Source organism: Lissotriton vulgaris, chromosome 2_1 (assembly GCF_964263255.1).
Source record: "Lissotriton vulgaris chromosome 2_1, aLisVul1.2, whole genome shotgun sequence".
NCBI lineage: Eukaryota > Metazoa > Chordata > Amphibia > Caudata > Salamandridae > Lissotriton > Lissotriton vulgaris.
The window spans coordinates 1,738,035,212-1,738,107,300 of record NC_141687.1 but is presented as its reverse complement, the minus strand read 5'-3'; the positions used below and the strand labels follow the sequence as shown (position 1 = coordinate 1,738,107,300).

Sequence of the window (72,089 nt, the reverse complement as noted above, 5' to 3'; positions counted from 1 at the left end):
TGGCTATGTTTCAGGGTGTCTTTTAGGGATCTATTCCTTCTGTAAGTGATTTTAGGATGGGGTGAAAGTTGCTTGCCATTGACCCCGTCTGTTTTCAGAATTTTCCAATGACGACTCATGATATTATTAATCATTGAGGAGTCATTGGAGAAAGTTGTGATGAAGCGAGGAGTTTTATTTTCACTGGCTTCATTCCCACTTGGGAGCTTAAACAGACTTGCTCTGAAAATTAAGCACACTTTGTCATAGGCTTTTTTGAGTGTGATGTCCGGATAGCCTCTCAATTTAAACCTTGCCATGGAATCTTGTGCAGCTCGCTCAAAATCCTCTGTCAGAGTACAGTTTCTTTTGAGGCGTAATAGCTCACCAAAAGGTATACTATTTTTTAAAGGTTTGGGATGACAGCTGCTGGCTTCTAGGGTAGAGTTTCCGGCTGTGACCTTCCGAAAAAGAGAGGCGCAGATTTTTCCATCCTTGATGAAGACTTTGAGATCAAGAAAGTCTACCTCAACACTGCTTATGGTGCCACTGAGAAGCAAATTGAGATCATTGTGATTTAACGATTGAATAAATAATTCAGCCTCTGTCTTAGAACCTTTCCAGAAAATAAAAAGATCGTCAATATATCGGTGCCACCCGATAATGGACGTGCCCATCTCTGATTGTCATCGGACCAGGCCAACTGCTTCTCCCACCAGCCTACGAATAAATTTGCGTAGCTGGGGGCGAAGCAGGTGCCCATCACTGTCCCTCTCCTTTGTCTGTAATATTGTTTCTGGAACAGAAAAATGCTGTTATGCAGACAGAAATGCAAGAATTTCACCAACATACAGTTATGTTTCATGTATTTGAGAGAACACGTTTTTAGAAAGTACTGTACTGCCTTTATTCCATGGTTATGCGCTATGCATGTGTAGAGTCCAGTCACATCCAACACTATCATCAGCATATCAGGTTCCCAGGGTATATCAGAAATGATGCGAATAAAGTCAGACGTATCCCTTATATATGATAAAAGGGATTTGACTGGTTCAATCAAAAAGAAATCCCAAAATTGTGACATATTCTCAGTTAGACTGCCTTTTGAGGAGATTATTGGTCTCCCTGGTGGCAGTGTCAAGTGTTTATGAATTTTTGGTAAGTGATAAAATGTGGGAGTTATTGACTGTTGGCATGTCAAAAATTTCAATTTGTTCGCATCTGACATTCCTTCTGTTGCCCACTTGTCAAGTAAAAGGTGATATTCCGTGATGCTGGAATTGTAGTCATATTTGTTGATCTTTGTGTAGCAGTTTGTGTCCTTCAGTTGTCTCAGTGCTTCTGTGCAGTAGTATTCTCCAGTCATTAAGACGATATTTCCGCCTTTATCCGACGGCTTGCATACTATGTTGGTATTAGCTTGTAGTTTTGTCAGGGCATTCCTTTGGGCCAGTGATAGGTTCCATTGTTTGTTGTAGGATTTTGGAGATCTATTACTTCTTAAGCTTAGTAGATCCATTTTAACTGCTTCTTCAAAGACGTCTATTGCATCATGCGGCATCATGGGAATGAATTTGGATGTCGGTTTGAAGTTTGTGGGAGCTCTGATTTGGGATACACCCAATTGTTGAGCTGTATCTGTTAGATGGTTAATTGTTTGATCTGAGTATATATGTATATACAGTTCCACAAGTTGCCTTTGTTAGAGTGCACTCCCAACAAGTCTTTCAGAAGCCCAGGAACAACCTTCGTGAAGCACAAATAAAGAAATAATCGCATGCCTTGCCTGACGCGTTTCAGAGTAAACAACCCTTTCCTCAGAGGCAGCATGCCAAACAGTGATCTTCTCGTAATGACTCCAACTGACATATCCCATCTAATTTATATCCTTCCCAGCTGGGCCTGAATGAAATGAATCACGGGAGTTGGAGTCCCTATTAAACCCTCGTGGGTCCGGAAACACAGAACATGCTTATATATTTTAAACAGCATACTTTTCTTTTATTTAGCATTACTTGCACAGTCACCGAAAGTTATTCAAAAATTAAAGCGCAGCTTTTTGCTCCAAAGCGTCACTCAAAGTCTGAATGCCACAGGATTTGCACTGATTCCTGTAAAGGTGCTCTCTCCGACCTGGCAGGCCGTCTTTTATACAGTTCCACAAGTTGTCTATGTTAGAGTGCAGTCCCAACAAGTCTTTCAGAAGCACAGGAACAACCTTCGTGAAGCACAAATAAAATAATAATTGCATGCCTTGCCTGACGCGTTTCAGAGTAAACAACCCTTTCCTCAGAGGCAGCATGCCAAACAGTGTTCTTTCCGTAATCGCTCCAACTGAAATATCCCATCTAATTTATATCCTGCCCAGCTGGGCCTGAATGAAATGAATCACGGGAGTTGGAGTCCCTATTAAACCCTCGTGGGTCCGGAAACACAGAACATGCTTATATATTTTAAACAGCATACTTTTCTTTTATTTAGCATTACTTGCACAGTCACGGAAAGTTATTCCAAAAGTAAAGCGCAGCTTGTTGCTCCAAAGCGTCACTCAAAGTCTGAATGCCACCGGATTTGCACTGATTCCTCCAAAGGTGCTCTCCTCGACCTGGCAGGCTGTCTTTTATACAGTTCCACAAGTTGCCTTTGTTAGAGTGCACTCCCAACAAGTCTTTCAGAAGCACAGGAACAACCTTCGTGAAGCACAAATAAAATAATATTTGCATGCCTTGCCTGACGCGTTTCAGAGTAAACAACCCTTTCCTCAGAGGCAGCATGCCAAACAGTGTTCTTTCCGTAATCACTCCAACTGACATATCCCATCTAATTTATATCCTGCCCAGCTGGGCCTGAATGAAATGAATCACGGGAGTTGGAGTCCCTATTATAAATATCTGCTATGCCATAATCAAACAACGTACAACTCCGTAATATGTTTTGTTGTCGCAAAAGAAGAATCCGGTGCTCGAAAACGGAACCTACATCACAGAATGGGCACGTGTAAATAACTCGAAATAACAAAAATAATCGATCAACAGGTGTGGGTTATATAATTTTTGGTTATTGAGTAGTCTATGGAAGAAATATGCGGCTCCGCTTATTTAGATGTCACGTTTTACAGTTGACATGTGCTCACATATTTACTGTTTAACTTATGCATGTGTTGGGAAAAGTTACAAAATGTGAAGTGGTGAAAGTTTCGATCCTCATACATATAAGCTCCTTAATATGTGCATAGATTGGAGAGCTTAAAAATTGTTACCTGGCAATCCGTGTCATTTCCTTTCTTGTGACTAAAAACATGTATTAATTGCCGTAATTCTAAATAGAAGATATTAAAAAAAATATTGTTCAGAATAGAAGAAAATGAAAAAAAATACGTGCTAATATTTCTCATCACTATAGTTTTAAATAAAAAAATGCCAATATTCGTAAAGCGTACAGCTACCTCAAGAGAGGAGTCCCGGCTCTCGGGGGCATCGGGAATATTTAGCAAGGTATTACCCACAGTGACATAGTGGTGGGCTAACGTGCTACTTACATTGTAAACATTGTTAAATTATAAGTTATAACAGACTACTGTTACAGTTAGTTTTTCACTACAAAAAGTATGCACGTTTTTTTTTCTTTACTTAAAAACAACATAGGTTTCAGGGACATTGTAGTTAGAAATTACCCTGTTATGAATGATGAAATATGTGCTGTCATCAGCAGTGCATTGCAGGGGCACGAGTTATAGTTAGCTTAACTAACTATAACGGGCGAATATCTCTGGTTTTTTTATGAGTGTGTCCAACTAACTATAATGTGCCTGAAACGTGTGTTTTTTTCAGTGAGTTTTTAAGGTTTTTAAATGCTAATTTCTAACTATAACGTTTTTAAAACCTATGTTTTTTTCAGTGAATTTCTAAGGTTTTTTAAATGCCAATTTCCAACTATAACATTTTAAAAACCTATGTTTTTTTCAGTGAATACATATATATATATACATATACAGTTCCACAAGTTGCCTTTGTTAGAGTGCACTCCCAACAAGTCTTTCAAAAGCACAGGAACAACCTTCGTGAAGCACAAATAAAATAATAATCGCATGCCTTGCCTGACACGTTTCAGAGTAAACAACCCTTTCCTCAGAGGCAGAATGCCAAACAGTGTTCTTTCCGTAATCACTCCAACTGACATATCCCATCTAATTTATATCCTGCAAAGCTGGGTCTGAATGAAATGAATTACGGGAGTTGGAGTCCCTATTAAACCCTCGTGGGTCCGGAAACACAGAACATGCTTATATATTTTAAACAGCATACTTTTCTTTTATTTAGCATTACTTGCACAGTCACGGAAAGTTATTCCAAAAGTAAAGCGCAGCTTGTTGCTCCAAAGCGTCACTCAAAGTCTGAATGCCACCGGATTTGCACTGATTCCTCCAAAGGTGCTCTCTCCGACCTGGCAGGCTGTCTTTTATACAGTTCCACAAGTTGTCTATGTTAGAGTGCACTCCCAACAAGTCTTTCAGAAGCACAGGAACAACCTTCGTGAAGCACAAATAAAATAATAATCGCATGCATTGCCTGACGCGTTTCAGAGTAAACAACACTTTCCTCAGAGGCAGCATGCCAAACAGTGTTCTTTCCGTAATCGCTCCAACTGAAATATCCCATCTAATTTATATCCTGCCCAGCTGGGCCTGAATGAAATGAATCACGGGAGTTGGAGTCCCTATTAAACCCTCGTGGGTCCGGAAACACAGAACATGCTTATATATTTTAAACAGCATACTTTTCTTTTATTTAGCCTTACTTGCACAGTCACGGAAAGTTATTCCAAAAGTAAAGCACAGCTTGTTGCTCTAAAGCGTCACTCAAAGTCTGAATGCCACAGGATTTGCACCGATTCCTGCAAAGGTGCTCTCCCCGACCTAACAGGCCGTCTTTTATACAGTTCCACAAGTTGCCTTTGTTAGAGTGCACTCCCAACAAGTCTTTCAGAAGCTCAGGAACAATCCTTGTGAAGCACAAATAAAATAATTATCGTATGCCTTGCCTGTCGCCTTTCAGAGTAAACAACCCTTTACTCCGAGGCAGAATGCCAAACAGTGTTCTTTCCATAATCACTCCAACTGACATATCCCATCTAATTTATATCCTGCGCAGCTGGGCCTTGATGAAATGAATCACAGGATTTGGAGTCCCTATTAAAACCTTGTGGGTCCGGAAACAAGGCATGCGATTAATATTTTATTTATGCTTCATGAAGGTTGTTCCTGTGCTTCTGAAAGACTTGTTGGGAGTGCACCTTTGCAGAAATCAGTGCAAATCCTGTGGCATTCAGACTTTGAGTGACGCTTTGGAGCAACAAGCTGCGCTTTACTTTTGGAATAACTTTCCGTGACTGTGCAAGTAATGCTAAATTAAAAAAATAGGATGCTGTTTGAAATATAAGCGTGTTCTGTGTTTCCGGACCCACAAGGGTTTAATAGGGACTCCAACTCCAGTGATTCATTTCATTCAGGCCCAGCTGGTCAGGATATAAATTAGATGGGATATGTCAGTTGGAGTGATTACGGAAAGAACACTGTTTGGCATGCTGCCTCTGAGGAAAGGGGTGTTTACTCTGAAACGCGTCAGGCAAGGCATGGGATTAATATTTTATTTGTGCTTCACGAAGATTGTTCCTGTGCTTCTGAAAGACTTGTTGGGAGTGAACTCTAACAAAGGCAACTTGTGGAACTGTATAAAAGATGGCCTGCCAGGTCGGGGAGAGCACCTTTGCAGGAATCAATGCAAATCCTGTGGCATTCAGACTTTGAATGACGCTTTGGAGCAACAAGCTGCGCTTTACTTTTGGAATAACTTTCCGTGACTGTGCAAGTATTGCTAAATAAATGAAAAGTATGCTGTTTAAAATATAAGCATGTTCTGTGTTTCCGGACCCATAAAGGTTTAATAGGGACTCCAACTCCCGTGATTCATTTCATTCAGGCCCAGCTGGGTAGGATATAAATTAGATGGGATATATCAGTTGAGGTGATTACTGAAAGAACACTGTTTGGCATGCTGACTCTGAGGAAAGGGTTGTTTACTCTGAAACGCATCAGGCGAGGCATGTGATTATTATTTTATTTTTGCTTCACGAAGGTTGTTCCTGTGCTTCTGAAAGAGTTGTTGGGAGTGCACTCTAACAAAGGCAACTCGTTGAACTGTATAAAATACGGCGTGCCAGGTCGGTGAGAGCACCTTTGCAGGAATCAGTGCAAATCCTGGGGCATTCAGACTTTGAGTGACGCTTTGGAGCAACAAGCTGCGCTTTACATTTGGAATAACTTTCCTTGACTGTGCAAGTATTGCTAAATAAAAGAAAAGTATGCTGTTTAAAATATGAGCATGTTCTGTGTTTCCGGACCCACGAGGGTTTAAGAGGGACTCCAACTCCCGTGATTTATTTCATTCAGGCCCATCTGGGCAGGATATAAATTAGATGGGATATTTCAGTTGGAGTGATTACGGAAAGATCACTGTTTGGCATGCTGCCTCTGAGGAAAGGGTTGTTTACTCTGAAACGCGTCAGGCAAGGCATGCGAATATTATTTTATTTGTGCTTCACGAAGGTTGTTCCTGTGCTTCTGAAAGACTTGTTGGGAGTGCACTCTAACAAAGGCAACTTGTGGAACTGTATAAAAGACGGCCTCCCAGGTCTGGGAGAGCACCTTTGGAGGAATCAGTGCAAATCCTGTGGCATTCAGACTTTGAATGACGCTTTGGAGCAACAAGCTGCGCTTTACCATGGAATAACTTTCCGTGACTGTGCAAGTAATGCTAAATAAAAAAAAAGTATGCTGTTTGAAATATAAGCATGTTCTGTGTTTCCGGACCCACGAGGGTTTAATAGGGACTCCAACTCCAGTGATTCATTTCATTCAGGCCCAGCTGGTCAGGATATAAATTAGATGGGATATGTCAGTTGGAGTGATTACGGAAAGAACACTGTTTGGCATGCTGCCTCTGAGGAAAGGGGTGTTTACTCTGAAACGCGTCAGGCAAGGCATGGGATTAATATTTTATTTGTGCTTCACGAAGATTGTTCCTGTGCTTCTGAAAGACTTGTTGGGAGTGAACTCTAACAAAGGCAACTTGTTGAACTGTATAAAAGACGGCCTGCCAGGTCGGGGAGAGCACCTTTGCAGGAATCAGTGCAAATCCTGTGACATTCAGACTTTGAGTGACGCTTTCGAGCAACAAGCTGCGCTTTACTTTTGGAATAACTTTCCGTGACTGTGCAAGTATTGCTAAATAAATGAAAAGTATGCTGTTTAAAATATAAGCATGTTCTGTGTTTCCGGACCCATAAAGGTTTAATAGGGACTCCAACTCCCGTGATTCATTTCATTCAGGCCCAGCTGGGCAAGATATAAATTAGATGGGACATATCAGTTGAGGTGATTACTGAAACAACACTGTTTGGCATGCTGCCTCTGAGGAAAGGGTTGTTTACTCTGAAACGCGTCAGGCAAGGCATGCAATTATTATTTTATTTGTGCTTCACGAAGGTTGTTCCTGTGCTTCTGAAAGACTTGTTGGGAGTGCACTCTAACAAAGGCAACTTGTGGAACTGTATTAAAGACGGCATGCCAGGTCGGGGAGAGCACCTTTGCAGGAATCAGTGCAAATCCTGTGGCATTCAGACTTTGAGTGACGATTTGGAGCAACAAGCTGCGCTTTACATTTGGTACACACAGCAATGCATCATGGGAGATGTAGTCAGATGCATAACAGTGGGGCAATGAGACCTAGCAATGTAAATACAGAATGTGAATTCATGTACAGGGGCACAGTGAGAGATAGCGGTTAGCCAATACAATTGAAGAAATTGTTATTGAGTGAGAAATGCAGACAAAGTCACAAAATCAAATATTCCCCTTTCTATCCACAGCACAAGTCAGCACACATATAGTGCATGCCACCACTGGAGGATGAACAACAGTCCACAGGGGAGAAGTATGGACAGGCAGAGCCAGGGCAGCGTGACACCCATGTGCGTGAGCAGCACACACCCCAACATAGGGAGTCAGGAGCAGTCAGATGCAGGTCAAGGTCCAGTACCAGTTGTACCACTGATGAAGATGCCACAGTGTATGCAGGACTGGAGGCCAGCATGCTGCAGATTCAGTGCCTGCAACACAAATCAATAAGGTCCATTAACAGACAGCTATGCAGAATGAACAAGAGCCTGCGCTACATGGGGGAGGGCATGATGGGCATGGGAGGTGGCATCTGTGAAGTCTTTGCAACATTAAACAGGGACCAGGTAGCCAGGCACAGAGCTAGCCAACACTCAAACATACGTCTGCAAAGTTAAACCAAGGCAGTGAACCGCCTGTGCACTGCCACTAGCCAGCTGACACGTCACAGCGTCAGCATGCAAGTGGAGATGTCCCACTGCTGCCACAATGTTGCAGGCAGCCTTGCGCAGGTCACCACTGCCGTTGAGCAACTGCAGACGGAAAAAGCGGGTGGCACAGCATTCATGGCCACAGGTGAGAGTGAGGAGACATCCATTCGGAGCAGTATCACCCCACCAGTGCCAGTTCCTAGAAAGTGCAGTGGGAAACAGGGTACAGCACCTGTGGACCAAAGGGAGGGCAATCAGCCCCCAGAACAGCCTGCAGCAGTCCGTTCAAGTAGAAAGTGAATTTGGAACAATGTTTCACGCAAATGGGTGAGGTAACCCATTCCTATAGGACTCAAAACTTTCCTGACTACCTGCACTGTGGAACTAACATGTGCAAAGGACAGCGACACTCATTGTGTTGGTCACACTGTGTGACAAACTACCATCCTGCAGTTTAAGGTGTGAATAAACACAGATCTGCTACAAAATGTATTTTGCCTTATGTCATTATTACTCACCTAGAAGTAGTTCTGTGTGATCTCAGCCCGTCTCTGCCGTCCGGCAGCTGCCTCAACTCCAACTGCTGGCCTGCCAGGGGGAGCTGGGCCATCATCATTGTCCGACATATCTGTCTCACTCAGTTCTATTGGGATGCCTTTTCTCATTGCTATAACGTAGAGCATTGCACATGTAGCCACAATCTTGCATCAGGTCTCAGGGCTGTATTGGAATGCTCCTCCGCTTTTATGTAGGCAGCGCAAACAGCTCTTGAGGATCCCAAACGTCCACTCTATTACGCAGCATGTACATTTGTGTGCACGGTTTCATCTCCACTCCCTTGCATTGGCTGGATTTAGGTATAGGGTCAGGATGAAGTCCCACACTGCATACGCACTGTCACCTGCAGGAATGAAAACAAGAGGTGAGTCAGTGTCCCTCACCCCAAATATGTACTGTATGTAGGGATGTGTGCCATGCATTTACCTAGCAGGTAGCCCTCACCAAACTCACCAGCATTCAGACGTCTGTGTATCCCACTATGTCTAAAGATGAAGGAGTCATGAGTACTGCCTGAGTATTTGGCTACAATGTCATTGATGATACTTTTGGCGTTGCATATGACCTTTATTTTCAGGGAATGTTATGACTTGCGGTTTCTGACGCTACTCAGGGAGCTGTCACATCTCACAACATTAAGAAATGCCGCTCCTCTCTGAAGGGGACAATATGCTATCTGGGGACTTTCTGCTCATTTCCACCGCTCTTCTCGAGGACTCTTGTTGCTACCCTGCTGGTCAGTGTGTAAAGCCTGGGCGGGATTGCCGCTTGGTTTCCCTGACTGCTACTACCATCATCGCGCCGGGAATCGGACGGGGACTACAACCCCCAGAATCCTCCAGTGGCGCGGTTTGCCGCGTCAGAGCACAGCGCCAGGAGGCGCTCAAAACCACCAGAGGCGTCCCTCAGTGAGGGACTTTCTGCTCATTTCCACTGCTCTTCTCGAGAACGCTTGTTTCTGCCCTGCTGGTCAGTGTGTAAAGCCTGGGTGGGATTGCCGCTTGGTTTCCCTGACTGCTACTACCATCATCGCACCGGGAATCGGATGGGGACTACAACCCCCAGAATCCTCCAGTGGCGCGGTTTGCCGCGCCAGAGCACAGCGCCAGGAGGCGCTCAAAACCACCCGAGGCTTCCCGCAGTGCGGGACGCGCACAGGCATGCCCGGGCGCGTCCCGGGCAAAGCCTGGGCCAAGGGCGGGACCATCCGCGCCCGTCGAAGCCAGGAGGAGGCAGGGCAGGGTCACCTCCCTTTCATCGGTGAACTCGACTTGTTAAGGACTTGGTTAGTGTGATTTTTTAATAGTTATATTGGACATTCTTTGCACGTTTAAGATATTAGTAATATTTGTGTATATTTGTTTGCTTATTTTATCTTTAAAAAATCCATTCTGAGCAAGGGTAGTCGTAAGGGGCAGGGAGTCCAGGGGTTGTGGGCACTCTCGATGCATTTCTCCTGAGGGCTGAGTCTGTTCTTAACCACGAAATACAGCTCACCCAAAGGAGACTATCATTGGAACCTCGATATGCTTTGATAGAAGATCCCCCAGTTGACCCCCAGCCATCTATTGATCCAATTTCAGATTGTATATTGCAAGTTCCCTTGAGATCACCACAAATTGAAGCTGAAGTCTCATTGGCTGTACTTAACGTTTCCAATTCTCCAATCCCAACTCCTTCTCCCCCTAGACAGATTCGAACTCATAAGCAACACTCAGTGCAGGAGAAGGAAAGGGGCAGTGTCACTCTAAGTAAAAAATGGAAAGCAGGCACCTTGCCCTTAGCCACACTACAATAAAATGACAAAAACGAGAGGGGTGACCCGTGGGAAGCAAAGTAGTCTTTCATTGCCAAATCTCTCAGCATATCAGGCATTTGTGCTCAGACCCCTTCAAGTCAGGCTGTGAATGAACAACAAGCCCACATGCTTGCAAAAATGGAGGAAAAAATTGTTACATTGCTTGAGCCCGTATTTACCAAATTGTCAGATATTGAAGTAAGGCTTAAAAAATTGGGCAACATCTTTTTCCTCCCAAACCCCAAGTAAGTAATGAGAGCGTTAGCGTCCCAAAGGAGCCTAGGCTAGCACCAGTGCCTGCAAAACCAACTTCTTTTTCAGATGTCATAGCCCGTACTAGTAAAATAGCGTGGGCCCCCTGGTTAATTTGATAAACAAGCAAACTACAATAGCTAGGACAGGGATTTCGTCAGAGTATATTGAGGGTAGTGACTCAGGAATGCCCAGGGTTGGACTGTCATATCCCAGGGACTGCTTAAAATTACCACCCGAATCTACACTGTATACTGTTATACTTACCAATGTTCCAACACTCCACACAAGCTCGGAGGAACACTGGTCAGCCCTTAAAAACAAGGCCCTTCATTTATTAAATAACAGAACAGGGCTGGGCACACATCTTTTTCAGGATTTTAAAATGACCCGTATAACCCCTTGGGTAGCTACGTCACCTAAAGTGTGTAGTGGTGACTGTGTGGTTCTGAATTTTGGGTCTCTGCAACTTGTAAGGACAATCTTGGAAAGGGCAGGGGAAAGACACCTGAGCAGGGATGGTATTTCTATAATGCCACTTGGGTTTATCTATCGCAACACCATTACGCATACTCCCAAAAGGGGTTGTTATTGGAACGAGCCGCAGGGGCGGAATCAGTATGATTTTAATGTACCCGTTCATAATAGATTCGAGCCATTTACAAGTTTAGAGGACATAGATTGACTGAGTTGTATACCCCTCATTAAGAAGATTCCTCCTACTCTGGCAGACCTGGGAAGTGGTGTAGCACCACAAGGCTTGAATCCAAGTGTCTCTTCCCCCATGTATGTCCTTGGTACGCCAACCATGGGTATACACTCATCACCCCCGGGATCTATAGTGGCACTTCCCTGCTGCTGTGACTTTGCAGAGACTGGCCTCGGTAATGAGATTAATTATTCTGCACCTGGGTGTGGCCAAATTTCTGTAATAAGCAATATCGATCTTCACAGTGACAACACTGGCCCAAAACTGATCTCCTGGAATATAGCGGGTCTTGTGAGCAAAACAGTCTCCAGTGAATGGTCCACATTTATTGAAGCTCAGGACTTCGTGTTCTTGCAGGAGATTTGGGCCGTGGAAAAAGTTTTCCGTCCGGGATTTCTAAATTTTTCTAAAGTTGCTGAACAGGGAATGCGTGGTAGACCCAAAGGGGGTTTGATTACATGGGTAAGGCAGTGTCATTGATTAAAGCTCGAGGAGATTTACATTGACTCCAGGGAAATTCTTATTATTAAGCTAAACAAGGGGAGTCTCCCAGGCATGTTACTCATTAATGTCTGCTCCAGGGGCAATCAAGGTGGCAAGGCTTTGGAAACAATTGTCATTTTAGATTCTTTTTTATCTAACATCCAAGGGCATGATAAGGTTCTTATAGCCGGCAACTTCAATTGTACATTCGAACCCCTGGATATCTATGACATGTATTTTAGTGCAGAAGAGGATGAATCTTGGTCTATTCCCATACTTCCCGTTAATAAAAAATGATCTAGTGCAGCACTACAATTGAATGTGTTCTGCCTGGAACATGGGGTGAGAGCAGCAAATGGCGCACTAACTCGGATTAAACTAGGATGCCAACCTTTACTAGTGGGCATCGTGCTAGTCGTATAGACTTTTTTTTGCTTAGTAAAGAACTCTGGCTGAGCTTACTGGATATGGAGGTACATGTTCATCCTGAAAGTGATCACAACCCTTTGCTACTTTCTTTACGCTATTTTAATTTTATCTATGCAGAGGGTATGGTAGCCAGCTCAGAATATGTAGAGGCCCACATGTCTAATGACACACGTCGCCTTAAATGGTACAGGGTGGCGTGTAAAGTCGAGTGTGTGAACTACATGAATATGCTGGTATCTAGTGCTATAGCAACATTACTGGTGGAGGTAGAGCAGGAAGTACCGAGCAAAAGAGCAGTTGATGTTCACGAGCACCTTTTTAATGAACTTAAAATGTTTTTTATTACTAAAGGTAATGAACCAACCAAACCTGCCCGACCAAAATCAGCTGAATGTTACAATTTGTCCTGTCGGATAGCCTACAGAGCGCTAGCAGCAGCTATTAGGAGTAAAGATAGGGCACTAACAAGTAAAAGTAGGACTGATTATAAGGCTGTGCAGTTAGCGGCCAAAAGAGAATGGGACGAAGAGCATTGGGTCGCCCTCCCAGAGGCTTGCTCTAGGAGTGACATGACCATGTTTTCGCATCTGGTAAAGTTGGGTAATGGCTTATAAGCAAATGTACCCACAAACCATGTGGAGCCCCAGCAATGGGTTTCCCACTACAAAGGTCAATTTACTTGTGTCACTGCAATAAGTGTTTTCACAGAAATGCCGACTCTTCATGTAACAAAGCTTGAAGTAGAAAATGTTCTACTTTGGGTCCCAAAGGGCAGGACCCCGAGGCTCGACTGTATCCCCGCTGATCAGTTCCTCCAAGACACAGGATTGTGGGCTGAATATATCCAGCTCCTAGCTAATGCCATAGACAAGGGAGCTCACCTACCCTGTACTTGGGCAGGAGCAGTAATTCTTCCTATCTTCAAAAAAGGGGATCGGTCGATTCCGGCCAACTATAGGCCCATCAGCCTAATAGACTGCCTTCAAAAAGTTATCGCAAGGGTGGTGCTAGGCATAATCCAGGCCTGGTTGGAGGAACATTCCATTCTTTCGAACCTACAGGCAGGGGTTCCGGCAATGCACAAGTACTGTGGACCAGGTTATGAGGTTTATTTCGATATATTGGCGCACTGTAACTATAGGGAGGGGCACCATCTTTGCAGTGTTCATTGTCATTAAGTCAGCGTTTGACTTGGTCCCGCGTAACAAGCTGTTGTGTACACTGAAAAGACTTGGCATGCCGGCAGACCTTTTGGCCTTTGTGGGGAAATTATATACTGATAACTTTGCCCTGGTGAGATAGGACACAGGGAGTAATACCACACAAAAATTTCCGGTTGAAAGGGGGGTGAGACAAGGGTGTGTCCCTACTCCCACCCTCTTTTCAATATACATAAACGGGGAGGTACAATACTTCAAGGATTTCCCTACTGATCCCCCAACTTTAGTGGGGACTAGGATCCTGCTATTAATGTTCGGGGACGACACCCTTATCCTCTCAAAAACCAGACAGGGCCTTCCGTGTGCCCTTTCCAGATTTGAGCAGTACTGTCAGGACCATGATCTTGTTGTCAATGTTGACAAGACCAAGTACATTGTCCTGACCAACTCCTCAAAGGCTATTGTGTGTCGTCCGGATGAGCGAGGGAATTCTTGAACAAACTGAGACCTTTTCTTATCTGGACATTCTAATCGATAGAAGGGTAAGCTGGAAGCCGCAGGTCAACTGTCAAGCCGTTAGGCATGCCCAACTCATGGGAGTTTTGTTGTAAGAACACAGACAGTCCCATACAAAACCTATAGCACCGGTGCTCCAGCTCTATAATTCTAAAATTGGTGCCTCGTTACTTTATGGGGCTGAGCTGTGGGGTTACGCGAATGTGGATTGCCTAGTTTTGGCACAGAACAAATTCCTACGTTCAATAACCGGTCTTCCCCAATCTACCCCTCTAGTCCCCCTGTTTCTGGACCTAGGGTGCCATACAATAAGGGATGTGGCACACTACAGGTTGGTGGCCTACTGGAGAAGACTATGGGTGAGCCCAGAACTCACCCACTATGACCAGTCTTTGATGGAAGTCAGGGATTTGGACGTAAACAGGAAACTGGGGTGGTTCAGGAGTGTCAAAAATTTACTTACGGATATGGGGCTGGCCCACTTGTGGACTTCCCCAGCTGAAATTATATTTCCATCCAAACCAGAGTTCAAAGCCCCCTACTGGACTATGGTTAATATGAAATGTATTGTGGCCTCCCCTAGTTTTTCTCTGTCGGTTTTTTCATGGACTTCAAGCAGGAGCCAAAATATGAGGGGTACTGGGATATCATTTCATCTACCCGCGATAGGAAGCTATTCATGCAGTTCAGGGTGGGCACGCTCCCCGTCAATAACTTTATATCTAAGTGGGGTAACACACAATCCAGCAACTGTCCATTTAGTATGGACTTGACAGAAACAATAGGTCATATCTTTTTCGTCTGTCCCGCGTACAGCAAACTAAGATCTAGGTGACTGAAACCCACCTGTGCTAACATGGGTATTAGGTCCAGCCTTGAGACTCTACGAATCCTCAAAACATCAGTGGCTGGACCGGTTGTGGTTGCAGTATCCAAGTATCTAGGCTGTGTATGGGTGCTACGCTGGAAAGAGAGGAGGCAGAGGCATTGATCCACCCCTAGATGGGCCTTCTTTTATTTTGAAACATCTATTGTGTAATAACCCCCTTAGATAAAATGTAATTACTGTAAATGCAGAGCACACATTTTAGGACATCCGTCATGGTTTTTTTTATTGACATTTTTAATGTTTTAAAGTTTTTATATATTTCATAAATAACTTTTAATGAATAGATAAGGTGCATGATTGGATATATTGTATCAGTTTTCTTAACTATAAAGTGTATCTCCATTTTCTTTTTATTATATGCTATGTACATGTGTTTTAACTTTTCTGATTTTATGTAAATCGAAATAAAGTTATAAATGAAATGTGGTTTCTGAAGACATATCCATTGTTTGCTGGGGGTGTGAAGGCCACATGGATCCCATCTATGAAGCCAATTATGTGTGAGAATCGTGCAATCTGGTAAAAACCCAGTTTTGTTTCCTGTAATGCCTGTTGTGTGTATGTGATGTTGTAGGCAATGTAGCATTGCATCTAAGAATGCACAGTAGAAGCGTGACAGGCAACTCTGTGAGACCCCACCTCCCGCTGCTATCACCCCTTGAAAACTCCCTGAGGCCAGTAGGTGCAGGGAGCACAGGACCTGCACATGGGTGGGAATGGTTTTGGTCCTGCGTGTTGGGTGTTCCAGCTCCTCTATCAGGTCTAAAATGGTCTTTGTGTCCAGCCTGTACTTCTCATGGATCTCCTCCTCAGTCTGCTGGAACAGAGTGACGCCCACTCTGAAGATCCATTCCTGTCGCCTCCTCCTCTGTCCTGCTGCCCGAATTCTCAGCCTGTACACATGTAGCGCTGCCTTTGTGGAAGTCCCTATTGCATTGTGGGCCTGTTTATATAGCTTGCACCTGGTTACCACCTGCATTCACTTAGTGGTAACTTTGCAGTGCAGATTTGCACATTTTTGTGATTTGCAATTAGCTATTTTTTTAAACATTCCTTAGCAATTTCTTATGATGTGATTTCTTTATTTGCGATTTTCACAGCCTGCGTATCGCAGACTGTGAATTCGCAGACTGCGAATTCGCAAAAATATTCACAGATTTCTTGCTTTACAAATTAAGTAATCGCAAAAAAGCTATTTCTTAATTTGCGATGTGGAAATGTGTGGTACATCGCGTTTCTCTATTTTGCATTCGCAAACTATATTTTTTTGCGATTCACAGCATTTGCAAACACGAAATAGTTTCATACATATGCCCCAAAGTGCTTTCTGTATTACATACCTTTTATATGCATTTAAAACAAACAGCACTTCCTACCTTTTACTTACATTTTCAGAGGTGCCCTGCTCATAGACCCAAAAGAAGCAGGTTTATTCCAGCATCTGTTAAAAGCCTGACTTTAAATGCCCCTTTCAACTATTGGTACTTTGTAGAACTGATTTGAAAGGGTTAATATTATATTTTTCACATTTAGTTCTGAAAGAAGATGAGACAGAGAATGTAAGAAAATTAGATTGATAGTAACTCCTTCCAACGCGGTACTTTAAACACACTCTTTTAAAAAACAGGCCATGACAGGAAAAAAAACAGACAGTTCACAACCGTACTTGAACATTACAGACTTGAACAGTGGTATGAAACTGTGTACAGACAGGGAGAATAAAAAACAACACACAGCTATGTTTGTGAACAAATATTATTTATTACACTATTAACATACCCTTGTGCTACAATTACACTACTAAATCATGGAATAGCAAGTTACAAATGTAGGAGTTAAACCTACACACTAATACGAAAGAAGGAACTTTGCAAAGCACGAGAACCATCAAAAATAATTTGTTACAGAAAGCTTTCATTTATACGGTTTTTTTTTCCTTTTTATTTTTACATTTTATTTTTGAGTTTATTGTACAATATAACAATACATTACAGTAACATAAAGCAGGTCGTATATTCTCATCAGACAGCAGTTTCCGTCATCGCCACATGCATAAAACAATAAATATATCTATCTAGTAAGACATACATTGATGATAAATCACTTTTACAGGTGAGGTATTCATGTACATATTCGGAACATTAAATGCATAATACTCCCTTGGCACTTTCCACTTCCATTAGGGAGTCTATAGGATACATTCGCCTCATCTCCTGAGCCCCAGCCTCGAACATGTGTTTGTCAGGGTGTCAAGAGACACAGGAGACTACCCATACCCATCATGTGTCAGTAGCGAGGACTGTGTCTATCTTCCGAGAATCACGCGGAAGAAGATCATCTCGGAGAGGCCCCAGATATCTTTAGATCTGGACGCCCTGAGAATGATTTCCGCGTATATAGTCGTTTGTTCTTGACAATATAATAGATCTGTAAGCCATTCTTTGAACTTCGGGGTCCGTCTACAGGCTATTCTACGTTTAGCGAGCAAAAATTATATGGCTAGAAACTTCCGAGATAATTTGGGGATATGTGCCACGTAACTCAAGAGGGCCATCATTGGGTCTCTTTCCAATGTGTCAGATGTCATTTTTCCAAGCGCGTCGTAGACTTGTCCCCAGAACTCCTGTACCAGCGGGCACTCCCATGCCAGATGTAAAAACCCTGCCCCCGCCCTGCCACATCTGTCGCATCTATCATTATCTTGTAATTTAAAGCAATATTTGTTTGCTGTGTGTAATATATTCGTTGTTGAAATTTATAATGTATTACCCGCAATCTACAACTAGCATAGATTTGTGAGGTTTGCGCACAGCATTAGTCCCATTGCTCGTCAGTTATTTCTTGCCCAAGCTCCTCTGCCCAGTGTGTGCGAGCAGAGCTCAGGATTTTCCCCTGTTTGGCCCGTATGCATTTGTATTGGTTGGACACGAGATGTTTCCCATCAGTGGAACCCAGCATGTTGTGCAATGGAACAAGATGCGCCGGTTCCTGGGGAAAGTCCGGGAGGACCGCTTTCATCCCTTGTCTCAGTCGCACATATAGAAATATGTCCAGGGAGTGGGCTGAGCTCAGGATGTTCCCCTGTTTGGCCCGTATGCATTTGTATTGGTTAGACACAAGATGTTTCCCATCGGCGGTACCCAGCATGTTGTGCAATGGGACAAGATGCGCCGGTTCCTGGGGAAAGTCCGGGAGGACCGCTTTCATCCCTTGTCTCAGTCGCACATAGAGAAATATGTCCAGGGGAGTGGGCTGTGTTCCCTGGAACAGGTGTTCTGAGGAGCAAAACTGTCCCTCATGAATAGATCTCCCCATACATCGACCCGTATACGTTTGCATATGTTCTGAAACCCTTTTTCTAGTAGCAGGGACATTGCGGGATGACATGTCAAGGGCAGCCTCGTGAGTATAATAGCGGCAAAGAGAGGCTACGGGTTATACAATTCCAGGCATCTACCATGCTTGTGACGGTGGTGGGAGGTGTTGTCTGTGTATGGCCAATGTATAATGCAAGTTAGTGGTATAGGGTCTGCAAGCCAACCTTCAGTGGCTATCTGTGGCATATATCTAGGAGGGTGTATCCAATAATAAGCATATTGAGCCTGGGTGCTTAAGTAGCAGATTTCAAAATCTGGAATGTCAAACCCGCCATGCTCATATAGTTTGGTCAAGGTCTTCCAATTGAGTCGTGGTTGTTTCCCTCCCCAGACCATCCTAGTCAGTTCCGCGCGTAATGTTTTAAAAAAGAAAGCTCCCAGATGATAAGGTATATTTAAAAACAGGTATAGAAATTGTGGAAGCACAACCATCTTTATAAGGGAGGCACGGCCTGCTAACGACAAAGCCAATGAGATCCAGCGTGTGACATTGCTATTAAGCTTCGTAATAGCCGTTCCATAGTTAAGCCGGATCGTCTCTTCCCTGTCCCTGGTCACCTGTATGCCTGAATATCGAAGGTCTGTGTCACATCATTCCAATGGAAAATCAAGTTGGAATTTAGGGACCACTGGTGTAAGAGGAAAAACTTGAGATTTCCCCTCGGACTATCTGCCAAACACTATAAACTCTCGTAACAGAGGGTTGATATTTTGTTGAGGGTCTCTAATATATAGCGTCATATCGTCCGCGTATAGGGAGATCAGGATTTGGCATAAGCAGCACCGGAATGCTTTATCCTGATGGCATTGATGAAGCCTGGAGGCTAATGGCTCAATTGTAATAGCGAATAGAAGTGGGGGTAACAGGCATCCCTGTTGGGTGCCCCTCGAAATGGAGAGTGCAGGGGACATGTTACCTTTAGTTAATACATTAGTCGTGGGTTGATGGTATAATAGTTTAACCCAAGAGATAAAAACTGGTGGGAATCCTATTCGCTGTAACACTTTGAAGAGGTAATCCCACTCCATGGAATCAAACGCCTTGGAGGCATCTAAGAAAACCACAGCAAGTGGGAATTCAGGTGGCACTGTTTGAATCAAAGAGAATAAGGTGCACAAATTATGGGAAGTAGCTCGTCCAGGAACAAAACCCGATTGGTCAGGAAGGATAAGCTTATCCAATAGAAGAGCCAGGCGGTTAGCTAGCACTTTAGCTAATATTTTGGTGTCACAATCAATCAGCGAGTTAAGGGGTTTTCCGGGTTTCAGTAGAGAGGTTACCAAGGCCTCCTTAAGGGGGGAGTATTCCAACCTCGAAGGATTCCTCATAGACCTCCTTGAGGACCCGCGCCATGATGTCAATGTAGTGCTTATAGAAATCTGCGGGGAGCCCATCTATCCCCGGTGCCTTCCCATTTTGCAATTGCATTATTGCCTCCCTGATTTCATCTATCTCGAAGGGCAGACTGAGGAATTCTCTTTGTGTATCACTTAACCACCCGAGTGCTATATCCCCTATGAAGCTATTTAACTCTAATGTTCCGTGCCGTTGTGAGGTATATAGTGTTTTGTAATGCGTGGTGAACACTTCTAGTATACCGGGTGTGTCTCGGTGTATGATCTCCCCGGGCCCCTCTATTTCCAGTATATGAGCCGCAAATCATGGCCCTCGTGTAACGTCCGCTAATGCCCTTCCCGGCCTTTCCCCTTCTCCATATCTAGGGGCCACCCAGTGCTGCCCTTTAAGTTTTGTCTGTCTTGTCGCAATCTCCTCATAGTCTGATAAATTTTCCGGAACTCTTGTTGTACCTCTCCTGACTCCCCTCCCTCCATCCTCCTCTCCAATTCCTTCAATTCCCGTTCCTATTCATGAATTGTTCTTTGTATGTCCCTAAGTACTCCAAAGCTCTTGGATATAAAGTACCCTCTAATTGTGGTCTTAAACACTCCCATATTACTTCCACACTGTCCACTGAGCCTTTGTTTCTAACAAAGAAGCCTTTGATTTCCTCTTCTAGTTAAGCTGGGAAAACCGTTTCCAGCAGGGTTGCAATCTCCAGCATGGTCGTGGCCTATCATATCCGGGCAGTGTAAGTGTCAGTTTCACGGGACAGTGGTACGAGAAAGTTCTGGCAGGGTGAACTACATTACAAATGTTGGGACCCAATCCTCTTGATAATAAACAATAATCGATACGTGCCCATGTCCCTGTATGTGTCGTGAAATGGGTACCCTCTTTCATCTGCAGGTGGGTATAGCGCCAGCTATCAATTAAGCTGCTTCCTCCAGAATTCCCTGCATCACCTCTTTGAATTCATTATAGTGATGCATCTTTCGGTTAGATCTATCGTAGGACGGATTCAAGGCCACATTAAAATCCCCACCCCAAATTAAATGAGTGAACCCCACGTTGAGTATCTTCCCCCAAATTATAGTGAAGAATTCTGGGGTATCAACAATAGGGCCATAGCAGTTTGCCCATGTAAGTGACTCAATCCCGAGTCGCCCCCATGGTATTATATATCTCCCTTGAGAGTCTTCTATCACTCCCGCCAACTCAAATGGAGTTTGCTTTTTGATCAGGATGGCTACACCCCGAGCATAAGTGGAATAGGAAGCAAACAGCCTTATGCTTGCCAGCTCCCCTAACATTCCAAAGTCATCCCATCCCTAACCCTCCCCACCCCAACTAAGAACAAAAAGTAAAATGAATATGCAGGGTACACCCGTTGGGGGGTGCTTGAGAACTACTGTCCTCCTATCTGATAGGAGGTGGCTGAGCATCACAATCATTGTGCCATTAATAAAACCCAATTTATACAAAACAGAGCAGTTACCCCAGAAAGTAATAGCATTCAGCTTATCAGAGATTTTCCACCCGCATGAAAAAAAGCAATATTCCTGATCTGTAGGCAGTATAAATGTGCAGCAAAGAGGACTAACTCTCCCAATCTTACACATAGTGCAGTAAACAGTGGATAGCGGACCGACCCCATGCCCACGTCAGTCTTCAGGGGTCGCCTGAGATTCTCGTAGTTTCTTTTTTAGTTGTTTAGCGTGTTCCATTGCGGCATTAGGAGTGGTGAAGATTTTGAAGGGCGCCGTCCGGGCCTATCTTCAGGCGGGCCGGGTACAACATTACATATGGGACCCCCTCAGTTTGCAAGAATTTCTTAACAGCGCCAAATTCCCTGCGCCCCGCTTGCACAGCCACTGTAAAGTCAGGGAAAATGCTAAAGTGTTCCCCTGATGTGCAATGGTCCCTTTCTCTCCGGCCATGCGTTAGATAGCATCTCGATCCCTGTAGTTAAGCACCCGAGCTATAATAGGGTGCGGTGGAGCACCTGGGACCGGTTTAGCTGCAAGGGAACAATGGGCGCATTCAATAATAACTCGGTCCTCGGAAGCTTGTTCCCGGTCCAGGGAAGGCATGGCTCGGCAGTTCGGGCTGGACTGTTCCCATGAGGCACAGGGTCAGACTGATTTGCATATAGCCATGTCTGAACTGGGGTGGCAGAGTGGGCTAAAAAACGGTGATGGATTTAACCCAGATCTTTTGACTGGGTGTGAGTGTTTGATTGGTTCAGATGCTCCGTCCATTACCACCCCCTTTTGTACCGGGTTCCTCTGCAACAGCAGGCAAACAGTGTCCAGGTAAGCTCAACAATCGATGCAGAAGACAGTTTCCTATACACTGCACCCCCTCAGGGCTATTGGTGGCAAGGATTTATGGCGGATAATTGGTGGATATCAGCTCAGCCGGGCAGAGCCTTACACGGGTGCGGCCATCTTGCCGTGCACCCTCTAGCGCCCCCCCCCCCCAAAGATTTCATTTATAAGCTTTCATTTATAAGCTTTCATTTCATTAAAAATTGTACATTGCCATTAAAGGTGATGTTACAGTGTGAGAAAGCATCAGAAATAACATTTTTCATATTGTGATCTGCACTGCTCCCTGGTATCTTCAACAAATGATTGCCTTCTCTTTCTACACAGGTTTCTGACCCATTTATGTATTTGTTAGATGTATTTTTCTTGGCACTGTCACCTGCATTTGCTAGTACAGCGGACTATATATTTCGATCTGCAGATGATGCTTTCCAATGACTCTGTACACTAGTTTCGCTTTTGTGAACAGGAACTGCCATAATCTGTTGAGCTTTAAGACCATTATCTGCAAGCAATTGCACAATTGTAGTGCACAGACAATGGTTTGTGTAAATGTGACTTAATCCTTCTTTTCTGCTGATTTCTTTCATTAGTCCTCCAATTGTGTTTCTCCAGAGAGGCTTCTTGAAATACCAAACAGAGGGACTGACAGCATCCTCCAGAGTAAGTTTTATTGGTTGAATATAGAAGCACATGCAAACTCTGGGAAATTTGGAAATGTAACATTTCAAAGATGTCACAGGACACATATCATTGCCTGACGGGGCATAGAAGCTACCTCTGTTTTGATGTCTTAGTTTCTCATGTACTTCTTTGTGGTCCTTTGTTCGTTCATTATAAGTTAAGGTTGCACACTCTTGGTTGTTTTCATCTACTTGGAAGGGAAAAGCATTTTTAGGCAACTCCCGTAATCCTTGCCTACCACATCCCGCAAGGTACAGTTGAGTATCAAAAAAAACTTTGTACTGCAGTAAAATAGGTTCACCACAGCTCAAGATACCACAGTGTTTTATCAATGGCATGTCCTGTACTGATATAAACTTTTTTCTTATACTGAGATCTTTGCCTTCTCTACGTTGTTTTTTTTAAATTGCTGCTAACACCTTGTTAGCGGGTGCAAATACAGCATCATGCATATTAACAGCTCTGATAAAAAGGAGAATTATTAAGTTGTCTATTTAGTTCAGCCCTTGCTGGTATAAGGTTTTGATTGCTATAGCATTCCCCTTAGCATTTCTTACCTCTGCATAAAAATGTCTCAGAAGGCTACAGAGTTCCGGCAGTGGTTTCATCTCAAAGTCTGGTACATGCACATTTTCTACCAACCAGTCTCTGAATATTTTAGTAGCACATTTTGTTTCTGTTCTAGTGTTAGTTTCAACCCTCTGCTCATCAAGTATATCCAGTTCACGTGCAGCAAAATGTTGGTGACGTTTTCCAGACATCTTCCTTTGTACTCCAACAGATTTATTTACCCATTCATCAATGGAAATGTGACCAAATAAATTGAAAGTAATTTGTTTAGGCTTTTTACAAAACTGTACATATCATGGAGGATTTGCCATTGCTCTACTCTTCACCTTGGTATGACTGTTGAGCTAACTGTGATTTTAAACAGTAGAATGGATTGTTCTTGGCAGCTTCTGGACTTTAGAACAATCATTTGAGAGGGTCTTTATCAATGAATCCAGATCTCTGGAGCTGCATTGTCTTCAGTGGAGCTCTCATCATCCAGTGCTCGAATATAGTCTTATAGCCTGCCATAGCGGGCTATACTGGCCATTAAAGACCCACTACGAGGGTTAAAAGCCCAGGCCAAAGGCGATGACCTTTAACAAGGAAGCGGGATTTTAATGGCCCGTATTGCCCAGCTACAAAGGGCCATATAGCTCAGCTACAAAGGGCCATAAGGCTATTAGAATATTCTGCCACTAGAGGGCAGAATGTTCTAAAAAATAAAATAAAGGCCTCTTGGAGCCCGAGGCGGTTTAAATCCCCTTGGACTCTGTGAGGCCATTATGAACAAACACTACGTGGAATGTTGCTCTGTGTGCTTTTACCGGCCAGTAGAAGCACAGAGCACTCAATTGTATTCAATAGAGTGTTCCAAATTCCAATGTTCTAATATCTGGGTATTGTCAGTGCATGCATTATCATAGTACTCATAGGAGATCTCCAGTTAAAGCATTGGGGCTGATATATGTGCATGATGGCATAGCTATGATAACTGGGCTAGATATCTGTGAATGTGTGAGCATGTATTAGTGGCTCACCTGTGCCACTGGCCCAATTTATACAGTACTGCAACTGTGTGATTAGTTAGCCTATGTCATTGTGTGGCACACAAGGTACTGATGCTTATTGTCACGCCATCATGTTCAATAGTTAGCAACATATTGCCATGGCAGAGGTGGCCCATTATGCTTGACCTTGTTCAACAAGAGAACGTGATAGGAACTGTAGGTCAATTTCCTAGCGATGGTAGGAAGTGCCTTTTGGATTTGCACATCCACCATGGGCTAATTAGTCCTATTTGCAAAGGACATACAACAAACAGGTTCAAGATAGTGTATTTATTTAGCGGTGTGTTGATAGGCTAATTCACTGTAGAAGTCATTACAGCAAAAACCCCAACATTCTTTGAGAGCCAAAGAATGTTCAGACAGAGTCCATGGTTGATGCACGTCATGTGACATGCTTAGTAGAGGAGTATTCCAGTGATTAGGAGGTCCACATTGCCATTAGGGAAGGTAGGCCACATCAACATCCCACAAATGAATCAGGTCAATAGGTGGATGTGCAAAAAAAGGACAGTACCAGGTGACAAGTGCAGGGATTTGATCATAAAAACAGGTCCAGTGAGACACTGGTCAAGTAGCACAGACACATGTTAGTGGAGATGTGTCCACTGGAGAATGTTGTGGTCCACACCTTCATCCTCTGCTGTGTGTGTTGCCTCCCCTGAGGGTGGTGGTGTTGTTGGTGCAGGAGCCTCTAAGGCACACACACATCAGAGGAAGAAAATGTGGCTCCCCTGTACCCAGCAGCATTTCCCTGCGCCACCAAGGAAGGCAGCACAGCACAGAAAAGGACCTGCTGGCTTGTCAGCACAGCAGTGCCCTTGCGGTGGGAGGCACCCATTGTTGCAATATAGGAGTAATGCTTCCGTTCCATAGATGTAAGGATGGTGCAGATAGCCCATAGCTGGGTGGCAACCTCACTAGTGTTACATTGGCAGGGCTGTTATTCTTGCCTCTGCATCATGACACCAGCAATGTCAGCCAAGAAAGGTTCCAATCCATGCAGCAGAGGGTAGGTGCCTCTCATTGCCCCAAGGGTATCCTTATTGGGACTGAGGCAACTACGAACTCCCTCTGGGGTGGCCGTGAAGGACTCCATCCCTGCTCGACCCTCATCTGCCAGCTGCTGCTCGACTTTTACCGCCTGCTGTTGGAAGACAACTTTGGGGTCCTTGGAGTCCTGGACTGGGCTTGGACAGGCAGATGGCGTGTGCCCATGGTAGGAGGCTCCTTCTGAAGAATATTTGATGCTGTCAACCCCTCCTGCAACCAGAGACGGTGTTCCCATGGGGTCCAGGAGTTGCTGAAAGGTGTCATCGTCCATGGGGGGCAGGATGTTATCATCAGCAGTTTGGTCATCCAGGACAGGCAGCAGTTCAGGAGGTGTTGTGTCTCCCTCTGCAATGAAATAGAGATATGTTAATGTGATCTATGCTAGATGTTGACATGAGTAATCTGACTGACATACAGGCTTTATTCTCATTAACTTTGAGTTCAACATTGATTCTTAGGACATTTGTGATGTGTAGGAATTGTGGCCAAGTTGCACTGTAGTTGTCTTTCAGATGGATGTATCTCTGTTTAGTTCACCCACCAACTGTGTGTGACAAGGGTGACTTTTCATTTCATACCACAAATTGCAACACAGTAACCCAGTTTGCTGGCCTGCCCTGCCTGTGTGGGTAAGTTGATGTATGTTTGACATCTGCCTTGGTGATTAGTCTTTTTTTCATGATGGCTATTCTAAATGTGGTATCACATATTAACAACCCTACTGTGCACATTATAATAAATCATCAGGTTGCCTGCATTCCCTCTGGCCACTGCTCAGTCCACAGCTCCAGGAAAAATGTTATGGGTATGGTCATGTTTTTTATTTGATCCTGCAATCTGCATTTCATGCAGTACACCAATGCAGTCTGCCTTGTTGTGTTGTCTTGTGTGGACATTGTGCATTATCATGACCAAGGGCTCATATTTCCCACACATACACACTACTCTACACAGCTAGTAACTTTGCTACACTGCAGGGTAGTGTACGGGCATGTAAGTAGCATGGTTTTCCTATATGTGTACACTCATGTTATTTCAAAACCCACATAGTTGGCTCCATAGTTCAGAACAGTGGCCACAGGGTTACAACTCTGAGGGCATAGGTCCAATCAAACTAGGTAGATTGCTAGCACTGATGCTCACCACATCTCCTCATTGCCAGAGAAGGTTATCGGCAGAGTATTACACATCATTTGATTCAGCCCCACTCACTTGTATTTGTACATGACTCCTCTGGCAACCCTCATTTAGGCCCAGAAACTCCACTTGCTGTCACACATTAATGGCAGCCAGATCACACATTGACTCTCATGTAACCCCAACACCAACAATGTGAATTACCATATCCAATTTACCAACATGCCTGTCTGAATTTGAGGGCTATGGGTCAAGCTGTACCCCACATGCTAGTAGTGATGATAATCTTTGACATATACCTACCAAAGTTTGCCACACAACTAGGCCCATACACCTCACCTTCCAACCATTACTGGATCCTGCCCATAGTTGTGGCAACCTGGTCACCCTGTCACTTCAGAATTCCCTGTTTCACATTTTTATCCTTTTACATATGTGGCATGGTAACACATTTCTTTTTACAGCTCCCTCCGAACACGTGCTACATATTCCCCAGGTCCAAATCACATGTAGCACTCCAATGCACGCTTCTTTGTCATCCTTTCCTATCTGCCAATCAAGTGTGACACTATTCAGCAATTCAGTGCATGTGTATTGCTCACGCTACCTTGCAGTACACACATCACTTCTAACCTCCTTGCTATGCAATGTCTCCCTATTCATATACAGTGCCAGTTCAATTTGCTCAGCAAAATCTAATTTGCAATGCACTACCAGGGGCCCACCGTGCTCACACACCATCTATTCTTTCCACAAACACACATGGGAGCTTATTTATGGGAGCCTTGCAACATTTTTTCACCTTGTTAAGTGGTTTATGTATGGTGTAGGGCCCAGATTCAGATTTAGGAAGCCACACAAAGCCACCCTGTGTGGCTTTGAATTGCCTTATAAATCTTGAGTAGGGCAGCGCAGAGAAAATCGCTGCATCGCCTTACTCTGCATTCAGAAGGTATTCCATGGGCATTGCAGTGGGTGTTCCATCAGCCCCAATGGATTTTACTGCTGCCCCAAATCAACATAATTGTATTAATCTGGAGATGCGCAAAATCCTTACACCTCCTGAGGTGAGGGATAACGAGGATAAATATCTTAATTTCTCCTTGTTTTTTCTCTTTCGATGTGTGTTGAATTCTGCAGCACATTTAGACAGAGTAAAACACCTCTTGGGAAGGTTTCTGTACAGGAAGATGCCCCTTCCTGCACAATAATAATTCTGCATGCAAAGGAGTCACTCTTGCACCTCAGTGAAAAGGTGCCTACAGTGACAGTAGGGAGCCAAAACTGCGCCAGTGCAGGGAGAAAGGACAGGTATGCAACATATTGCATGAATACAGGGCATTCCTGCTCTTTCACTTAGGCGTAGGGCAGCGCAGGATGGTAATTTGCATTTTGGCATATGTCAAAATCACAAAAATGAAGGCCCTGGTCCTCTGGTGTGTTTCACTTGCATTAATTCCCACCTCCAGGAGTTAGGGTGGTCTCTACCATGGTAGGCAACACCTGTGTGCTCTCAGCCCGCAAATAGGAATAGATGTGTGCAATGTAGTGTCATGTTAGTGACTATACACATGGCTCTTCACACATTCCTATGTGGTGATACATCACATGGGCCACGCCTCACCCCTCTCATGTGAAGAGTTTATACTCTGACAACCCCATTCCATTCCATTGCTTTACAATTTTGATTTGGCTGCATGGGCACAATCAAGACACACTAGCCTCATGATGCAAGGGGTCCTGAATTATCAGCATCTGGTTGGGCAAGGTTCAAGTATGCATGCATGATATGGTCTTCCTGTCCATGTTTTTTGCTATGTATTGTGGTGCTTGTAGTTATGCTGACTCATATTATAAATTCCACTACAAGTCCCAGTATATATTGGTGACCCTGGACTGGTGCTGCACATCACACATGGAATGGACAAACTTGATGGAGCTGGACTGAGCTGTACTACATGTAACTGAGCAGTATGACTTACATTTATGTGATGTATGATTGTACATGAGAAAGAATCATACCCTATCCCTTGCACGCAGTGCAGTGCAGTGCATTGCAGAGACATGCCTGGCTGCCCTGCACAGCATCACCTTATTGCCCATATTGCCCCTTGTTGCCACCTACCCTGTATGTCTTGCTAGTCCCCGAAGCCAACACTGTCTTGTTCTTCTATTCCTGCCACCATCTCTGCTATGATGACTGCTGCCACCTGCTCCTCCAAGTGGATCAGCTCCTCCTGATCCTCAGGTCCTCTTCCTCCGGTACGCATGGCTGGCTTCAGGTTTTTTGCCAGTTCATTCTTGGTCCTGTGCTAATAATTGTGTCAGCGCTTCTTCCACTCTGGCACTGCCCTTTTACCTTGCCCAACATTGTTAACATTGTCCACTATAGGCTGCCAAATAGCCTCTTTCTTCCCTAATGGGAAATTAGAAGTGACAAAGAGTTGATGTTCATACTTTGTCACCTCTGTTACCAGCATTTAAATCTCCTCCTCAATAAAATGACTCTTCCTCTTCCCCTGGGAGTCTATCTGGACATCCTGGCTGGGGATGGGGTTGTTGGAATAGTTGCCATGGCTGCAGCTGCTTGCTCCATTTTTCTGTTTCGAGGTGTGGGAAAATGTTATTTAACACAAATGTGTCACTTTTCAAGTGGTTTGTGACACTTTGGGCACTCCAATGTGACACTATGGTGATTTGCACTGCTTAGTGGGCCGCAAAGCAAAGTAGCGTCACTTTTGCTGCACATGCTTCAGTTTACTCTGCTGCACCCGTCCCACAGAAGCATCCCTTTTTTATGCATCACAGATCCTTATGTCATAGTGTGCTGTACCGTAAATACGACGTATCCAAGGTATTGGAAAATGTCGCACAGCAGCACAGGTGTTTCTGACGCATCGCTGCCTAACCGCAGCGATGCATCAGTTTTCATAAATGAGTGTTTGCACCCCATATAGGTTGGACACAATGCAGGGAGGCCGGGGAATGGAGATAGGCACACACATTCACATGAATTGGGCTCCAGATGTAGAATGGAGAAACGTACACATATGCACATGAATTGGGAATGTCTAATCATAAAGACCTTTTAGGCCCAGGTCTACAAGGTACTGGGCAGATTTGGCACAGTTAGTAGGGGACCCAAATTCACATTTCTTGGGGGGTCCATGGAGCTCAAGGACACTGGTGGGACTGGGAGTATTGTTAATCACAAAACACCACATTACCCATTACTGAATAAATCTCTCGCTTTTCATCATATAACTGAGTGGCTGAAGGAAATGGACACATGTGCTTCGGCTGACGGAGTAGTATATGTGAGCAGAGGATGTCCACAAAAATATTTGAAAATCTGGGAACCTTTGAGGAGCTACTTCAATGGGGATATCAGTAATTACTTAGAAAACGTAAGCAACGCATTCATTTACAACGCATTATTTACTACGCCTTGTTTACAACTCATTCATTTGAACACACATGTTAAAGTAAACACATTTAAGCTGCGTTTGCGAAGTATACTGTTATAAAGCGCTTTCATTATCAGTTATGTTTTAAAATAGAAGCACACAAGCCACGTCCTGTCACTGCGAACATTCTATAGGGACACGCGAAGCAGAAGCAGCGAGCTGAGCATCGTACAGTTTTTACTTCTCCTGTATTCAAAGCAGAAATAGATACTACATGAATATTTTTTAACTTGTATTGTTTCCAAAATCACACGTTTTTATATATTATTTAAGCTTTTTCTGTTGGAAATATTTTTGGTTTGGATAAAAAAAATTGGAGTAAGAGCAAATTCAATTTCCCCTTTCTAAAATAGTGTTTCAATTTCGAAAAACACAAGTTATGTTTTTTTGAATATTTAGCATACATTTGTTTTTTTAAAGGAATAATTGTATATGTAAAATGTCATTAATTTGCTAGGCGTATATTTAAATTGATATTACCTATTCCAAAATGGCATTACTTGACATAAAAAATATTTATATCAATCTTTTAGAAGCTAAAATAGTATTTATCTTCTGCTTGAAACCAGTTATAGAACGTTTACTCTTAATTTAACTTTACAGGTTTTTCGTTGCTTTCGGAAACACCAGGCTTAGCTGTGTGCTGGTTTTTTTTGGTTCCCCTGACATTTTATTGATTTTCTTCACGTTCAACATAACGAGAGTGAGAATGAGTAATATAAGACCTGCACCTCAATGTTTAAACGCCCAGTGATACAACATTAATCGTATTCCCCACTTAGCTCCCACCACCCTCTGCAGTCACTATTTCCAGGGGTAGGCCTATGTTGAGCATTTCAGATGTATCATGGTTCACTTTTAAACCAGAGATCCCCTAAAACAGCCATTATTTTAGGCACGGAGCACTCTGGCTCGGTCGGCGAGAGCAGGCTGGCGGGAGCGTTTCTAAAGTCTACACTGCCACCTACTGTGTGCGCCTAATTAATGCCGTATGCAGTTATTTATTTATTTATTTATTTATGCAATTTTATATAGCGCGGACTTTACCCGAAGGTGTCAGAGCGCTTCACAATAGGAACATAAATGATACAAACTGAGAACATTACACGAGCAACAGATTGCAGAGGCATACGTTACGTTACATACGGTAAAGTGATAATTGTGAGCAAACAAGAATACATGAGGTAGTAAAAATTGTGAGAAACCAAAATTACATGAGGTAGACAAGGTAATTGTGACACTTGTGAGCAAACAAAATACATGAGGTAGTAAAAATGTGGGCTACCAAAAATACATGAGGTAGTAAAAAGTGCACAGGAGGAAAAAGTGACAAGTGTGCAGGCTACAAGACAGCGCAAACATGTATTGTAAATGCATGCGATTTAAATGGTCTTGAAGTAAAACAAAAATGCATTGTAAAAATACATATACATTCTTTTTAGCAGTATGTACAGTTAGTATTACGTTTACATTGGAGCTTACACATTGTGGTTAGTATGATTAATATGTATTTCTTTCTTGTGGCTTACCTATCTGCATTAGCTGTGTTTTGCTTTGATAAGCCTTCTGGAACATTCCTTCGTATGACGTTCCAGTCAAAGGGCTCTCCTTGGCAGTTGATTGTACCTGCCCTGGAGAAGGCTGCCGTTCTGTGGGCACCTTGATATTTAGGAACACATCTCGTTTTACCAACTCCCTGTGCATGGTATATTTGCTCCCAACATTTGGTCACGAGCTGTGTTTAGAGTTGTCTGCGGAGCCCACTGATTAGCCTCTCTGTCCTCGTAGTAAAGTAATCGTAATAGAAGTAATATACTCTTCAGTCGACAGGTGACCAACTGAGGCGTGCTGCTGGGGTGAAACTGATGATTCCATGTCGAGTAATGGGAATCAGGGATGCCCAGGCTAATATCAGTATGTTTTGTTTGCGTTTTTAGGCGAAAGTCAATAAAAAAGAATGGTACAAAAGAATATATAGTTGTTGTCACAAAAATGTCTCTGTGTGCTTTTTAAACAACTAAACACAAAGGAAATTAATTTGATCAATCAATTAGATCTTTATTTGGATATATATATATATATCCATAAAAGCACGAGTCAAAAACAGCAAACAAACACATTGGTCTATAAAATACATTTGAGATAAAAGAAAGCAGCATCATAAAAGGAGGGAAGGTTCACAATAGGGTCCTGTAGATATAGGTCAAGTTGCAACATAAAATACATAGGACTATGAAAAAGCAACCAAGTAGATAAAAGTCCAACTTCAAGAAACAATGACCGAAATAGAATTGTAAAATATACATACAAACTATCACAAGAATTGTAATGATAGACAATTTGGCACCACAATCCAAGGACCTAATTTATGAGAAATGACGTATCGCTGCGTGAAAGCAGCGATGCGTCACTTCTCAGTGCGCACTCCTTGCGTCATGATTGATGCGTCATATTTATAATATGATGCATCATGTCGCAAGGAGTTACAGATACGTCAGTATTTCTGACGTATCTGTAGGCGCAAAAGTGACACACTGCTGGAGTGTGTCACAAAAGTGACGCAACTCCAGCAATGTGTACTTTCACATGGGCAAGTCCCATGGGCCTCATTTATGAAAAGTGACGCATCGCTGCGTGAAAACAGCGATGCGTCACTTTTCACTGCGCACTCCTTGCGACACCAATGATGCGTCATATTTAATGTATGACGCATCATGTCGCAAGGACTTACAGATACGTCAGTATTTCTGACGCATCTGTAAGCGCAAAAGTGACGCATTGCTGGAGTGTGTCACAAAAGTGACGCAACTCCAGCAATGCGTCCTTTCACATGGGGAAAGCCCCATGTGAAAGGGCTTGCGTCAGTCTTGCGCCTGCTGTGAGGCAGGCGCAAGATTTTGACGCAACCGCATCCTAAAAGTGACGCAGTGAAATCTCATAGATTTCACTGCGTCACTATTACGAGGCTTTTTGCGGGGGAACGCCCCCTTTGCATACATTATACCTGACGCAGGCATAATGTGGCGCAGGGGTTTAAAAAGTGACGCATCTACCTAGATGCGTCACTTTTTAAATATGGCGCAACACGCCGCATATTTTACGCCGCTGGTGCATCACAAAAAGTGATGCACCGGCGGCGCAAAACTGACGCAAGGCCTCATAAATAAGGGCCCATGTTGTTAGTGCCTGCGTTAGTCTTACGCCTGCCATGAAGCAGGCGTAAGATTTTGACGCATTAGCGCCAACAAATGGCGCAGTGAAATCTTATAGATTTCACTGCGTCACTTCCATGACCCTTTCTTGCTTCAAAACGCCCACCATGCATACATTATACCTGGCGCAGGTATAATGTGGCGCAGGGGTTTACAAAGTGACGCATCTACCTAGATGCGTTACTCTGCAAATATGGCGCAACATGAGCATGGATTACAGATCTGTGCACTCAACAGAAACAGCTTTTAGTGAATATTCATTGAGGCACGCATGCGAACTGCCACCTTTAAAAAAGATCCCACGCGAAAAATTAAATCATCCTCTTCCAGCTCAAGGATTTTCATATATGCTGCTTTATAATGGATTGTGAAAGTTTTCTTAAAATATGGAACCAAAAACCATTGATCGAGGTTAGCATTAAACCCTAGAGGGAAGCAAAGTAAAAATTCCAAAGTACCTGCCCTTAGGCGGAAAAGCAACCCTCTCTCCCAGCAGCCTATAGTTTTTAAAAGGTAACAAGATGGTAAGCATGATGACGGGTGGGATGCATCCACTAGGGAAATATTCCTGGCAACTGAGGTTTTACTGGCCTCTTTCTCATACCTTGCATTGTTGTACTGTGCGTATAAAACCTCCTGAAGGGCTTCTTTATGTATATGCTCTATATCAGTTGGATTTAAAAATATGTGCTCTAAGTTCATGGGGGCTTATTAACAAGCCACTTGCGCCACTAATGCGCCACTTTTAATATGGAAAAAAGTGACGTACCGGCGGCGCAAGAGACTTGTAAATAAGCCCCATGCTGTTTAGGCTCTCCCCTATAGCGGCAAGCCAGGGTATGTCCCTACCCTTTTCACATTTAAGGCAATCTGTTATTACATCTCTGGTGAGGGTCGCTGTCGGGTTTTTAATTAAAACAAGTTGTGAATAGGTAACATTGTAATTCTACAGAACAAGGAGGAAAGGAACAAGGAGGAAACTGTTTTAAAAGAAAAGTGAAATCTGTTATGATTTACGCTGATTTTTCTGGGTGGAACCACATCATATATCATATATCATATACAATCGTATGGGAAGGGATGTTTTGGGAGACTCGTTGCTGGAACCTATAGCAGCAGAGATGAGATCCATTGGCGCGTAAATATTCAGGCTTCTGCTCAGTCAAGTGAATGATTCCAACACAGTCTCACCCATAAGCTTGTCTCCTAGTGCATGCACTTTTGGTGACCTAGCTGAACACTCTAGTGCCTGATCAGAACTCATTCCTCTTCACTGGCAGCTGCTGGGTTGAGAATGTATCATTATGTGAGGGTGGATACTGTAGTAAGACTTATCTCGGGCAGAAGGCATGAATCCCGTGGGTACATTTCGACCAGCTAGGAGCCAATGACATTGTAGGGGGTTCTAGACTGCACGAGGCGTAGACTTTGCCCAGAAGATCTGTAAAGACGTTCCTCCATGATTGTCACCTGACGTGATGCGTTTTAGGCTCGAGCAGTCTTTGAACCTCATCACTCCCGGTACAGACTCGATTTACTAAGACTCCCGCTGCCTATTGTAACAGGGGCCAGAAGTAGAATAATGAAGTGATAAACTCAAACTCTAATGGAACTTCCGGGGCCCCTTGTCCACAAATATTCCTGCTACCACCTTGACTTCACACGTGTGTCATAATGGGCTCATCAGACTGAAGGGCCTCGCAACAGCTCCAGGCCAGCGCCACTCACTGGGCGAAGCACGTGCTGGCCGAAGAAGAATGGAAGCTTCAACCAGCTCCTGTTCAGATCAATTAAAATAAGATCGACCTGCTCTCATGTCTCAAGTATTATCATTACTAGGACGAGCACTATTCATGCAAAAAATGATTGAAATGTTTGATAGGCACTTCAACTACTGAGCAGGTTGCTCAGCCGATCCTGTTTCAGCCCAGGGCTAGAAGTGGGAGTTTCCCAAACATCAATACTTGTACATATTGCTCCACATTTCCTTTTATGCAAAGTTATTAAGTTATTATAGTGAAGGAACAATAGTGAGAACAAAAGAATATGATCCACTTCTGCTCCGCCCTTATTGTGGGCGTGGTCTCAGCCCCGTCCGGAATCCTGGCTATAAATGGACACCTGCGAGGAGGAACGGACACCCATCAAGACGTCTTTGCCTCGACACCAATAACCAAGGGAAGCAGACAAGATGAAGGCTGCTGTGCTGACGGTCCTGCTGTTCGTGGCATATGTCGAAAGTCAAATCCTTGTGCCAGCCGAGGAGGTAGCCTTGCCAGACTTGGCCCTACCAATCAAACCACTACTAGGATGTAAGTTCACAAGACTTTCTTTTTCACTTAAGACGCTTTATCTTATGCATTTGTGAGAGTGAAAGGTGTAGAATTAGCAAGTGGTTCCTACAGAGAGAAGATGAGGGGTTACTGGAGTCTGCTTTTAAGGGAACAGTTGTAAATAATACCAGTGCCATCTAGGCCACGGCGGCTGCAAGTCAGAAGACTCCACACCGTAATTATAGATCCTTGCATACCCAGAGGATGTGTCCAGTGTATCTGATGGTTTGAGGGATGCATTTCAGGCAGGGCTGAATGCCAAGGGGGCTCTGTGTTTTTTCACCTACTCAGCATTTATTTGTGTTTTACATAACCAAAATCCCAAAGCATGAGTCCCTTGTGTGAAAGAAAACGTAAATACCCTGGGGCAGATTTACAAGAAACTGACACATCTATAGAGATGCGTCAGTTTCCTGCGCGGGCCTGCAATACCCTTGCATCACCATGGATGTGCCATATTTACAATAGGGTGCACCATGGTGCAAGGATTGACAGATCTGTCAGAAATTCTGACACATCTAATTCTGACACATCTAATTCTGACACATCTGTCGGCCCAAATGTCACTCATTGCTAGAGTCGTGTCTCAAGCAACTCCAGCAATGCATTTTGAGGAATGTACATATTGTACTATGTCACTCCTTATGCCTGTTTCAAGCAGGCATAAGGTTTTGACAAAGTGCCGTCCTAGAAGTGGTACAGTAAATCATGTAGATTTCACTGCATCACTTCTACGAGGCTTTCCTGCATGGGAACACCAACACTGCATACATCATACCCAATGCATGTATAATGTGATGCAGGGCTTTACAATGTGATGCATCTGCCTAGATACATCACGTTGTAAATTGCCCGCATTGTTTATGCCGCTGCTGCGTCACAAAAGAGACGCAGCGGCGGCGCAAAAGTGTTGCAAGGGGCTTGTAAATCTGCCCCCTTGACAACAGGGTGTTTTCAGTCTGCTTATGAGGGGGCATTGTACATTTTCACTGCCCAGAATCCAAGAAAAAATGGGTGAGGGCTGCTTCACATTACATAGGGAGGACAACTGTCTATGAGACCTGGCCGCCCACTGGCCAGGGGGCCAGCAGGTCTGGAATTGCTGATGGTGGATCTAGCAGAGGCTCTGCCATCAGAAATCCTGCAGTGCCCTCTCCTCTAAATGGGTTGAGGAGAATGCGAAGTTGACGTTTTTTTTAAACACACTCTGGATTGCACTATCAAAGGAAGACCTTAGTCTTCATTAAAATCAGAACGGTGTGATAGCCTTATTTTTAAAAATAGGTGCAATTACCTATCCTACAGACGACCCAACTAATCGGGATAAGGAAGACTGACAGGTATGTGTGCTTCAGAACACGACTGAGGCATACCTTTTCTAACAACCATTGGTAAATGCATCGGTTTCGCCTATGTTATGAATAAAGAGATTTTTTCATCAATCGTGTTCCAGGAGAAGGAAAGAGCACCCTGACACCTAGCACGATGTGGCACAGCGGCCAGAGCTGCTGACTCCAGAGCTGGGATCCGGTTTGAGCCTCAGCGGCGCAGCGCACAGCATCACCTAACCTCTCTGGTGATTCATTGTTATATAAATATGCTGCAAGAGTAAAGGGCAAAACTGTATGAAAATATAATTCCACCAAAGGAGATGTTAACAGTATTTCAGCAGCTGGAAACTGATAAGAGAAGGAGACGATGAACAAGGATTGTTAAATACAGGAAAATATGTTACAGCTAATATAAATGGAGGAAAGGCAAGTGGCAAGCACAGGAACCAATAAGAATCCAGAAAAGAGAGGAGGCTGAATGTAAGTCCCTTATCACCGTATATTAAAAACAATAGATTTCTCAGGCACAGTGCAAGCAATGTGCAGGCAAAACCTAACAAAAAAGTCGCTCTCCTTTAGAGCTAAGGCAGACTCATAAAAGTCACAAGTTCGGTTACGAACTGCTGAGCTTTGGGACAAATCGAACATCTTCTTGAATGTGACTCATAAACGTACTAAAATGTTGCGCGTTGAGGCTGGGCGCAATTTGACTGGGCTGACAGCAATCTGTGTGGCACATTACGTACCCCTATATGTTACTGTGCATAAATGTAACGTTACATGGCTCAAAATAAATAATGGCTGTTACTATGATTCAAGACTTGTTTCTCGAAATAGCCGCCTCACAAGGTGACTTTGACATCTTATGGCTCTGTACCAGATAGATACACAGAACTAGGGGGCAGATTTATGATGCCCTTGCGCCTCTTTGCGCCGCAATTGCGTCACTTTATTTGACGCAACGGCGGCGCAAACAATGCGCCCTATTTACAACGTGACGCATCTAGGAGATGCGTCACGTTGTAAAGCCCTGCGCCATAAGGAGGTGTTCCTGCGCAGGGGGGGGCGTTCCTGCGCAGGAGTGCCTCCTGAAAGTGGCTGAGTGAAATCTATGAGATTTCACTCAGTCACTTTCAGGCCAATGCTGCGTCAAAACCCTGCGCCTGCTTGAAGCAGGCGTAGGTCTTGACGTAGCATTGTGAAGATGGGGAACCCCCGAGCCTTGCTGGAGCTGTGTCGCTCTTGCGACGCAACTCCAGCAATGCGCCACCTTTCCGGCACAGATGCGTCACGCATCTGTGCCGTTTTTGCACCATGGTGCGCCGCATTGTTAATGCGGCGCACCATGGGTGGCGTAGCTGTGGCGCACTGTGGCGCACATTAACTGGCGCATCCCTGGGGATGCACCAGTTAACATAAATCTGCCCCTTAGTGATTTCAAAGTTGCTACTATACCTTTTTAATCAAGGCTTATGTCTGTTTTGGCGTGGAGACTTATTTATTATACCTCTATGTTTTTTCGTTAGGTCCCAATTGTGCACTTCTCCAGAGATCTGTCTTGATCAGACAAGGCTCCTGCTCCGGATATGTTACTGTCGGATACTGTTCTGGATGCTGCGGAAGCAGTGTCTCGTAAGTGATTTTATGTTTGTGTCCTGGAGGTGAATGGGTGTTGGGATACAATATGCAAATTGATAGGCAACAAATATACACCTTTTATTTAGAATCTTTCCTTTGCTCAAACACCTGCAGGGATAACACATATATCACAATGTATTACCCCAATGAAGGATTATTAGCAATGCATACATGGTAAAGTCGAGTTGAGATCAAATTTGTGCATTTTTTTGTTTTTGTAGTTTTTAATAATTGCTACGCTTTCACAATTCAGAATGCTTTAAAAAGTGGTTCCTTCCTACTTATCAAGTACTGATGGGTATGAGAAACGCTCAGCCCTTTCACACAGTCCCTGCTGCCCCAATTGCACCTAGAATTCAATCCATTCGAAGGCACGTCCATAGCATTCTACGGCACATATGAGCTGGGGATGCTACAGGCAATGCTGTTTTATGGCATGCTTAGGCAGAAATCTGCAAGTCAAGAAAGGTCAAATCAGATTAATCTGTCAGTGTTAGTGAAACGTCACTCTGCAATAATATATGCATATGTATTAAAGTATAGAGGACAGTCTAATGACAAATCAAAACACTCCTTGGCTCATTTAATCGAACTAATGTTATCTCCGTGGGCGAAGAGCAGAGAAAAAAACGTGTTAACTTCAAAAGACCATAAAGTTGCAAACAATTGATGCTAAGTTATTTTGGCTGTATTTCTCAAGCCGCAAAAACCATTATTACAAATCAAAATAAAAAGAATGCCGAGCTCGATATTACCCAATTTACCAAACTGGTGCAACATAATCCAATTGAATTGATAATATGTATGGATCTATATTAATTAAGCATACATTCCGATTAAACAATGGAATATAAACTGTTGACAAAGTCTCGATACAACATCACGCTTTGTCATACAGAACACAGTACACATAGAGAACATGTACATGCAGGTAAATATTCCAGCACTACAAACTAGCACGTGCATGAAATTAACAAGATACATGCTAAGCGGGAAAATGATCAGACAGACATGGACACAGCAGAGACACCTTTACCACATAACATTTATTTGATCTTGTGTGCACTTCTGATAATAAAGGGAAGTACATGAAACAGACACATGCATTATTGTTCGGGTATCAGATACAGTGCTAGGGCATGCTTCACTACACGGGAAAGGGGAAAAATGATTCATATTCAAGGCATCCCACACAGTTATCCTGATCTGAAAATTGGAAAAAGGTATAGTCATAAGTACAAAAAAAATGATTTATTTTATTTCAGAACTGCTATAGCATACACTACAGAGTCCCTCGTGGTCAGAGACCTAGTGATGCAATAATTGCTCATAGTGGGGCCTATTTTCTAATGCATGTTTTTAATAGTGCTTTAGATACCCACACATGCTACTCGCTAAGATCTTGGAACAGATACACCAACACCTCTCCTTTCTCCTATGTGTGAAGTTCTTAGCACAGGTATAGAACACTCCACATACAGAGGTACATGTTGCTAGTGTGAATGTGGGCGAGGCAGAGGGGAATTGCAGTTAAGTGGGGAATATCTACTAAACAATAGAAGGAATATAGGGGCATTAAAAGTCGGAGCACTTAAAAATACTGGCAAATACAAAAACACACCTGCAAAAAATTAACTAAGCTACAATCCTTGAAGTAGCCGACATCCACCGTAGTAGTACTACACACCAAACAGGTTCAAATCATTTCTATACTCTCCATGGAGTAGACCACCCACCACACATGGCCACTCGCAGGTACTGCAAGCCAGCCTCGTGGAAATCAGTTGAGGCATTGATCACTGGGAAAAATGTGGCAAACATGGAAGACATATGCATAGAATTCCTACTTTTTATGTTTAAAAAAAAATATATATATATTTTTTTTTAACACTAAACATAACTATAGTTGATAGCGTATATCCGAACAAGACTTCCTTCACATTTTACACGACTGCTAAAGGAAGAGGATGAGCATTTAACAGTCATGATTCCACCACACCAATTAACAGGTGAAACTCAGTGCACCATCAACTTGTCACACAGCCTGCCTGCCTATGAACGAAAGCCACAGACAAACCAATTTGTCCACTATGATTGGAATGTCTCTGTTCCCTTGCCTCTCATTTTGAGGAACAACTACTTGAGGAGGAGGGACAGAATATAAAAGGAGGTGATCAACATGTTTGACATGTCCAGGGAATCAATAATGGTGTGACACTGCTTCTCTTCAGACATGAGCCTTGACAAGGGTGCAGACTAGGATTACGAGCTCATTAACCTATATCACACCCCTAGGCCAATCCTGCCCATGTCAAATTACTGACTGCAATCCACGTTCTGACCGACATATCCCCTAGAGGGTCCCTGGGGGAATGGTGAATATCTCAGAGGAAAGCCAATCCTAGTCCCTGCACAAGTTACTGAGATGCATCATCATCATCAGAACACACAATTTTATCACCACACACTAGCCACTGGTCAAAAAGGCAATGAGTGAAAAGGGAATTCTGTTCAGTTTACTACTTCTGTTAATTATTAGAAGCCATCATTTGCAATAACATGGCATGTCAACCATCCACTCAAAGAAAATATAATTTCTCCTACAGATACTTCTGGCACTCTGTCAAGAGGCAATATTCTGCAATGTATGGGGTTGCTTCCGTAACATAAACGGTACCTTTCCTGAGTGTACACCTGTCAGCTACATGTTCGGACAGTCTGCACTTGCACATCAGTTTGTTTCTGGGGATTTCAGTGACATGCGGCTCTTAGGTAAATGTACCTAAATCATGCTGGAACTGCTTGTGCACCTGGGAAATGGCACCACAAATGGAGTCAGTTATAACTGCACCCCACCCCAATACAAAACTTGAGACTAATATTTACTGAATGCCGGAATGGAAAGTCTGCAATATTTTCATGGTAACCATTTTATAATAAATACTATCTTTACCCATCTCTTCACTTTATATATTGACAGACTACCATGGCTGAACTGACTTATAACAGAGCACACTCACATATGTGAGTCATCATTGAGTACACTTTTGGTATCCTTAGCCCATGCTGTAAATGTCTTGATCATACATGTGGCTGTGCCCCAGTACGCCCCAGAAGTATTGTGGAAGATCACTGTAATATGTTGTGTGTTCCACAACATCACCATGCAAAAGGGCTTACATGTAGACCTTATTAGACATTGGTTCTTTCCATGTATGCATCTAGGCTCTAGAACAATATCTCTGTATCTATCGAGTCTGCCCAATGCTGCTCCATTTTAGGAAAGAGTTGAAGACTCATCTCTTTGAAAGACACTACATTACAATGTATTAACTATCCACAACTCAGACATCTCTCCTAATAATCGCCGACTTTAAGTTTGGCTTTGACAATGTACACAGCTCTGTTCCTTTTGGGTAGGTTTGTGCTAACGAAATACCACATCTATATATCTATACTACTATTATAAAGGAAGAACTTTGAAACTTTGAGGCGGGTAAACTCGGGAACCACAGCGCCAATCCACACACCCGATACATCGTTGCAATTGTCAGGGTGTGCAGATGGACATAGGCTATATACATTTAAAAAATATACGTTATTTAAAAAAATTATGAGAAAAAAAAGTAGTCCCATGGAAGTAGCGCCGGCCGCGACGTGCGTGCTGACATCAGTGCTGTGCCTCTGCGCCGTAATTATTAATGACGTGTTGTTAGTTCCTGCAGAGACCGGGAGCTCAGTTCAAATATATGCAGTACTCATGGCGCAAGAAGAAATGTGTAGGACACGTTAATGGTTTGTACATCCAGTCATCTAACCACTCATTGCTCTTACCTGACCCAACACTACAAGAATGGGAGTAGAGCACATGAGTTTTGCTTCTAGGAAAAGGCGTGCTTCGCAGTTCTTTTTCCAAAAATCGCGTTTTGGGGGGTCTGAGGAGAGTCTTCCTGTGCAAGTGCTTATAATCATGGTCACTGCATTCATGCTATTTTCGTGTCGTTTGCCACATTTGCCACATTATCCATCAACTGCTGCATAATCTGAAGATTTTAACAAAAATAATGTTTTGTTTGTAGCTCACACCGATCAACAGTGACTAAAAGTGTGGTTACAAGTTGCAGTGCAATGGAAGGCCCCTCACAAAGTTTGACTGGTCACCTTTCTCTTGAATATTGCTATATCAGGGTGTTAAACTTTTATTAATGAAGTAAAACCGACACGCAGACAGTGTTAAGAATTGTAATAACGAAGTAATACTATCACAAAATGCGATGCATTATGCTGCATAATTTGCCTTTTCTTGCCATCAAATGAAGTCAACTCTGAGGCGTGATTGTCCCCGCCACATAGTTCAATTAACCCAGATTATAATCAACTGGTTCTGCCCTGGGCCTAATGAATTAGTACCCCTCAGGCAGCTGTGCGCATGTTTAAATGTATGAACATTTATGTCCCACTTGCTCCCCGGACAATTTGATTTCCAGCAGCAATCGGGGCGAAGAAAACATTTTCATGGTCGAAATTCACTGTCCAGGGTACACTATAGCACTGCGTGATCTTCATAATGCCCTTCTGTAGCAGCAGAGGTGTTACCGCTCTTTCCTGTCACTTTTCTGTGTGTGGGGGTTATACTGCAAACCACAGACTCTAACATGCAGTCACAGCTGTTGCTCGCCCCCCTGCTGCAACTGAGCAGGAAGGACTAATCTTCTCAGACCACTGAGCAGTGATGGGAGATTAGCCCACAACACAATCACACTGAGAGGAAAGCCAGTGGCGTAGTGCAAAATGATTGCCCCCCCTACAGAATGTGATATGGTACACCCGAGTCTCCCATATCGATATCGAGATCGTCATTAGTCTTTGTGCTGCATTGGGCCACCCATTGAAGAATTTTGGGCACACTGGTAGTGACAGTCGCCCATTCCCAAAGCATTATTATATATGGCACTGAGTTGAGGGCCCTGGAGAATCTGCTCAAACCCTTACAGGAGATTGTGGGAGAGCAAATAATGCCAGCGTATTTTTATTTAGCTATCCATACCGCCATTTTGTCATTTTAAAGTGCTGTTATCAATGAGTTCTTCTTTTCACAGATTTGATGGTTCTCAGTTGACTGTCCTCGGAAAGATGGAAGGTTGTGTTGGCCTTGGTAGGAATCAAACTTATGGCCTGTAGTCGGGAACAGGCATTAGCAGTGATTATTTAACTAATAGAGACACATTTCCTACTAAATGAGGTAGAAAACAGAGGAAGGGGAAGCAAGATTTCAAAGAATACTGGTGTGGAAATCTTTACAACTATTATAAAGGAAGAACTTTGAACCTTTGAGGCGGGTAAACTCGGGAACCACAGCGCCAATCCACACACCCGATACATCGTTAAAATTGTCAGGCTGTGCAGATGGACATAGGCTATATAAATGTAAAAAATATACGTTATTTAAAAAATTTACGAGAAAAAAAAAGTAGTCCCATGGAAGTAGCGCCGGCCGCGACGTGCGTGCTGACATCAGGGGCGTGGGGAGGAGCGACGTCCAGGAGCGCGAGGAGGAGCGGCGGACATGAGCGTGGGGAGGAGCGATGGACAGGCGGGGAGGAGCGGTGAGGAGCGGCGGACAGGCTGGGAGGAGCGTAGCGGCGGACAGGCGGGGAGGAGAGGGGTGGAGCGGCGAGGAGCGGCAGACCGGTGAACTCAGGAGCACGGGGAGGTGCGGTGTTTGAGGTAAGGCTCCGGGGGACCCATGGACAATGTCGGGGCAGGCGGGGGCCCTGAAGCCAAGGTCGGGACGGGCTGCTACTCCGGGGGACCCACGGACAATGTCGGGGCAGGAGGGGGCCGGGGCGGGCAGGGGCCCTGAAGCCTGATTGCTCCCGGACAAGGTCGGGACGGGCTGCTAGTATATATATATATATATATATATATATATATATATATACATACATACATCCCACCCATGAACCATGGCCCCATCCAAGTTCCAGGATCAGGGCCGGACTGGCCGTAGCAGGCATCAGGCATTTCCCCAGTGCGCTGCTGGTGTGGAGGCCGGCTTTGGGCCCCTGAAGGGCCATTTTGTTACCAGGGGTCAGCAATATTGCCCCTGTACCAAAATTGGCCAAAACCAACCCTGGCAAACAGCTCGGCTGCACCCCCTCCCTCCAATGGGGGCAGGCCGAGCTGTTTGCCAGGGCCGGTTTTGGTTCCCAGTCTGGCCCTGTCTGGGATTGGGACCCTGACTAGAGGACAAGGTTGCAGGTGCATGACTGACTATTAGCCTCACATATTACTTGAGCTGCTAGTTTGTTTGCTCCATCACAGTGATTATAGAGCTTTGAGTGTATGTAGAAGTGAGTGATATGACATTGACTAGATACACCATCCTGAGACACCAGTGCTTTAGCACCATGATACCACATCCAAGCCTGCAATTCTAAATGTAATATGTTTTCACATACACATAACAAGGGCCATAGGACCTCCTGGAATTATGTGATTTGCAACCCAATTATTTATTACATAATTGGGAATTTGGTGCATTTGCGACCAAATCCATCATCTGGTGCATAATCTCTAGACTTTAAGGCGAAAATTGTGTTTCTAGCTAAAGGGTTTAAAAAATGTCTAATAAAGCAGTTACACTTCTTGCAGCAAAGTGGAATAACTGTGCTTTATAATTCCACATGATTTGCCTTTTCTTGACGCATAATTTAATCTACCTTGCAACATAATTTGGTCCTTTACTTCGATAGAATTCCAGTGCCCCTCAACATAACTCACTTATGCGGAAACATAATCAGTCATACATTTCAAATACATCATTCACCCACAGATGAAATCTCATCTCAGATCAGCACACCCTATATGTAGTATGTGGAGAACAGCACATATTACATGTTAGAGTTCATGCACATATATCAATTTACAAAATGTTGTCTCGTAACACTAGGACACCATTCAGAACCCTGGGTAGGATGTTCCCTTCACTCTTGCTCTTTCAATGATTAGTACGCCTAAGTGCCAGATCTCCTCCTCTGCTAACAAGTTGGAGTACAATGTAGCCAATGTAGAGAACCACATATCAGAAGTTAAATTTTCCACCAAGTTTGAAAAACAGGAAGTTACTAGAACAGGAATTAGGTACATACTGACCCATCTGAGGACCACAACAGAATACTCCTTGATCCAGTTGCTGCTCCTTTTCATCAAAGAACCCTCAATATGGCTGAAAAGAAAGCAAAGAGGGACAAGTTTCTCCTAGGAGGAGTTAGAGGTCATCAGGGAGAGGTGTCGTTCACATATTTCCACAACTGTATGGGCCTTAGAATTTCAGCTGAGCAATACAGCAACAAAGAAAATTTGGCACAACATCGTTTGGCACTACAGTGCAGCAGGTATTCCCACCCTAAGAGCCAAGGAGTGGCACAAGTACTAAGGAGAACTTAAGTGGTGGACATGACTGGAGTCACAGGATATACTGGTTGTATCCTCCCAGCCCCATTCAGGGTACCCCAGGCTCTTCCCACTCGCCTGAGGGTCCTTGTAAAATCCACGCACCACTTCCCTCCCACTTGGTGCTCATGAGCAGCAAAGCGGTACTTTATACAATATAACAATGTATTATTACATCTGTGCACTGGTAGTTTTATGTCTCATGTTTGATGTGTGTTATTACGTCCATCTTATTTTTAATACAAAATACATGTTGTCTTTTAGCGTCATAATTGAGAGCATGCCGTATGTAAATTAATTAAATAGGTTTACAATATATTTGTTATGTTATGTTAATTGACACTTTTAAAGCGCGCTGACACCGGAGGTTTCCTGGGGCTACATGACAGAATGAGTAAATGAGTGTAAGACCAGAGGAGGAGGAATTAGCCTAGGGATGGAAAAAGGTGGGTTTTGAGCATTTTCCTGAATTGAAGCAGAGTTAGGCTGGACTTGATGGTGAGAGGGAGAGAGTTCCAGTTGGCGGGGGCTATGTGGGCAAAGCGACGACTGACGAATTTCTTGGTTTTGATTGTTGGGGTGGTTAGCAGGTGAAGATGGGCAGAACGAAGGTTGCGCGTAGGACGGTTGGGGTGATGAGTGTATTCAGAAAGGCAGGACTGGTGCAGTGAAGGGCTTTGAACGTAAGACAGCCCAGTTTGAAAGCCGCCCTTTGTTCCATTGGTAACCAATGGAGTCTGTGAAGCATAGGCTTAGCTGATTGCCACTTGGGCATTTTTTAAATGAGGCGGGCCACCTGGTTCTGTACTACCTGAAGGCGGCGAAGCAGAGATTGAGGAAGTCCATAATACAGGGACTTTGAAAAATCCAATCTGGATATTACCAGTGAAAGAGTGACCTGAACCAGTGCGGAGTGAGGCAGTAGGTGGCTGACTTTGCGAATTTTCCGGAGTTGGTGCATACAGGAGGAAGTCACAGCGCTCACTTGGGCTTTGAGAGATAGCTCGCCATCAATGATCACACCCAAACTTTTTACAGATTTGGCCGGAACTGGGGGGGAACCTAACTCCGTAGGCCAAAATTGCGGGCCCCAATGAGTAGGGCTAAATCCAGGGAGAAGGAGCTCTGTTTTGCCAGGATTTAATTTAAGTTGATTATGATTCATCCACTGTTGGATGTGAATCATGGCGGTGTGAAAGTTGCTGATGGCATTCGGGGAATTAAGTGGAAAGACAATTTGCAAGTCGTCCGCATAATTGAACACTGTAATGTTCCATGGCTGAAGAGAGTGGATCAAGGGCCGGAGGTAGAGGTTAAACAGTAATGGCGAAAGGGAGGAGCCCTGGGGGACTCCACAAGATGTGGGGGTTTTGTCTGCAGTATATGGGCCAGGGCGGACGGCTTGTGTTCTTCCAGACAGGAAGGACTCCGTCCATTTGAGGGCGGAGCCCTGGATGCCTGCCTGTTCGACACGGTGGAGCAAGATGTTATGGTCCACCGTGTCGAGCATACATTTATGCTCGACATTAGCATACAGAAGCTTGGTCATTGTAAATCAAGTGTAGCTTTATGAAGAAGGTACATGCAGATTGACTTTATAGTGATCAATACATGTAACAACTATATCCATGTCTAATTCTAGTATGTCAGACTGATAATAGATATTGTGATGGATAAGCCCCAAATAAACTGACATGCAAAAAATAGTTATTATCATATACATGCAACGCACACTCTCGTATGCGCATCTAATAGCTATTCTTGTTATAACCATCAGTCAGCACCTGTTGAATTCAGAATCATGTATTTATTCTTGCCTGTCATCATGAGGGAATGCGAGGGTGAATATTGTTAGAGTGAGTCAAGGAATGCCATCTGCTAAGGTGACGGTTCAGTATGTAGGTCACATATATAGTCTTTTGCTCCAGGGGGGAGTACTATGTGCTACTGCTGTATTTCTGCTGGCCATAGTCACTCACTGTTAAAGGTGGCACATGGGAATGTTAAGCTTGCATAGGAAAAGGGGATTGAAGTATGTGAGAATGTGGGGGCATATTATCAAGGACCGGTGTTAAAATTATCGCCGTTTTATCGACAGGAAACTGCCGATAAAACAGCGATAATTTTAACACCGGTCCTCGATAATATGCCCCGTGAATCTTTCACTCAGAACGCGGGGCCATATTAGCAAGAACCCTGCGTAAAATTATCGCTGTTTTATCGGCAGCAAACTGCAGATAAGACGGCGATAATGGGCTCGCTAATATGCGTTATAGAATTCCAATAGAAGCCCATGTTAGATGTGAGCTTAACTTCTCACAGATTCCATTCCTCTCGCCTCTTGGAAAAATCTCAAGAGATTGGAGGAAAAACCTCACCCCACCTGGCAACAGCTCAGGACAAAAAGTAGGCACCGCTCTAACCGTCGGTACCTCAGGCGTGCATCTCAGCCGTCGGGGACCGTGAAAAGTTAAGCTCGCAGTGTATCCTTTTTCATTTATTATTTGATCACATCACTGTATTTCAGTAGCATTTCACACTCAAGAGGTCCTGATGAAAGCACTAGGTTAATTTTTTACCTGTAGGTGCTGAAACATGTCGACCTATTCTTGTTGAATGGACGATTATCTGTTGAAACCCGTCCTTGCACTGTTTTTAATACTTGTTCGGATCAGACAAGAATAAAATTACTGTCTGATTCCGCTTCAATTTTAAACTCACACCACGTATTTTTGCACTGCACTAATTTCCCATACACTCTCTTTACTATACTCGCTCACATCTATAGTAAACCAAACTTTGTAAAAAACATCCTTGGGCTCCTCCATCATTAGGGTGGATTAGTAGCCCTAAAAAGGAGACTCAGATGATTTTTGCGTATTTTTGGCTTGCCAGTCTATGGATTTGCATGGTCATTTTTTGTCTTTATAGTTATTGACTGCAGGATATCTTTTGTATTTTCTGATGTTAATTTGGGGCTGTATATCCTGTTGAGTCGTTAAGCCTAGGCCTCTGACCCCCCTTCATTTCTTAATGTGCCTTGTGGTGAAGGAACTGCCAAGTTATCTTATGTCATGTTTGACTTCTTTTGCTGGGTTTTTAGCAAACAGCAGCACTTTGAGTGCTAAGAGTTTTCAATCCGTATGTAAACTTTAAAAGGAAAGTAGAAGTCCCAAATACAAAAGCTTTTAGCTAAAAAGCAGAGCCTTGATGGTTGTTGTTACACTCGACCTCTTACATACATTTAAGAGAAGGGACTGCATTGATCTTACAGGTGGATAAGCCAAGGTGGTGTTGAGCCTGTGTCGGCCAAAGATCTATTTCTAGGAATCTAGCACGTCTTTAGGCCCTACTTAAATGACTGCCCGCATATGAGCTAGGCGGATGGGCAGGTGAGTTACAGCTTCCTAATCAATACCGAACACTTTGTGGGAACAGTGAACCTGAGTAGTGCATGGCATGTGCGCTCATCTCTAACCCTGGTTAGGGACAGCAAAGTTGGTGACCTGCTAGTCTCTGAAGAGGTCAGGGATGTCCATGTGGAAGAGTTGCATATTTCACATCATCTCTCACATATCTCTTTGTTTGCCATGTGGTAAGGGGTGGCCAGTTGGGAGACCTGAAAGTCTCGATACTGGTAAAGAGTTGCTAAATGGAGGTTCAGTTCTCTCCAGAATAGCCAATTTAAAAGCTCACAAATCTCTGGACTGCCAGATGAAATTCTGCATATCTCTGAACCTGGTCAGAGAAGGGCAGTTGAACAATTTGAAGACTTTAATAGTGTTATTTATTATCCTTGTATGGAGCTCACAGGCCCCTATGTAATGGAGGATGACATTATATGCTTACAGGACACTTAACTATTCAGGGATGCAAATGTAAATGTAAATGTTGTATAGTGCCCAAATCACCCCACATGGGGTCTCTCCAGCGCTTGTACGAATACCGCTGTGGAACCCTTCCTGGCTTTTTCCCTCTGAGGCGCCCACTCCTGGGCACCCATAAGGTGCAGCCAGGCATCCTAGCGTTTTTGGGGCCGTTGTGGAGATTAAGCAAGCTATTGCCCAGAGTAGCAGAGTGAGGCCCATGATTAGAATTTGCACTGAGGCAAGAACTATCAGGTCCGAGGAAATTGAGCCCAAGACCCGCTGAGGCAGGAATTGAACCCTGGCCCCGGCCAGACCTCTGCATCAGGGTCTGCCGCTCTAACCTTTGAGCTACAATTCTCCACACAGGTTGTTTTGTTACTGGCGCCCAAATCTGTGACCCAGTTTGTGGTAATGAACTGGGAAACGGACCGATCTCTGTTCTGGACCTAATGATCAGGTGAGACTTTGGTAAATCTCTGGACAGGTCCCAAACAACCAAGTGGGGTACTTTTGACTGCTTAGGTATGGCCAGGTTTGTGTGTATGTATATTCACATAGCACAGACTTAGCTAGGGAGGATTTGAATGCTGAACCACTCTTTCCTTCTCAAGCTTGGCCTGTGGTTGTCTAGGTATTAATTGTGAACCATATAGATAATGGCAATTTCTTAATCTTAGGATGTGCAGTAGGCATACTTAAGGGCGTATTGCTTATTCAGAATGTGGCTGCAAAACTAGCCTTAAAATGGCTGAGGATGTCTTCGGATTCCCTAGGATAGGATTCTCTTAATTGGTTATCGATTGTCGAGCGGGTCAGTTTCAAATCTTTGCGCGTGGCCCATTGGGCTCTACATGGTAAGGGCCCATGTTACATACAAAATAAGTTGGCGTTTTTTATTCCAGCCATAACGCTATGTTCGGCAATTCAGTTGGGAGGAAACTCCTCAGTAAAATCTGTTCAACATTGGAACACCTTGCCCAACTCTGCAGAAGATCCACAGCGATTGTGTTAGTAAAGCTTAGAAACCTGGCTTTATAAAAAACATGCCTGGTCTGGAACTCTTATCTAATTTGAATCTGCCATTTATCTCAGCACCAGGATACAGTTTAGGTTTCAGTGTGCTTTATAATATAATTAATAATAATTACATTGTTAAGAGTCCAGGGATATGATTAATTATCATCTACAAAAGGCAGAATCTTACAATGGTGATTTCTATTGTTAAGCAGTTTACCACTCTTGAAAAGGCAAATCTTCAGGTCCTTTCAGGATAGGGCCTTTCTGATGTTGATATTCCAATTCCGGGTAGCTTGGATAGGAAAAGCCTACTTTTTGTTTTTAGTGTGTTTACAATTTGGTTTCTCATATGACAATGTCCTGCCTTCTAGCACAAAACTGTGCCTGAGGTGTTTTTTTCTGCCAGGTGTGCAGTGGTATAGTTTCTGGTTGTCGTGTGTGATGCAGCTGGTCTTGAAGAGGAAGCAGGCTTGGATTTGATGTAAGTGTAATTCCAATGTACTTAGAGAAAGACAATATAGAGGCATTTTAGTTAAATGTTGGAGGTTTAAAATTGAAATATACTAGATTTCTGGGTGGTGGAGCGAAGTAGTAGGTGGTGGGCCGGGCCGCCGGGGGATGGGGGGCCCCTCCATATGCTTTGCAGGGGGAGCCCCTCAAGTTTTTTTTACGCCACTGCAGTTAACAAAAGCAGTGGTGGTTGCCTCGGAATGGGCTGGTGGGCGGGGGGGGAGTATGGATTAAAAAATAAATAAATAAACTTCCCTCCTCGACCTTGCCACTGCACACCTCTCCTCTGTCCTCAGTCTGCTGGAAGCACCCAGGCTTCTGGACTCTCCCAGCAAATCAAGATGCTGCCCGGAGCAGCGGTGTGATTGGTTTGAGTGTCCAGATGGGATGCTCATGCAGTGCCTGGGCATGTTCTCCACAGGGATGTGTAAAACAGCCCAATGGAGAGCATGCCATGTGTGCATGACTGTTTTACCGGCCCTAGAGGGCCGGCCAAACTGTAATTTGCACTTAGGGGAGTACAAACCACTCCTCTCCTGCTCTGTCTTCACAAAGCCTAGCGCCGCCCGACTCCTGTATCGAAAATTCTAATGATAATAACCTCCTGTTATACTCATTTTATTATTCATTTTTGCACTGCTGAAATAGTTGTGGGGCGACTCGTTTCTGCCTAAGCGGACATGCCACCCTTGAACAAAAGTGTATCCTCTGCAGAATCCGGTAGCAGCTGACTTACAGTTTACACCACGAGTTCAGGCCAACTAAGCCTGGCTATCATGGGCGTGTGCAAGTCCTTCTTCTGTTATAAGATCAACGCAATGCCATATATGAAAAATATGGGGAAGGCCCTACATGTGACCCCGAGGGGGAAAATACCAATGTGACACAGTGATATGTGGAGAGAGAGTGGCAGAGAGACATGTAATGGGGAGGGGAGCTGCAGAACACTATTCTGACTTGCTTTAGTTTAGGAATAAAGTTAATTTCAAGTATGTATAAATTAGTGCAGATATCCAACGGTTTTCTTTAGGAGTTGGACATCTGCACTGTCGAATTATGGGGTTGTAAAATATCAGGTATCAATAATTTTGATTCCACCTCATGACTTTTAAATCTTACGCCCTACACTTTTTCACAACCCACCCCTGCCCAAGGCATGTGTAAGATGGAAGCATTGCAGAGGCGGAGACCTAGCTAGGTCCATTCTGCAGCTTAGGTATGGATAATCGGTGTATATAGTAGGCTAGATATGTTAGATAGAGAGGACAGGTATTACAAGTAAGTATGGTATGCAGCTAAGATAGGTGTGGTAGATATAGTATGTGTGGTATCTGGATATTTGTTGTAAGTAAGGTATGGCAGTTAAGACATTGTGGATGAGGCAAGGTATTCTAGGGATGATAAGTAGTGTAGGTAGGCATTGTGTGTAGGGAAGTATGGGAGGTAAGTGTGGTAGGCAGGCAGGGGGTTGGTGTGGTCGGTTAGGGAGATATGTTTTGAAGGTGAGGGCTGGTAGGAAGAGAAGGAAAGGGGAAGTCTCAGTGAGAGAAGAAGACTGAAAGGAACCAAGGGTGAAAGCCCCTCTTTTGTTTCCACAGGCCGGTGTTCCTGTAGAAGAAGGGTGGCTTTATTAGCCCTGGGATGGTGTGTGGGAAGAGGGAGAAGCAGCCTGGAAGGATCCAAGGGTGACAGGTCCTCTTTTTCGTCGCCACAATGAACTGGCACTTTATGAGGATGCAACCTTCGAGAACTGAAACTTCAACAAAAACTTGCAGCTCCACAGCTGAATCAGTGTGATACACACTCTATGCGTCCTAATCGATAAAGGCCAGAACAAATTAAAGAAATCCTGGACAGTACACTGGCATTACCATATGTTTCTGTACATCATGTGACATCGACCTATTTACATAACAGCAACACCTAGCAGGTTCCAGCGCCTCCTCCATGAGCAACACCAATTTCTCCTTAACTGAGTTAGTGATGATTTCTTGCCCACAACCACATGATCAAGAACACAATGTGCTAGGCCCTGGAGGCTACACTCTGTCATACAGGGCCTTTTAAGAAACGGACTGAACTGCTCAGAGTCTGGGCATGACAAACCTTATCAAAGTTATGCTGTCGCCAGCTGCAGAGCCCAGCAAGAGCTAATTATCTGAGTGGGCGTGCAGAAGACAGAAAGCATGTTCCATGTCTTCTATCCCTGGAATTGTCGTTCCCTGTCCCTGGCCCGCTTCTCAAACTCATGAAAGGATTGTTGGACACAATGCAGCCCTCCCTAAGTAGCTGGTGGTTTTCGAAATCACCCTCAACGAGAAATAGGTCAGGGGTAATTCCTTTTACCTTCTTTGGTCACCAATCCCAGATTTAAGAATTTCAAGCGGTAAAGCTTTCTTTTTGAAATGGTCATTAGTTCAGGTGGGTTCTGAACGGCCAAAGTGTTAAGCAAGGCCGAAAATGGACTGCGGATATGCATCTTCTCTTCTGAAGGGAGCCTCGCTTGGCAGGTCCCAAATAATGGTCTCTGTGCAAAAGGAGCAGGGTCAGCACTGATTTGCATAAGGAGGGCCTCTGTAGGGCCTCTGTAGGTAGAGGCACAGGGAATGAAAAACCATGGTAACTGCTACTGCGAACGGCCGCCAGAGTTTTAGATGATTTACAAGCATTCCTCCTGTCACCGTTTGTGTGTTTGATTTTGAAAAGAGAGAAGTGTACCACTGTCAGCTATCCTCAATGAAATCTTCCACCATTGTGAAGTTTCAGCTTTAAGCTGTACCTAAAAGAACTATCTTTGAATTTTTATGTTATTAATATTTTCTACTGATAATATTGAAATATGTTCTTGTGTTTTGACTTGACAGGTACTCGGCTGATTCATTATTGAAAGTGACACGCAGCTGTCCTTGCTGCACGGAAACAAAAATGGCGGCAAAGGCGGTGAAACTGCGGTGTTCAAAACTTAAATACATTGTTTATAGGTACTATACTGTTACTGCATGCGAATGTGTAAGCGCCAAATGTGGTGCTCCTATTTTCCAAATGTCTGAACTGCCTGCACTGGAAAGTGCATTAGTCTCAGAAGCCGTTGAAGTCTCCGATACAATAACTGCTGCATAGAAGACAAGATAGACAAGTAGGAAGAGACATAGAGGAGCAATAAAGGGGAAATGTAATGCAATCAGTTAAACTTGTCTCAAATTTCTCAGATCTTTGTCAAAATGAAATGTATTACTTTCAGCAACGTTGGGCTTGTGCCAGAATAAAACTAGTATAAAGTGAAATCAGGTGCTCTTGTAATGGTGTGACTGACTCTACTCCTAGCAATTCAGCCTTTACTTTCCACCAAGTTTTTGAAAAATTGTAATATTCCCTTAAGGGCTAGTCTCGTGGTGGCTGTTTTTGGTTACAACTGCATTGCATCCTGGTTGAGAAATCATGCATAAATTGAGAAGGCCAATTGTAGCGTTGGAATGTTTACCATCACTCCCAATATGTTTCAATCTAATTTCTTCAAAAAGTGACAATTATGTTATGTAATGTAATTGCAAGTAAAAAAAAGTTATGCACCGGACTTGGAATGTCAAATTTGACTGTCGCCTGAAACAGGGCAACTGACATAGATACTGTGTTGTTGTATTAAAGCCTATGTGGAACAAATGCTGTTTATTCCAGACATTATATTATTTGCTAATGAATATGGTGGAAATATAATCGGTGAAGGAGAATGGTTAATCATTTGTTGCAATTTACTTGTCACACAAAATGTATCAAAGTAATAAACTTGATTGTCAAGATATTTTTTGTCAGTCTTCTGTCCGTGCAATGTTATGGGATCTAATGGATTAATCACATTTTATATATTTTCTGCAGCTGTTCATGGGTCAAATGCTCACCATTGCAGTATGTATTCTTAAGTGTGCTTCCAAGCACGCCATAAAATATGTTTCTTTTTAGATATCATATGGTTAGATCTTTTGTTGCAGAGTCAACCCCCAAGTTAATGTTGAATGGATTCCCACCAGGGCCATCTGAACAGATGTCTCTTTTCTGAAATATCTTCCTCTCTCATACATTGACTGTTTTTATTATGGTCCTTTATATTCAGAACTGAACTAAAGCATCTGCACACACTGATAGCTCCCAGCCGATCACAGTGACTGCTGTTTTTAGGTCTTCTTTGGCGATATTAAGGATGAACTGGAGTTGACTGTATTGATTTTCCTAGACAACAATTGCTGCTATGTATAGGGGATTTCAAAATGAATATTCAAAAGTTGTCATCATGTTCAGCCAGGAAAAAGGTTTTTCACAGAGGGGACAGACTGCAATCAGGTAGAAGATGGAATCTTTTAGTTTCCATCTTATGCCCTCAGGTACAGTGCCATTTGTGTAGGTTAGTTAGGCCTCCATCCTCGTTCTGACTGTGAGCAAGAATAGGATTTTACTCAACGCACCACCACCAACCTTCTATTACATCGTCATTCACTCTAACCAGTCCTAAAACCAGATTACAGGTACATGCATACACAGGAAACACAGGGGGTCTAACAGCCAAATTGAGAGGCTACACTGTCGATACTGAGTCAACAAGATCTCAAAATATCTTTATCGCACACACATAGCGTATTAATAAGGATAGAGAAGGAAAAAAGGCTAACACTACATGCATAGAGGAGACCGGTACATCATCGATTATTCGCAAAATGGCTGATTAATCCACAACAGATTGTAAAGGGTTTCCATCAAATTAGACTCAATGATCAGTCCTATCATTTGGCCAAACCCATGTGCAAATGAGGCTGGTCCCCTGATCAGTGGGACACTCAGCTCCGCACCTTATTGTTGTATCAGGATTTGGTCCACCAAATACACAAACCGTCCATGATGACTGATCTTTTGATGGTAAAGTAAGAAGAAATAATGCAACGAACAAGAAAGTGATTTAAAATAGGATGGAATGTCCTCCTTCTAAATACTTTATTCTGCAGACTGGACATGCCTCCTAATTAAAAAATAGAACAGTGCAAGAGAAGACGGCCTCCCCCAAGTCTCAGATGGGAGCTTGAGGTACCGACGGAAAGTGCGGGGCCTCTTAGTACCTGAGCAGTGTCCAGGTGAGGTGAGGTCTATTGCCCTACCACAAAGGAATTCACAGTAACCATTGTGAATCGGAGGGTTAATGTCCATGGTTGTTACAGGTTGTACCGTTATTAACCAGTTTTACTACAATTTGTTTTGGTGATGGTGGTGAATTCTATATTTCACTATTAGGAGTGCAACTATTATACGAGCAGAGGCCCTGACAAATGCCAAGGGATTAAATACCCGTTAGGCAGAAACATGTTGGCCCTTATGTAGACAGATAATTGTCACTGTCTTCTCTTGCACTGTTCTATTTTTTAATTAGGAGGCGTGTCCAGTCCACAGAATAAAGTATTTAGAAGGAGGACAATCCATCCTATTTTAAATCACTTTCTTGTTTGTTGCACTATTTCTTCTTACTTTACCATCAAAAGATCAGTCATCATGGACGGTTTGTGTATTTGGTGGACCAAATCCTGATACAACAATAAGGTGCGGAGCTGAGTGTCCCACTGATCAGGGGACCAGCCTCATTTGCACATGGGTTTGGCCAAATGATAGGACTGATCATTGAGTCTAATTTGATGGAAACCCTTTACAATCTGTTGTGGATTAATCAGCCATTTTGTGAATAATCGATGATGTACCGGTCTCCTCTATGCATGTAGTGTTAGCCTTTTTTCCTTCTCTATCCTTATTAATACGCTATGTGTGTGCGATAAAGATATTTTGAGATCTTGTTGACTCAGTATCGACAGTGTAGCCTCTCAATTTGGCTGTTAGACCCCCTGTGTTTCGTGTGTTATACATTCAGTTGGTGCTGGGGATAAAATCAGGTGTGCGTCTTTAAAATATATATCCCTTGGACCCTATTTTAAATGGTTTTGTTTAATCTATCCACATGCATACACAGCACATCACAATCCTCCCTTTCTAACAAAAGAATGGGGCAAACAGTCCAATATTTCACAGGCAGTCAATCATCAACAACTCTCTGTTACTTTTCCAGCAAACAAATTACTTCTTACCCTCTGCAACACCCACAAAGACATACAAAGTCAAGAAATAGCAGCCATGGTACTTATGCGACACATAACTATGGGAAAAATAGTGGAATCTTTATAGAGATGGAAGAGGGACAGGAACCCTCTGTACAAATGTAAATTGTGTTGCATTCCTTTAGGAACAATGTTCAGAAACCCTTTCCATATTTAATCAACATTGGGTTGATTTGTCACAGATTATTCCATGGAAGCAATTTGATGTTAATAATAAGAGTGAAGGTGTCTCCAAATGCCTGGTTGCCTTTCCATGGACACTGAAAACACTTTGATTAGTGTTAGAAATTGGGTTACTAGTTTACTGGGGAGTGAGCCCTGGTCTGGCAGAAATCAAAATCCTAGTCAGAATAAGGCACAAGTAAACCCCAAATTAACCTGCGCTCAATCCACTGGTAGTTTGGCACAGAACAGTCAGGCTTAATTTAAAGGCAATGGGCCTCATTACGAGTCTGGCGGTCCACTGACTGCCAGACTGGGGGGAGGGTGGCCCAGTGGTGGCAGTCTACTTACTGCCCTATTACCACAGTGCAGTTGGGCCACCCTGGGACCCCAGCAATCGCCAGAGATGAGAGATCCCTGGTGGTGCTGCAGCTGTCTTGAGGCCGCAATATGCTTGGTGGGATTGCCGTGATCCCACCAGGAATGTTACAGTTTCCTCACTGCTACACTTTTCAGGCAGTGCGACCGCCATGACAAGTGTGGCAGTGAGGAAACAAAGGGGGCCCTACAGGGCCTCCTTGTGCCCCTGCCCCATGGGTGGACATACAGGATGGGCCGATGCACCTCAGTAACTGGCCCGCATGTACAGCAGCAGTCCCAGCTGTGCAGGTACTGATTTTAACGTTCCAATTGAGGTGCCTATTTTTCCATAGGCATGGCTGTGGGAATGGCAAAGAACTGCCCATCAGACAGGAGAAAACTCCAAATAGGTCGGGCGGTTCAACCACAGGTTTGGCTGTGTGGGAGTGGGGCTGTGCCGCTCCAGCACTGTCAAGCTTGTAAAAATGCACAATGTTTAACGCATTTGTGCAACACTTCAAACAGTAAAACTGTGAGAAGACAACACAAAAAGATCCCACACTAGGGGCCCATTAGGTTGGCGGGCGGATTGCCCCCTCTAGGCCAGCGGTGGTCACCGCCGGCCTGGAGGAGTCAATCCACCCACCATTCGCTCCGGAATGACCCCCGCCATATTAGTATGGCTGGGGGGTCTGCGGCGGACAGAAAGACCATCCGCCGCTAATATGGTGGCGGTGTCTATCAGACACCACCAGCCATATTAGCATGGGCTTTAAACAATGCCTTTCCGTGGCAAAGGCATGCAGAGACTCCCTGCAGGGGCCCGTTGCGGGCCCCCAGGGACTCTGGGGATGTGGGGCGTGCACATAGGGGGTACCTATGGTACCCCCCAGCAGTTCCATGTACAGCATGGAGGTGCACAGCTTGCCTTCCTGCGATTGTGGTGGGCGGTGCACTGTGCACTGCCCACCACAATGTTAGGAATGCAGGATGCGCCCGCCACTGTGGCGGGCGCATCCTAATGCTGCCCACGGGACCCCCCCTTATGGCGGGCGGTCCCTTTCACCGACATGATGGCGGGCGGGCAAAGTCCGCCCGCCATCCTAATGGGCCCCTAGGTTTAGAAAGATAGAGTAATCCTTAATAAATAAAACCTGACCAAAACCACAAAAAATATCTGATCAGTAAAACCGGAGATAATACATTTTAAAGTTTTAGGTAAAAAAAAAGAGCCACAAAGCACAAAGTCCCGACTGGGACCAGACCAGGACAAAGTCATACGTTCAGACAGGCTGCAACGGGGCATCGGCTGGCTTCATGGTTCCAGTTAGGCCTGCTGAACAAAATACCTTAAATCCTGGTTGCGGAGCATTGTATGGATCTGTATCAAAGATGTTGCATGCAGCCAAAGTGTTGCAGCGGGGTAGTAAAGTGGTGAGACTACGGCATGACATCCTGTTGTGTCATCGCCAAGGATCCCATTGATGGGTTCTGCCTTGCGAAGTCCTGTCATCGGGGATGTGGCATGCAGCTGGTAATGCTTAGGTTCAGAGAAGCTTAGATGCTGTGATGAGTGGTCTAGCAGAGGCAAGGCTACCCTTGACAAAGAGATATGAGGACCTGGGCTGAAGATGTGCCATGCCAAGAGAGATGTGTCTTTTCCGAAGGCTAGGGGGGCAATGTGGGGCTTTGCAATGAGTCCAATACATGCAACAATGTTGGTGCATTAGTTCTACTTGAGAATGCACTATTCAACAGATGAGATGCATATGTTCTGCTGTCAACCACTTGCAAGGGTCCAGGACTAGGGTGGCTCCACTTTCCAGAGTAGACTAATGCCAGAGTCCAGGTTGTTGGAAGGCTGTAATGTCTCTGAGGCTTCAGATTAGGAGGCCTGTTGACTAGCCTTCGGAGTCAATCTGGGTTCTGGGTTCAAGAGATGCTGGTCCAGCCCTTCTCATCCAGGCAAGAGGGCAACAGGTCAGCGAAGCAGGAGTCCAGCAGAGTAGCAGGCCAGCGAATCACTGATAGAATATCGACGGACAAAATATCGACCTACAGAAAAATCGACGCTGGAATATCGAAGGCAAAAATATTGACATCCTATCTACAACATGGTAAGTACAAAAATATTGAGAAAAAAATTATCGATGTAATTGAAAATATCATTTTCTTTGTAATTAAAAAAAACTGTAAAATAAAGTAAATAATACTTATAAACCAAATAAACATAGTTAAACATATTTAATAATGTTTAAAGTTCATAAATAATACATATACAATAATATAACATTAATTAAACATATACATAAAATATATAATATATACTTACTTAATAATAAGGTTTAATAATTATTTTAATAACTTATAAATTAATAAAAATATTATAAATTACTAATAAATCTAAACATAAAACAACAATATAAATAAAAAGTAAATAATTATATTTAATACATACAAAAATATATAATTTAAATATTTTAAAAATGATTATTGTACTACATTATCAAAAATAATAATAAAAATATTAAATAGCTAAATAAATAAAAGTACTATTCAAAGTCACAAAAAGCTACAGTAATGATAACATTGGGTGGTACAGTAGGGAAAGCATTGGATAGCGTAGGGGTAAAAATTACTATTCCCACTCCAAAGAGTGCCTCAGTAGGGAAAGCGTTGGATAGCGTAGAGGTAAAAATTATTATACCAACTCCAGAGGGGGCAAAAGTAGGGAAAGTGTTGGATAGCGTAGGGGTAAAAATTACTATTCCAACTCCAGAGGGTGGAACAGTAGGGAAAGCGTTGAATAGCGTATGGGTAAAAATTATTATTCCAACTCCAGAGGGTGTAACAGTAGGGAAAGCGATGGATAGCGTAGAGGTAAAAATTACTATTCCAACTCCAGAGGGGGCAACAGTAGGGAAAGCATTGGATAGTGTAGGGGTAAAAATTACTATTCCAACTCCAGAGGGTGTAACAGTAGGGAAAGCGTTGGATAGCGTAGGGGTAAAAATTACTATTCCAACTCCAGAGGGGGCAACAGTAGGGAAAGCGTTTGATAGCGTAGGGGTAAAAATTACTATTCCAACTCCAGAGGGTGCAACAGTAGGGAAAGCGTTGGATAGCGTAGGGGTAAAAATTACTATTCCAAATATAGAGGAGTCTACAGTAGGGAAAGCGTTGGATAGCGTATGGGTAAAATTTACTATTCCCACTCCAGGGAGTGAAACAGTAAGGAAAATGTTCGATAGCGTAGAATTTAAATATAACATACCTATAAAATAATGTTGTATTTAAAATAATGTATAATTACATTTTTTAAATAAATCTACATCATTTACAAACAATTAATAATTACTAAAAGCAATCACAATTGAAATATTAATTACCAATACATTAACAATAAATACCAATAAATATTAATTAATACATATCAGTCTACAAATAATAAATATTAAACAGTAAAATATTTTTCATTACAAAAAAATAATTATATAAAATTCACAATAAAAAAATAAACAATACAATTATTTTTCATACCAAATAATACTTTTTATGAAACATTGATTACCAATTAATTACAAAAAAATTCAAACTAATAAAAATGAATTACAAATTTAAATATTAATTGCCAATTAACAAAATTATTTACCAATTAAAAAATTAATTACCAATTTTTCATTAATTTCATAAAACTTTATTGGGTTTTACTACAAGTAAACCATGAAAGTCATAATAACAATTAACAATCATTAGATACATACATCGGCACATACATTAACTACCAATTAAAAAATGGATTACCAATTAAAAACATTAATTACTAATTACATTTTTTTTATTAACAATTAAAAACATTATTTACCAATTTAAAAAAAGAAAATATTTAATTGCCAATTAATAATTAATTATAAATAAAATAATTATCCATACCAATAAATAAATATAAATCATTAATTAATTACAATTAAATTACTTCATATCCGATTCCCCTATAAATCCACAACCTGCTACGGAAATTTATTTTTTTAATTAATTTATAATTCCTAAAAATGTATAATTAATTTAGTATATTTAAATTACTTCCCACCCTATTCCCCTATAAACCCATAACCTGCTCCGGTACGAAAGCATAACATTTACTTAAAAATATCATTATTAATATATAAAAACAGTACACATATAAATAAAAAATATTAAAATGCTTAACAAAAACATATTACTCACACATAATAAAATACATAACAATAATACAAATATCGATATTAGTAACTTCAATATTACTTACATCGATAGAAAAAAAAACCAATATTACTTACCTTAGGGTCGATATTCTGTCCAACGATATTCTTGACCTCGATATTCGATACCTTCGATATTTCCAACTCAATATTTTTGTAGGTCGATATATAAAAGTCAATATTTAGACTGGGCACCCAGATCAGCAGAGTGGCAGTCTTTAAGTAGCACAGCAGTCCTTCGTGAAAGCGTTTCTACAGGTCTAGACGTGGTGTTTTAAACCCTTCTTTCATACACAGGTCCACCTTAGAAGTCAAGAAGACTTTCTAGAGGCATGCCTTTGAAGTGTACACATGCCCTGCCTTCCTTCCCTGGCTCCAGGCTACCTACAGGCGGAATGTAGCTCTTTGTGTGGAGATAGGTTACAGCCTGTTCAGGTGCAAGTGAAGCTGGGCCCAGCTTCCCCCACCAATGGCCCATCTAGTCACACCTAAGCTCCTATTGTGTATAAGCTGTCTAGAAGGAATTTAAATTAAGTTATACCTTCCCATTTGGAAATTGCATTTATAACATGTAATATAGTAATCTCAATGTTATTCTATGAGAGATATGGGCCTTGTAGTAGTTAAAAACAAAATGTAAGAGTTTTTCGCTGCCAGGACATGCTTTTTAAATGCCTTGCATGCTACGTTCTGGGCTATCCAGTGCCTAACTTAGGGGTGATGTATGTTTAAAAAAAGAAGGTTTGGGCCTGTAAGGATTATTTTTGTATGTTGAAATAGGAGTTTAAAACTACACAGAGGCTCTGCTGTGGTAGGCTACTTGAGTGGGTGGCACAATCAGTGCTACAGGGCCATTAGTAGCATTTAATTTACAGGCCCTGGGCACATGCAGACTGTTTAGACTTGTAAAATATTCATATTTTTTCAGTGTCCATCATGTTTCTTTAAACACATGGGGGCCGATTCCGATTCAGTAAAATCCCCTACGAATAGCCGTACGGACAAATATTTCCCGTACGATTCGTACCCTTAAACGTCCCCGTACGTACGATGAAGAACAATCCGAACCCAAAGCAGATCTCCATACGAATCGTCCGAAAGACCATACGACTTAAAAATCCATACAAATCGCATTCGGAACACGCAGTACGCGAATTCCGTACGGATTGAAGCAGCTTTTTCCAACCCAGCAAGTACGATTTGTCACGTCAACACTCCGTACGACTCTTTTTCTACGGGAGCTGAAAACGTCCGTAAAATCAGATTTCGACTCGAACCGCGTATGAAACGGACCCCCCCGGGTACGCGAGTACACCCCATTATTGCAGGGGTACGGTGCGTAGGGATACGGTGCATAGGGGTACAGTGCGTAGGGGTACGGTGCATAGGGGTGCGGCGCATACGTGTACGGTGCTAGGGGTATGGTGCATAGGGGTACGCTGCGTACACCCCATGATTGCAGGAGTACGGTGCATATGTGATTTTGTGGCTCTCCGTACGAATTGCTCAAACAACGTTTTCTGTACGAATCCTGTTCTCGTTCCCAGGTCCGGATCGTACTTGTCGGGTCGTACAGCATGTTTACGATTCACCGTAAGGGTCAGTATTGTACGGATTTTCCCTTGCTTTTCGTACGGTTCGCAAAGATTCAGACATATTTTTTTCCTACGGATCGTACTACACGATTCGGACGGATTCGTCTGATTCGTACGGAAAGGGGTACGGATTCAAATCGTCGTACGGATTAGTTTCCCTAATCGGAATAGGCCCCATGATGTCGTTTTTGTAGTGTGTTATGGGATTTGATGTGAGGAGACGTGCTTAGGGGGTGATTAGAACCAGGTGTTTATCGTTTTTTTGCACAGGGGAGGAGGGTCTGCTTTGAATGACATAGTAACGAGGGAGTGATTGAATCTGCACAGAATTGGAGGCTGGGTGGAATTTTTTTTCCTGACAGGTACGTGTTGAATAATTGAGCGTGTGAATTTCTGCTGGTTATTATCGGGTGGGTATTAATGCATGTGACAGATAGAGCATTTAGCCAGGGAGTATGAGGAAGGCGTAAATGCAGGATAATAGAGGAGAAAGTGTAATTAGAGATGTGAAGGATTGGGTGAGTGTGAATGCATGTGATCGACAGAGTGTTTAGCCAGGGAGTGAGAGGGTGAGACAGAGAGTGTGTGTTTGGAAACACGCTAGGTTGATGTATCAATTAGTTTTGGCAGAATGCAGGGAGGTAGAGGGGAGTGATGGGGACGACTACGTTCGCGGGCACATGTTCGATAGGAGGTGATATTGTTTTAAATATAAGGTAATGTGTGGGGTAAGTTAAGGTGTTGGGCACATACAGGAAACAGTCAATAATTACATTAAGGGTGGTTTTGTTTTGTTATGTTTTGGAGATTTGTATGGGGAACGTGTTGCATGGTCACAATGTTTCACAAATTTAAGAATTGGAAATATAATGAAATGTAGATGTTTTACGAAGAATAAAATAGTAATAATGTGTTTAGTCTGTAATATTTGACTTGCAGAAGCCCGAAATGCATTGGGTGCTAATAAATAAATGCTGTTTTGCAAGAATCTTGTGTTCTGATCGTATTCTTGAGGAGGCCAGGATGGGCACATTTTGAATATGGGAAACATTCAAAACACAAGAAAAATCATGCTTGTGGATTACAAAAAGAAAAGTCGAAAAATGGGGATAATTCAATTGTTTAACTTGGACCAAAAGTGGAATAAACTATATGTGGAAATTTGAAATAGGATTATAGATCCTTTCACGCAGTGCGACTGGGAGCAAAACATTATGAATGTTCCCCACCTTTACATTGAATCGTCAGTGTCAAACAGGGCAAGGCACTGCCCAGTTCATGCACGCATCTCCAATAATGAACGTTGTAATGAACGATAAAAGTGAAAAACACGGTGTGCACACCACCTCTGTCATGTTTGACAGATATGGCCACACACCCTGGGCTCTCTAGTATTCCAAAGCATTTATTGTGTTCATCATGATTTAAGCCTGAGGTGAGAGATGCAGCCAACACATGTTTCGCCATATGGCCACACGCCTAGAGATTTCTCAAGGCAAAAATCTAAGTAAATGGTCCAGACTGACAACGGCAGAGACCGCTTGGAGTGTCATGACTATCTGGCAGGTATACATTGTCTATAATTCCATCAACAAGAGAGTAAGGGTTAGAAGAAAACACTCTCATGCCCCTTATGAATCCATAACTCAAACAACAGGAGAGTGTTAATATACACAACAGACAAAGTGAGCTAGCCAAATTCTGTTCAAAACACTACTAAACTGTTAGACGTGGCTGTTATTGTCAGTTGGAAAAATAGAGTGCACGTGTTCAAAGGTCTAGCTAAAAGGACCCTCAGGCCCCAGTGGAACACTGGTAGCCAGTTGTCTTCATTGGGTCCTTCTTTTTGCTAGGAAGGTGAATGTGAGTTTAAAAAGAGTATGCACTACTCCTCAAAGTTATTTAATAAGAGGGTAGCTCTAACTCTATTAAAAACAGTGATTGAAAAACATCGTTATTTTTCTGGACTACTATAGGTTGTGCAAGTTTGAACCAACTAGTCCCATTAGTAAGGTGAAAAGAAAATATAAAACACGGTCAACATGTTTCTGTCAATTAAGCCAAATTCGCTCGGCATTCGTCAGGACCAGGAAAACAATATCACTCGCTGTTCGGGGCACGCTAAAGTGCACAGATACAGGGAGTAATGACACTTAATGATACGACCTGTAGTTTGTCGAGGCTCCTTGTGGGAAAGTCTTCCCCAAGTTGCTATAAGCTCCTTCTTATAGGAGAAACCATGGGATCTGTAAGGGTAAAAAGAAATGAGAAAAAACAGGAATGTCCAAATTTAAGAACCTTAAATGTTTGCATCTACCCTATTAGAGCTCTAATCATGTGCACTTAGTTATTAATACCAAATGGTGTCTATACTAATAAAAAAGAAGGAAAATTATCCCTTCAGATCAAAAAGGAGAAACCACGTTGTAGGTAGATCCAATATTCAGTTAATGTTGCAGACAAAGGCTTTTCCTTATCCTTTCAAGCATTAGATACCAAAATAAAGAAAGAAAGTGATTGCCTTAAAAACAGTGCTCATTCAAACCGAATAGGTTTGAAAACTTGGATTGATTACAACAAAAAACACACACACCTTTGCAAGTAGCATACAGAGCACAAAACACTCCAAAAAGAGGCAAGCTAAGCTGGGCACTTACATTTTATTTTTTGATAATGGGCCCCATGGGCATTGCGGCAGGAGGAATCTTCACGTTTGGGCGCTAACAAAAAATACAACGAAAACGCGTTACTACGTGTTTTCAAAGCCGGTAGTAATGAAATAATAAGTCTTATGTCCCGTGTGGACTAGAGAGAGACTTACTTGTTACCAAACGGCTCCCTGCTGAAACACCTACACGCGGCCACTTCCGCCGCCCGTATCAACCAACGCGGTAGTGAAGCCGTGTAGGAAATAAACACTGGAGACGCGCAATGCGTCTGGGACGGTGACGCCGATCACGTGACCAAACGATCGCGTCATCAGTCAGTCAGTCAGTCAGGATATCTTTATTCGACTTATTCCAAGTCATACAAAGTAACTTAAACAATAAAACATAGCGTAAAATACATATATGACATTACGTGTTTAAAAAACAATCTACATACACCTTAAAAATGCTATATACACTATTAATATTAAGAAGGCAGAATTTGACCAACAGCTTTCGCCCTTGCTGCGGCCACTAAAAAATTAGCGATACAAAAGGTTGTGCGTGGATTTGACGCAAGCTGTAGGTAGAGCAGCGCCGGGCGTACCTGTGTGAAACCTGCTTCTTTCAGGATGGGGAGCAAATATTTTTTCCTCTGCTCGTGATATAAGCTACAGAACATAACACAATGCATTGTGTCCTGTACCGAAAAGTCATCACACCTACAGGGTGGGGCTAGCTCTGGCTTCTGCCATTGCTTAAAAGAGCCTAGATAAAAATGTATCAGGTTAAACCTGAACTTTGTCAATAAAAACCTGTGGTAGGGGTATGTAACAAAGCTGAGATAGGGGGCAAGGGAGGAAGCGCTGACCAAAAGGTTATGTGACCTAACTGAGGGCTTCAATAGTTCAACGTCCTCGCGACGCGCTGCCTTTTTTCCCATGAACGCCTTTTTTGTATAGGCTATATTCGCTCCGGAATGACCCCCGCCATATTAGTATGGCTGGGGGGTCTGCGGCGGACAGAAAGACCATCCGCCGCTAATATGGTGGCGGTGTCTATCAGACACCACCAGCCATATTAGCATGGGCTTTAAACAATGCCTTTCCGTGGCAAAGGCATGCAGAGACTCCCTGCAGGGGCACGTTGCGGGCCCCCAGGGACTCTGGGGATGTGGGGCGTGCACATAGGGGGTACCTATGGTACCCCCCAGCAGTTCCATGTACAGCATGGAAGTGCACAGCTTGCCTTCCTGCGATTGTGGCGGGCGGTGCTCTGTGCACTGCCCACCACAATGTTAGGAATGCAGGATGCGCCCGCCACTGTGGCGGGCGCATCCTAATGCTGCCCACGGGACCCCCCCTTATGGCGGGCGGTCCCTTTCACCGACAGGATGGCGGGCGGGCAAAGTCCGCCCGCCATCCTAATGGGCCCCTAGGTTTAGAAAGATAGAGTAATCCTTAATAAATAAAACCTGACCAAAACCACAAAAAATATCTGATCAGTAAAACCGGAGATAATACATTTTAAAGTTTTAGGTTAAAAAAAAGAGCCACAAAGCACAAAGTCCCGACTGGGACCAGACCAGGACAAAGTCATACGTTCAGACAGGCTGCAACGGGGCATCGGCTGGCTTCATGGTTCCAGTTAGGCCTGCTGAACAAAATACCTTAAATCCTGGTTGCGGAGCATTGTATGGATCTGTATCAAAGATGTTGCATGCAGCCAAAGTGTTGCAGCGGGGTAGTAAAGTGGTGAGACTACGGCATGACATCCTGTTGTGTCATCGCCAAGGATCCCATTGATGGGTTCTGCCTTGCGAAGTCCTGTCATCGGGGATGTGGCATGCAGCTGGTAATGCTTAGGTTCAGAGAAGCTTAGATGCTGTGATGAGTGGTCTAGCAGAGGCAAGGCTACCCTTGACAAAGAGATATGAGGACCTGGGCTGAAGATGTGCCATGCCAAGAGAGATGTGTCTTTTCCGAAGGCTAGGGGGGCAATGTGGGGCTTTGCAATGAGTCCAATACATGCAACAATGTTGGTGCATTAGTTCTACTTGAGAATGCACTATTCAACAGATGAGATGCATATGTTCTGCTGTCAACCACTTGCAAGGGTCCAGGACTAGGGTGGCTCCACTTTCCAGAGTAGACTAATGCCAGAGTCCAGGTTGTTGGAAGGCTGTAATGTCTCTGAGGCTTCAGATTAGGAGGCCTGTTGACTAGCCTTCGGAGTCAATCTGGGTTCTGGGTTCAAGAGATGCTGGTCCAGCCCTTCTCATCCAGGCAAGAGGGCAACAGGTCAGCGAAGCAGGAGTCCAGCAGAGTAGCAGGCCAGCGAATCACTGATAGAATATCGACGGACAAAATATCGACCTACAGAAAAATCGACGCTGGAATATCGAAGGCAAAAATATTGACATCCTATCTACAACATGGTAAGTACAAAAATATTGAGAAAAAAATTATCGATGTAATTGAAAATATAATTTTCTTTGTAATTAAAAAAAACTGTAAAATAAAGTAAATAATACTTATAAACCAAATAAACATAGTTAAACATATTTAATAATGTTTAAAGTTCATAAATAATACATATACAATAATATAACATTAATTAAACATATACATAAAATATATAATATATACTTACTTAATAATAAGGTTTAATAATTATTTTAATAACTTATAAATTAATAAAAATATTATAAATTACTAATAAATCTAAACATAAAACAACAATATAAATAAAAAGTAAATAATTATATTTAATACATACAAAAATATATAATTTAAATATTTTAAAAATGATTATTGTACTACATTATCAAAAATAATAATAAAAATATTAAATAGCTAAATAAATAAAAGTACTATTCAAAGTCACAAAAAGCTACAGTAATGATAACATTGGGTGGTACAGTAGGGAAAGCATTGGATAGCGTAGGGGTAAAAATTACTATTCCCACTCCAAAGAGTGCCTCAGTAGGGAAAGCGTTGGATAGCGTAGAGGTAAAAATTATTATTCCAACTCCAGAGGGGGCAACAGTAGGGAAAGCATTGGATAGTGTAGGGGTAAAAATTACTATTCCAACTCCAGAGGGTGTAACAGTAGGGAAAGCGTTGGATAGCGTAGGGGTAAAAATTACTATTCCAACTCCAGAGGGGGCAACAGTAGGGAAAGCGTTTGATAGCGTAGGGGTAAAAATTACTATTCCAACTCCAGAGGGTGCAACAGTAGGGAAAGCGTTGGATAGCGTAGGGGTAAAAATTACTATTCCAAATATAGAGGAGTCTACAGTAGGGAAAGCGTTGGATAGCGTATGGGTAAAATTTACTATTCCCTCTCCAGGGAGTGAAACAGTAAGGAAAATGTTCGATAGCGTAGAATTTAAATATAACATACCTATAAAATAATGTTGTATTTAAAATAATGTATAATTACATTTTTTAAATAAATCTACATCATTTACAAACAATTAATAATTACTAAAAGCAATCACAATTGAAATATTAATTACCAATACATTAACAATAAATACCAATAAATATTAATTAATACATATCAGTCTACAAATAATAAATATTAAACAGTAAAATATTTTTCATTACAAAAAAATAATTATATAAAATTCACAATAAAAAAATAAACAATACAATTATTTTTCATACCAAATAATACTTTTTATGAAACATTGATTACCAATTAATTACAAAAAAATTCAAACTAATAAAAATGAATTACAAATTTAAATATTAATTGCCAATTAACAAAATTATTTACCAATTAAAAAATTAATTACCAATTTTTCATTAATTTCATAAAACTTTATTGGGTTTTACTACAAGTAAACCATGAAAGTCATAATAACAATTAACAATCATTAGATACATACATCGGCACATACATTAACTACCAATTAAAAAATGGATTACCAATTAAAAACATTAATTACTAATTACATTTTTTTTATTAACAATTAAAAACATTATTTACCAATTTAAAAAAAGAAAATATTTAATTGCAAATTAATAATTAATTATAAATAAAATAATTATCCATACCAATAAATAAATATAAATCATTAATTAATTACAATTAAATTACTTCATATCCGATTCCCCTATAAATCCACAACCTGCTACGGAAATTTATTTTTTTAATTAATTTATAATTCCTAAAAATGTATAATTAATTTAGTATATTTAAATTACTTCCCACCCTATTCCCCTATAAACCCATAACCTGCTCCGGTACGAAAGCATAACATTTACTTAAAAATATCATTATTAATATATAAAAACAGTACACATATAAATAAAAAATATTAAAATGCTTAACAAAAACATATTACTCACACATAATAAAATACATAACAATAATACAAATATCGATATTAGTAACTTCAATATTACTTACATCGATATAAAAAAAAAACAATATTACTTACCTTAGGGTCGATATTCTGTCCAACGATATTCTTGACCTCGATATTCGATACCTTCGATATTTCCAACTCAATATTTTTGTAGGTCGATATATAAAAGTCAATATTTAGACTGGGCACCCAGATCAGCAGAGTGGCAGTCTTTAAGTAGCACAGCAGTCCTTCGTGAAAGCGTTTCTACAGGTCTAGACGTGGTGTTTTAAACCCTTCTTTCATACACAGGTCCACCTTAGAAGTCAAGAAGACTTTCTAGAGGCATGCCTTTGAAGTGTACACATGCCCTGCCTTCCTTCCCTGGCTCCAGGCTACCTACAGGCGGAATGTAGCTCTTTGTGTGGAGATAGGTTACAGCCTGTTCAGGTGCAAGTGAAGCTGGGCCCAGCTTCCCCCACCAATGGCCCATCTAGTCACACCTAAGCTCCTATTGTGTATAAGCTGTCTAGAAGGAATTTAAATTAAGTTATACCTTCCCATTTGGAAATTGCATTTATAACATGTAATATAGTAATCTCAATGTTATTCTATGAGAGATATGGGCCTTGTAGTAGTTAAAAACAAAATGTAAGAGTTTTTCGCTGCCAGGACATGCTTTTTAAATGCCTTGCATGCTGCGTTCTGGGCTATCCAGTGCCTAACTTAGGGATGATGTATGTTTAAAAAAAGAAGGTTTGGGCCTGTAAGGATTATTTTTGTATGTTGAAATAGGAGTTTAAAACTACACAGAGGTTCTGCTGTGGTAGGCTACTTGAGTGGGTGGCACAATCAGTGCTACAGGGCCATTAGTAGCATTTAATTTACAGGCCCTGGGCACATGCAGACTGTTTAGACTTGTAAAATATTCATATTTTTTCAGTGTCCATCATGTTTCTTTAAACACATGGGGGCCGATTCCGATTCAGTAAAATCCCCTACGAATAGCCGTACGGACAAATATTTCCCGTACGATTCGTACCCTTAAACGTCCCCG

At 42.8% G+C, this 72,089-nt stretch overlaps 1 protein-coding gene across 1 annotated transcript; it reads left to right on the top strand.

Moving 5' to 3' along the window:
* The first annotated feature begins 35,500 nt into the window (after window positions 1–35,500).
* Window positions 35,501–55,323, top strand: LOC147733210 (mucin-2-like). Its single transcript, XM_086957741.1, has 3 exons — window positions 35,501–35,685; window positions 38,564–38,669; window positions 54,391–55,323. The coding sequence occupies exons 1-3, from the start codon at window positions 35,565–35,567 to the stop codon at window positions 54,644–54,646; spliced, it is 483 nt and encodes a 160-aa protein (XP_086813867.1). The 5' UTR covers window positions 35,501–35,564; the 3' UTR covers window positions 54,647–55,323.
* Window positions 55,324–72,089: the final 16,766 nt, after the last annotated feature.

What these genes read in the sequence shown, in the direction of transcription:
- LOC147733210 (XM_086957741.1), top strand. Translation starts at nt 35,565, where the DNA reads ATGAAGGCTGCTGTGCTGACGGTCCTGCTGTTCGTGGCATATGTCGAA. An exon ending in AATCAAACCACTACTAGGAT is followed by an intron (nt 35,686 to 38,563) that starts GTAAGTTCACAA and finishes TTTTTTCGTTAG; the next exon opens with GTCCCAATTGTGCACTTCTC. An exon ending in TGCTGCGGAAGCAGTGTCTC is followed by an intron (nt 38,670 to 54,390) that starts GTAAGTGATTTT and finishes TTGACTTGACAG; the next exon opens with GTACTCGGCTGATTCATTAT.